A 72,089-nucleotide genomic window follows, 5' to 3' on the forward strand; every position below is an offset into this window, starting at 1 on the left:
TAAAAAATGTTTAAGTAAGAAAAATTGACAGGGAAACATGAATATAACAATAACTAGAATTTAAAAAAAAGAAAGAAATAAAAAGGAAAAAAAAAAAAAAAAACTGTCTAGAGAAATTTCACCAACATACACTGATTACTGCTTCACTTTAACTTTTACTTCTTCAAGAAAAAAGAAAGAAATCACGCGTATCCATCATCCCATCTTGTACGCTGGTTAATAATTCACGGACCGTGAAATTGCTGAAACGAGCAGTTGACGTTAGAATTTAAGTTTTTCGTATTCCCGAATTGTCGAGACTGGGAGGAGTAGTAGAAGAGGAGGGAGAGAGATGATAGGCTTTATAGTTCTGCTCCTCTTATTATATAATTGAAATTTCAGATGTTTATAATTGAACTGTATAATTGCTAAAAAAGAAAATATGATGAACAATGCTTTTGATGCAAAGATTATATTCATTCTATGTTGTTTCATGATATTAGCAAGAAAAATTTTCCGGTTTTCAGTTTTACTTCTCAAACTGCCTTTGATCTCAATGTTTTTTTCAAATGGCAAGAATAGAATTAAAATGTGATTTCGATTAATGAAATTAGAACTTCACTATAATTTGAAAACAATGCTTTCAATGACATTTGCAATGATAAAGCCGGAAGCCGTTGCAATACCATATATTACCAAGGTTTGTCTCTTTTTCAACCTTCTCCTATCTTTATCAACATCCCTATTGTTATCAACACTTTTTATCAACAATGTTTGAACATCAGAATAGTAACTGTTTCATCCTTCCTTCATCAACACATTCATAATTTCTTTTGTTTTAATAAATTATAAAAAGACGAATAAATTTGAATGCTCTTGCAGTATGCGTTTTTTTATTCGTTTATTTGTTAGCATTTAAGCGGATTTGAAAAACTACAAAAATTTAATGCTCTGCCTGGTTGTCTTAGTTTATTCTTCAACTCTGATGTTTTAATAGTTGTAAAACTATTGAGTGATTACTGAAATTTGCAGTTAGTCTACTGAAAATCTTGGAAATTCTTTCATAGAATAAAAACTGTCTTGACATGTTTTAACTTAAGTTGAAGTTCTTGTAAAAATCTAAAAAATAGATTGTTATCATTTTGGTCATGTGGTCGCAACTTTTTTATATTTTAAAATTGAACCATACACAAATGTATATACATATAAATAAACCATACAATATGTAACAGCAGAGGAATCAAAAAAATTTGTTTTCAAATATTTGTTCTTGCTGTACTGCATTTATTTTATAATTGTTTAGGTTATTTGGGATGAAATTTTGGTTAATAAGCTGGAAATTATAGGAGCAAAAAGGATACATTTGAATAGAGAGATGGCTAAGAAATTGTATGCAATACATGAAGGTAAGTTGTTTTATGCTTACCAACGATTATGTTTTAAATAATTTAAACAAACTGAAGTAAGGAAATATGAATAATTAATTAAGTGGAATGAATGTTTCCATAATTTAGTTGCATTTCAAAAAAAAATTGTAAACTCTGGAAAGATTATTATGGGATTGAATAAATAAGTATTAGAGGATTGAACCATGTAATTCTAACAAGGAATGATTCTGCAATTATTTTTAGGATTAATATATAATGTTAAAATTCTGGAAATCAAGACTTAAAACTGAAATTGTAGATATTGTATAAAAATTTTGCTAATTGTACAATATTTTTGCTAATCATAGCCCTGCTATCCAATAATTTCAAAATTATTGCATTATGCGTACAAGCACGTTATGATGTCATCTAACAATGTTTTGTGTTAATTTGTGTTTAACAGCACTCTTTGCAACCACGAAACATTTCAGTCTTACTTTTTTTTTTCTTTAGATTATGAGTAATGTACTTTTTTTTGCAATTAAAATTGCCAAATAATAATGAAATAACCGGTGATTTGCTTGATGAACTAACGAAGTAACTGAAAGAAAAATGATAATAGTAATAAGAACAGCTATTAAAGCTTCAGCTATTTTCATTTGCTACCAGCACTGATGTTTTCTAGAAAAGCCACTATTGATTTTAGATATTAATATCGATATGTCAGAAGTGCATTTTATAATATCGATATGTCAGAAGTGCATTTTGTGTAGAAGTGCATTTTATTTACTACTCTATTTTGCAGTCCGTTTACTCTTGTCGTATGCGTTCTTGTTTGTTTTTTAGAGTTTAAGTGGATTTGATAATCTACAAAAAATAATATTTTCTGTTTTATTTAAATTTTTTTCATTCAAATGCTTATTATGTTAGTTATAATCTAAATTTTTAATTCATCATTAGTTTTCTAATAACTTTCCATATCATTATTCATTCTTAGTTCTAATCTTGTTGATATTTCTCAATTTTACGCTCTTTTCAATTTATACAAAAGGAAATGCTAAGCCTCACTTCACATCTGGGAACATTAGAAATTTATTTGTACTAGTGAACTGAACATAAAACGTAGGAGTTAGCATTGAAAGAGGAGAAATTGAAATGAAGAGTTAAGATGTAAAAATAATAGTTTTCGTAGAAATGGATTGGATTGAGTGGAAAATGAACGTTAATTAAACTTACATACATTTTTTGAATAACCATTTTCAAATACTATCTATCATATTTTTCAGCTATATTTAGTGATGCTTTTTTTTTTTTTTTCAATATTTTTCCTGGGAATGGGCTTGTTTTCCCCTTTTATATGTTGTAATCGATTTGTTTTGTAGGAAAATTTTTCTATGAACGACTCATTCAACATGTCATAAGGTAAGTGGTTAAAATTAGAAAAATGTTGAAAGTTGAGGTTGATTGGCAAAATAAGTGGAGAAAAATTTTTTATTAGGACATAACAAATATGCAGTTGCACGATGATTCTGCTGGTGTAAAATTAGAAAGCGACAAAATGCTTTTACAATGGAAAAAAAAAAAATGAAACTTTATAAACATTGAAATAGTTTATTTGGGAGGCAGCAGTTACACCACCATGTTTTGAAATTTTATTATCTATAAATTTGTAATTAAAAAAACCAACTTAAAATCTTTTTACTCAATATTGAATGTCATTAATAAATAATATCGTAATAAAGAAAAAAAAAGAAAAAACTCTGCTGCATATTGGTTATGGTAAAATTTTTTTCACAAATTTACAAGGATTATTAGTAGATTAGATTGATTTGGTGTGTTTGATGTTGAAAATTTGATGATTATCAGTGAAATGATAGATGTTTTAACTTGAAATGTGAATTCAGTGGACCAGTGATAGTGATGAAGCTTGGATGTGCAACAGGTAATGCAATTGAACGATGGCGTGCATTAATGGGGCCGTCAAAAATGTTGCGAACATTGCAGCTGCAGAATATTTCATCATTGCGAGCTCGTTTTGCACTTTCGGATACACGTAATTTGGTACATGGAGCTGATTCACAGCAAACTGCTAACTATGAATTGAGTTTATTTGCACCGTATCCGAAAATTAACCTTCAAAGTATATTACCAAAAGTTAGTTGCTAATCTTTACGTTAGTATGTTAATCAAACTTTTTACAAATAACAGTTAAAGTCGAATTGTTAATTATTTTATAATGTTTAAAACTTGAACCGAAAACACTATCACTTATCATTTAGATTTACACATTTAATTTCAAAATGAGAAAATATGCAAAAATGATTAATTTAGTGAAAATTTATCCTTGTATATTTATCTTATTTAATATTTTTATTCATAATTATTAATTAAGACTTTTTCTTTCACACTTTTCAATTAAAATTAACTTTTCCTCTTTATATTTAGTTCATTAATCATATTTTAATAGTGAATTTTAAAAATAAATATGCATAAATCCCTGTGAAAATTTGTCTTTTCTTGTATTTATAAATGGAGCAAAATGACCAACATCTAATACCTTCTTTTCATCCAACTCTTATCATCTCTTTACCTGAATTATACATGAGATATAGTAGGAGACAAGAAAATGAAATGGCATGAGAATGGAGAAAATTGGTGAATAAATGGTCGAATTGCCTTAGGGCAATACCTACCTTCCTTATGATTGTTGCTTCGATGGGTTTGTATTTATTTGTGTTGTATTCTTATGGAGTCAAATTTTGCCATTTCTTGAATTTTCAATCTATTCACTAATTTTAAAGCATTTACAATTAAGTTTAATAAACGAAAATTGACAACTAATTGAAATAATTCCTTCCAATTTCATATATGTATTTCGAAAAGTAAAGGCATTTAATTTTATTGTATGACACAAATTTTTCAAATTTGAAGTACATTTACATGAAATGTGCAGTACGAACAGATGTATAGCGATAAGTGGACATAGACGAACATAAATGACAAATGTAGATTCAAAAAAAAAAAAAAAGAAATCATTATAATTTGGACGATAAGATTCATGCAGCAATTTCCTTATTTTGTTTATCGTATCGCCGATTTGTCGGATCTCTTCCATCTTTCCTTTCAATTTCTCATCATTTCTTAACAATTTAACTCTTTCAAGAGATTATCCGGGCATTCTTTTCGGTTAATTCAAAAGATATGGAAAAGAAAGAAAGAGAAGAGAGGATTTGCCATTAGTTTACTATATATGTCAAATTTCGGGACGCCATTAAATTGTCACTTTCTCATTCTTTTAAATTATGGAAAGAGCAAATCAGTGATTTCATCAATAATTTCATTTTTCATGTTCAGGAAATAATTTCTACTATAAGTCAAAATAACCAACTATTCAGTTACTACAGGGTTTATTTTTATTCAAAAAAAAAAAAGACCATGGTGATGATAATTGCTATCATTTTATGCTTTCTTTTCAAAAATTTCTATCATCTTCTGGATTTCATCTTCATAAAATAACTGCATCTCTTTTTATTTTCCGAAATACAGATTATAAATTACTCATATGAATTAATGGATTCGTACGTAAGTTTTTTTTTTCTTTTTTCATCCAACACGAAATATGAAAGCAGAACATTTTTTGATGAAAAATAACTATTTACTTTTAATTTCAATGTTTCTGTTCGAATGCTATTTTAACAATTATTATGACAAGAGAAAAAAATGAAGAATTTAGAAATTCAGAAATGTTTTAAACAAATACAAACAAATATATTGAAAACTTGTGTGAGTATAACTTTAAGTGATAAAAATGAGTAAAAATGAAATTTTGTGAAATTTAAGCTTTTTGCATTCAAAAAGGCTTTTTTTTTTCTTTGGCGAATGTTAATTATTACTCTTCAAATATATCTGATATTTTCTAACTTTTTTCAGTTATGAAATTTAAATAATGCAGATTCTTCGTGCTACATATTCATGAAAATTATCGCGTAGGAATCATGTGACCTACTTTCGATGTTTTTCAACTATTATTGTTTGATGAAAAAGGGAAAAGGATTTCATAATATTACCAAATCTCATTATTACCATCACATTTTTAAAATTTCAAAATATTATTTCATAGCTACAAAATTAATTTATTAATTATGCATAACAGGTATAACTCACAAGAAATGAAAATTTCTAAACAATATTTTTATATTAATATCATTTATTATATAATTATGTAGTTTTTAAAATCCATTTAATATTTAAAAACAAAAAAGAAACCGGTTGAAATTTTATAGTTTAACATTATTTCTTTATTGCATACACATTATAGTTTTTATTCTTTTATTTACAAAAATAAGAAGAGAAGGAGAAAAGGAAGAAGAGAAAGGGAGAGAGAGAGAAAAAAAAAAAAGAAAAAGGAGGGAAATGGAAGTAAAGGTAAACAACACAAGCGCATAAAATCATGATATCATCAATTAAAATTACATATAAATGATTACTTAAATTACCGGAACATGACAAATAATATACGTATGCATTTTATGCAGACGTACGTGACAGGCTTGCGACTAGATTCTAGATGAGGAGTGAAATAGAAAAAAAAAAAGTTGGAACGAAGGAAAAAGGATTGTAAAGTGATTTAACTTTCACTATTATTATTAACGATCAAATTATCGTTATTTAGTCTAATTACTACTATCTCGATTAATTCATTAATGCTTTCTCTCATTTCTAGAAAGTGTCTTAAGATTTATTATTCATTAATACTTCAAAAAAAAATTTTTTGCTTTTTTAAAAAAATTAAAATCTCTTATGCGCAATCATTTCAAATAGAATGACAGGATGAAATAGGGGACAAGAATGAAAAAGGACGGGGAAAAAAGACAAGGATAAAGGTGAAAAAGAGGGGAGGGGGTGATGAAGACGAAGTGAACAAGAAGAGAGGACACAAAAGCAAAATAAAAAAGTAAAAGAAAAAAAAAAAGCAAAATCACAGTTTAAGTATTCTATTGACAATAATACGTGACGAAAAAAAACAAAGAAAAAAAAATTCAAATTCATATCAATGCAAACTTTTATTATTTTATTAGACAAATTTAAAATTTGAAAAATAATTAAAAATTTTATTTTTTAAAAAAAAAGTAATACCTTTATCTGATCGAATTGACTTATTTATTTTTAATTTCATTCATTTTTCCTTCCATTTTTTTTATCTTTTTTTTTTTTTTTTTTTTAAATTTTAATTTTTTGAAGAGGTAAAGAAAAAGGAGGTATGAAAGAGCAAAAAGAGAAAAAGAAAAAAGAAAAAAAGAATGGAAAAATAGAAAATGAAAATTGTATGCTTGATAGATTTCTTTCTTTTTCCTTTTTATTCCTCTGTTTCGTAGGAATAACTTTTTTTTTTTTTTTTTTTTTTTTTTTTTTAAATGTAGAAATTAATTTAGCAATTAATTCGAATGAAATCAAAAAAAAAAAAAAATTCAATTCGATCAGTAAGAAAATTAAATTAATGGATGTATACAAACTAGCGACAACTACAAAAGTTCCTAGCCACTTGCCTGCTGAAGATCATTTTCAAATTGATGGATAATTGACTGATTGATTGATTGTTTAATTTACATGTTAAGTCAACAGCATATATTTTTATGAAAATTTGAAATTAAAGATATTAAATGAAGTAATTTACTCAAATTAAACAAAAAAAAAAAGTAAATTCTTAATTGTTGAATCATTTTTTTTAATTTAAAGTACATTTTTTCTTTCTCATAATTTTCTCTTTGATATTAAAATAATCCAATCAATAATTATTATAAATTATTTGAATTTCATGCTGAGACAAAACGTAAAGATATATATATATATAATACATATAAAAAAATAAAAGGATTAAAAAAATAGCTTACTATTAATACAATGCAATTTTTAGATTTGCATAAATGCAAAAAAAAAAAAAAAAAAAGGCATGTAATGTCAAATATATATATATCAGAAAAGTTATTATGATTTTTTAAAATCATGAAAAAATTTGAAGAAAAAACAAAATTGTTATAAACAAATTATTATAAAAATTAATTTAAGGCCAAAAAAAAAAATGATGCAAAGTTTACATTGACAAAAAAAAGAAAAAAAAATTGATAATTATTGATTTGAATAATGAAAAAAAAAAAGAAAAACGAAGTAGAAATTAAAGCATTAAGCAGTTGAAACAAATCGAAAAAGAAAAATTAGCCAATTTTTGTGATAGATTTTTTTTTTCTTTTCTTCTCTTCTTTAAATTTTATTTTTTTCGTTTGAAAAAAATATATAACAGAAAAATTAGAATTTATAAAATTATCACTTAAACAGTTTCAATTTTGTTTGTACTTTTTTTTTTTTTTTTTCTACTTTATAGATTGTGTGATAATTTTTTATGATTAAAAAGAAAATAAAAAGACAAAAATAAAATTAGAAAAAAAAAAAAAAAAAAGAAAATGAATTTGGCTTTATTATGTTGCTTGTGAAAAATGTGTTGGCGGTAATTCAACAAGCGTTACTGTACAACATGATGGATCATCTTGCGCTTGTTCAATATCAATGATAAAGGTATCCTCGTTACAGTAATGCTTCAACATATCATCATCCAATTTTACAGTTACACCTTTGGTGCACTGCTTAAATAAACCCGATATCTGCAACAAAAACAACAACAAAAATTTGAAATTAAAATAATCATTAGAGTAGTTTAAAATGATTATTATCATAAAAAAAAAAATAATGATATGCTATGAAATACAATAATAATTATCATTTGAAACCATTACATTAATATATTAACAAATGCTGTTAATACTAATAATCTTTTTAAAGAATTTTTGTAATAGTTTTTAATAATTTTATTTAAAATATTCAATAAATTTATTTAAAAATCTTTATAATTATTTATTCGTTATTTATTCGCTTGTTTACTCATTCATTTGTTTAAATAAGTATTATATTTAATTATTAAAAGCAAAAAAAATTTTACTGTTTATTTTTGAGCAAAATAAAAAACATAATTGTTTATGAAAATATCATTGATTAAAAAATAACGATGTGAAGAGAGTAATGAATTACCTTATCACTTTCAACACCAAATTTTTCAACAACTGCTTGTATAAAACCGGTTAATGAGGGAGGTATAATATGCAATGGCGTATAAATTTGTTCATCTCGTTTCCTTACGTATAGCATTACTGAAATTTACACTTAACTTTTATCAGTGCTTAAATTTTTTTGAATACATTGTAATTAATTTAATTATAAATATATGAGTATAAAGATAATAAGTTTGTATGTGAATGCATACGTAATACACATACACGTATGCATTTGCATGCACGTGTACGTATGTATGTGTGTGGACATATAGAAGTGCATTTGTATGTGTCAATAAATGTATGCATACGTATGTGTATGTGATGTGTATCAGCACGTGTCTGTGTATGCATATATATTGTATGTATGTATGTATGTGTGTATGTATGTATGTATGTGTGTATGTATGTATGTATGTGTGTATGTATGTATGTATGTGTGTATGTGTGTATGTACTAGTTAACGACTAAGAAAATATTTCATATTTTTGTAACTCATTGTAAATTTCTAAAAAATACCCAGATTTTTTTTAGCTCTTTTAGATATTTTAAAAAATCGTTAAATCAAAAAAAGAAAAATTACGAAAGAAATATTTGAGAAAAAAAAAAAAAAAAAAAGGAAAAACGGATGCACGCAAATAAAAAAGAAAAAAAAAAACGAAAAAGAAAGAAATGGGAAATTGTAATAGCGTACGATTCAATTAAAACTAAATTTTTTTCATCATTTCCATTTTTATTATTTACAGAAATTAAATTTTCAATTTCAAATAAAAAAAATGAAAAAAAAAAAGAAATATATGAATATTTTAGAAAAGGATAAATTATTAAAATAATTACAAAAATGTTTAAATTCATCAACAAATATTGCATATTAATTTATGAATGTTATTATAAAGTGTTACTTTCAATTTTTATTTTAAAAAAATCTTAATAAAAAAAAAAAAAAAACTTTATTTATATTAAAAGTGGATAATTAAGGAGAAAGACAATAATTTGATGGTGAATATTCATTAAATTTAAATGGCAGGAAGATTTGAACTGATTTAATTATCAGTAATTTAATGTTTGAAAGAAAAAAAGAAAAAATGAAATACAGTATCCAAAAAAAAAAGGGATAAAAAAATGTGACATACGATTTGTTGAACTAATCATCATCACATTATGATTATCATTTCATGACAAGCAATAGTGTAAAGTAGCTTTTTGCAGGTATACGGTATTAGTTCAATTCAAGCACAGCCAATCAAATGCCAAGTAATGGGCATTTTTACACTATTGATTTTATCAACGTTTGCAATAATTGCTGACATTTATTAGTAATGAATGAATGATAATATTCTATCTATATTTTATCTATTAATTAATTAATTAATTAAAAATTAATTAATTAGAAACTATAATAATATTTTATCTTCAAAATTAATGCAATAGTAGTAGTAGTAGTAGTAATATTTGTCGCTGTTGTTGTTGTAATATTAAATTAAGAAAAATGTGATATCATTTAAAAAATGAAAATAACAAAAGTGAAATGAGAAAAAAGAAAAAAAAAAATGTTTGAAAATTTTGAAATAATTATAGTTGCAAAATTATCATAAATCATTACTTTCTTCTATTAATTTAATAAAATTAAACCTTTAGTATTTAATTCTTTTCTATACTATCTTTCTTTTTTTTTTTCAATAACTTCTAAAATTTTTATTTGTGTATGAGATGAAAAAAAAAAAACTACAAATAATTTAATTTTTATCATAATCTTAAACATATTAATTTTTGTCAAAAATTTCCAAATATATTACTAAGCTTTTATTTGTAATTAACTTCTATTTAGAATTAATTTTACTTATTTATAATTAATTTCTATACTTTTATTTATAATTAATTAATTAAGAATAAAAAAAAAAGGAAAAATATTGTTTCTAGAAACTTTAAAATTAATCAATCAATTTTTATGTGTTATTTTGAAGTGAAAATAAAAAAATTTTTATAGCAAAATCTGATAAACTTAAATTGATGAAAAAGTTTTATAACTTGAAAAATGAAAAGAAAATGATAAAATAAAATAAAAATAAAAATATATATATGCAAAACTTACTCCTTTCAGATGTTCTAGGCCGTTTTGTAACCGGTTCTAATTCTGATAATGGATCAAAAGCAAGGCTACTTTCAAGGTAACGTGAATCATACTCATCAGGTCCAATAAATAAAGCAGCACGTTTAGTTAGATCACTCATATGATAAAATTCGGAACGTTCACATGGTTCATGGTATTCACCATCTGATTTTTTACGTCCTATAATATTGTTTACTCGTCTCTTTTCTTTTTTTTTTTTTTGAAATTTAAAGATAAACATTTATTGCATATTGTTAAAAATACGATAAAAGCATCCAATATAAATTATATATGTTTGATAATAAAATAAAATAAAAAAAAAAGCATTTATTTTTTTCTTTTGTTTAATAAATTTTCCTAATTAAAAAAAAAAAATAATTGTTGATAAATATATAATTTTTTTTCTTGTTTTGTTATCATTTTTTGGATGCTTTTGTCATTTAAATTTGTAAACAAATAAAAGCAATGACATTAAATTGACGTATACGTTTCAATAAAAATTTTAGACACAAATGTAACAAATGAGCAAAAAAGAAAAAAAAATGGAAAAGGAAAAAGAAAAGAAAGAGTATTTGGAGAAAAGAAGAAGACGAAAAATGAAACAAAATTTTGTAATAAACAACCTTGAAGTCTGCGTTTTTCATCTCTTCGCGTCTCATGTAGCATTTTTCTGTTAGCACCCTATAAAGCTTTTTTACCAAGAAAGTTAAAAAATATTATAGCAAAAAAAAAAGAAAAAAGAGAAAAAGTAAGTGAAAAAAAAAAAAAAAAAAAAAACAAGAAAGCATTTATTTTGTTATGTTATAGTAAGCTATAAGTAACAAAAAATATTATAGCAAATTAGCTGATTTGAAAAGCAAAATTAATTTTAAAATATTCTATTTTCATATATTATCAAAATAACATTTTTTTTTTCTTTTTTTACACAACAACTTTATTATTGTTTTTGTTGTTGTTGTTGATATTATTGTTATTGTTTTTGTTATTATGCATAAATAACAAGGACAAAATGACGACACAAACGCACACAAAATTATCACAATAATTTTAAAACACAATAGCTAAGCGCAATAAAAAAATGATTATTGTTGTAGCCAAGGATATCAGTAAATGCATATGTATATATAAGTTTAGAATTATTTATTCTAAATGAAGAATTTTGAAAAATTAAAAAAAAAATATCAAAAATATTAGAAATATTTTTGAATAAAATTGAAAAAATTATGATAACCTTGGCTATAACAAAAGCATAGACAATAAAGCCATTTTCAAATTATTATGCGCTTATTTATTTATTCTTTTTCTGTTTTCAATTATCTCAATTACCTGTTAATTTACGCTTTTGAGCCCTTTTGTCCTCGTCACGTAATTTTCTTTCTGCTCCCTAAGTTAAAAAAAAAATTTTTGTTTAAATTTTTTTAACAATGTTAAATTACCATAAATTTTATTCACATGAATTTAATTTTCAATCAATGATAAGCCAAAAAAAAAAGGAAAAGATATAGTAAAAGGAATAAATTAATGTTTTTTTTTTTCTAACAACCGACAATGATTCAGAATTAAAATATAGTAATTAATACTGAAAAGATTGAAAAAAATGATACATTTCAAAATTTTTAAAGAAAAAAATGATTTAACGATTGTTTTTTTTTTTTTTGATAAAACTTTATATAATAGTGTAAATCATACAATTCATCGAACGAAGTTTGATTTAAACTTTTTAAACTACAATTTAAAATACAATGACAAGAATTAATATTTGATATTCAAATCTGATTTCAAATTCAAATGAGGGCAAATTTTTAAAATTAATAAAACATCATATATCTAGAAGTAGTAGTCAATAACAATTACTATAAACAATTCTAATTTTTTTCTTTAATTGATCAGAAAAATGTGATTAACAAATTTTTAATTTAAAAAAAATTTTTAAAAATTTTATTACAATTATTGAAAAAAATGAATTAATAGCTAAATAGAATATTGCAAAATTGATAAGCTAATGACATTTTCCGAACCACTATGAAAAGATTATCACCAAAAATAAAAAGAAAAGAATTTCTTTTTTCATTCAATCAAACGTCTACGAAATTTAATGCTGCGACACATATATCGTATTTTTTTTTTATTTTCAATCATATAAATATGAAAATTATAAATAATACGTCTTTTTATTAAGATCTGAAAATCTTTGTCAAAATTTGAAGTCAAATTAAAAATTGAAATTGTGAACAGTTGACTAACCTTATCACAAAATACTTTAATTTGGCAATATCCTCGATGAAATGGTACATCGGTATTATCATTTTCATCGTAAGTATCAATTTGAATATGAAGTGGAAGACCTTTGACACCTTTTTGATTACTAAAATCTGTTGACAAACACTGCACTGCAATGCTGATCTAAAAATTTATATGTAAATAAGATTTTAAAAGATGTCTTATTGAATTCTAGTTTTTGTCAAAAAAAAAAAAGTAAATATTCTGATGATTAATGGAAATTTCGGAGAAAAAATCCAAGAAATGGAATACTGTAAAAAATGTCAATCGAAGAAAAATTAAAAAAATAAAAAAAAAAAGAAAAAAGAATCTGCTCATCACTTTCAGTTGCTGAAATTATCAAGTTTGATGAAGTGAATTTATCAAGTTTTTTTAATCAATCAATCGATTAATCAATCAATTGATTGATCAATACAGTAGACATTAATTTGACTTCCACACATATTAGTGTACTTTAAATTTGCTATTAACAAATTAATCACTGTCAATAATTTACGATGTTACACTTTCTTGGTAATAATCTAAAATATTTTAAATAATAATGAAATTTTATTTTTGACAATTTAATTATTTCCCTCATTTTACGCGTCCTTTTTTTTTGAATTTATTTATTTTTTTTTTGTACATTTTAACTTATTGATTTTTATGTTTTGAATTTTATTTTATTATTAAATATTTTTAAGATTGAATTGGTGGAGAACAGAAGTAGCAATTGTTAGTTACTGCTTAAGAGATTGAATAAAAAAAAAAATTAATGGAATGTAATGATTGAAATATAAATATTTATTAAAATAGAGCTAAATTATAATCAATTAATTTATTATCACATATTAATATCATTCTAAAGAACGAAAATTTAGTTAGCAAAATAAAACAGAACAAAATTTGTATAATTTGATGTTAATACTTAATTAAATAAAAAATGTGATTGCTTTATATATTGAAAATTTAAATTATGTTTGAATTTTAGTCTTTTTTTTTTTTTGTTTATATATTATCAAGACTCAGAGAAATGAAAGAATTTATAAAAATTCAAAAAAAAAAAAACAAACAAAACAAAAAACAAAATGCTAAATAGATTCAAACAAGTCATCAATGATTATGAAAATAATTGATGAAGAAGTTAATAATAACAAGTGATAAATGGGTTACTGATAAGAGTATAAATATCTGATATAGTGATAACTGATAACTAACTTTAACACTTGATTGCTCCGTTGGATTCCAATAAAATTGTACAGCATTATGCGCAATTTCCTCAATTTGTCCAATCATGCCAGAGCTATTTTTAGCATCAATTTCTAGAATTCGTTGTTTAACCGAATGTTGCCTAGAATGCCAGAATTGCCAAGTTTTAATCTCTTCCTCATATGTTTTATCTTCTCGAAATACAATCATTAATTGACTCTGAAATAAATAAATAAGATAAAATCATAAAGATGTAAATATAAAATAAAGAATTATATAAAATTAATAAATAAATAAATAAAACTAAATAATTAAAATCAAGCAATAATAAATAAAAAGATAAAATATTTATTATTAGCTATATTTTTTTGTAAATTAATTAAAATTGTGGGTTTTTTTTAAAAAATTTTTAAATAGAAAAAACTAGTTCAGCTTGTGCTTTTTTTTTTTTAAATTATTAAATAACAAAATGGAAGATGTATTTTTTTTTTCTCAAGAAATTTTTACTAAAATTAATTTTGAAAATTTTTTAAATAAATATAAATAACATTTGTCACACCTAATTGGTAGGTAAGAAATTTTCACAATACTATCATACCTGGATGACTGAAATAGAAAGTATCATTTTGAAATGGGTCTGGTTTTTTTTTTTTTTTTTTTTTTTTTTGTAACACTACAACATTTTGTTCCCACCACCACAATCCATTGCAACAAGTTAATCTAGCCTGTTTTGTTGTATCATCATCACTAATACCGGTACCTGATACAGGTAATTCTGGTATTACTACTTGGTAATTCTGGTATTACTACTTACTACAACTACTATAAGACCAAAAAAGAAAAAACAGGAATTAAGAAAATATTATCTTTAATTACACTAATTAATATGTTTAAATTCCTGAATTAATTATTTGTTATTAATATGTTTAAATTCCTAAATTAATTATTTGTTATTAATATGATAAAAAAAAAAAAAAGATTAAAGTTTTTAAACTTAATAAAAAAATTTTTTTTTACACTAATTAATATATTTAAATCATATACATATGTATAATTAATTATTTAATATTGAACTGATAAAAAAAACAAAAAAAAGATCATAATTTTTAAAATTAACAAATTTTCTTTCCTTTTTTTCATAATGTTTTTAATTTTTCCATTCCAATTAATTCATTAAATATCATAATTTAATAATTTAATTTATATATTATTAGAAAGTAAGTGTATATATTAAAATATTTTATAAAATTTAAATAGCTTAAAATTTGTCAATTTTCAACTCTTTTTTTTCTTATATAATTGCAAAAATATTTATAATACACACAAAAAAAAAAAAAAAAAAAGAAAAATTTACTGATTAATAATATATTTTAATGTATTTATAAAAAAAATTAATGAAGAAAGTAAAACAAAAATAATGATGAAAGTAAAACTTTACTTTAACTGTAGGACTTTTTAGTGGCTTACAAAGATCAGGAATGTAATCAAATGACACAGTATAAAATTGTCCTTTATTGACGTATGTCATCCGATCATCTTCTTTACGAACAGATGTTGATATTGGTGCTTCTAATACATATTGAAAGCCCAAACTGTTCTCTCTATAAATAAATATAAGGAAAAGTTCAAAATAAAAAAAAAAAAAAAAAAAGGAATTATATATTTTAAATTCTAATTTTAATATTTTATTTTTTAGCAACAAACAAGACAATAAAAGACGATATTTTAATTTTTTAATTAATTAGTACTAATGAATACAACTATTATTTCACTTTTTATTTTGAAAAAAGAAAAAAACTCTACGTCTATTTATTAATTTTTTTGAAAAATACTTTATGTTATTTTTTTTTTCTCTCTTTTTTAATTTGAAAAATTTTATGCATTCATTTTTATTTTGTATTTTTGTTTTTTTTTGTTTGTAGCTAAAAATGATTGGAATTGTTAATTTATGAGTATTAATATTATTTGATATGATTTAACAATTTGCATAAATGCAAAAGAGTATCTGAAAAATATGAGGAAAACCAGTTTTTATTAACGAATAATTCAGTTACCTATCATAAAATTCATCATTATTTTCTTCTCATCAACTGATAAATTGAAATAGCAAAATGATTTCATTTTTTCTTTTTTCTTAATTTCATCATATTTCCTCTAGTTTTTTCAAAGAAAAAAAAAGTAAAATTAAAAAAAAAAAAGAAAAACAAATTTAGAGCATATATATAATTAAATCAGATATATTATTGCATTAATAAGTTTTATTATATATTATTATTAAATTACTTTTATTGCAAATTAATTAAAATGTATGCAGATATCATCATTGTTATTACCATTATTAGCATCATCATTACTTTTATTATAGTTACTATATTATTATTATACTATCGTTATCATCATTATTATTATTTTTTATAGCAATAATATATATATTTCAATAATTGTACTGTAAATGAGTTAAAATTTTGATTATGTTTGTTCATGTTTTTGTTGCATATTTTTTATATAATATTCAAAGTGCATTCAAATGAAGGAAATAATTTCCTATAATTTAATTCAATTTAATATTTAATATACGAATAATATGAATTCAAAAATTTTTAAGTGAAAATTTACATATACACTATGTGAAATGATTCATGCAATGATAATTAAAAATATATTTTATATGTAAATTTTTAGTAGAAATTATAAAATTTAATTTCAACAAATGTTATTTCTTTTTTCCATGCGCGAGAATTTTATGCATATTAGTTGATCCATATGATTTATTAGCATTTGAATGTTTAAATTTAATTATTTTATTAATGGATGAGAAAAATGGAAATTGGAATAAAAGATTGTTTAAAGTAAGCTAAATGCTAATAGACATTGGCAAGAACTAATTTCTAAATTATTTCATTTCTAATTGAAAGAAAAACGAACGAAACGAACACATTGATTTATTTTTAAAATTTAACAAGAAAAAGAAAATCTTTAAGAAATTTTGAATTATTTTTTTTTAATCCAAATTTTTTAAAATTCTTTTTTTAATTTGTTAATTAAAAAAAATTACTTGAAAAATTTTAAATACACGACGAATAAATGTGTAAAAACAAAGTTGAAAAAATGGATGAGCGGTTAATCAAAAGAAAATTTCAATTTTGGATTTCGATTCAATGATGAGAAAATGTCACAAGGATATATGATTAAGGACATATATAATTGTATGTATGTGTGTGTGTGTGTGTTTGTTGTTTGTTGAAAATGGAAAATAATAAAATGAAATTTAAGAAGCAAAGATTACTTTTAATTATTAGTAAAAATGCGATTAAGAAATTTAATAGAATTAAAAAAATTTTATATGCTTAAAAATTTTTTACGTATAAATAACTATAGTAATGTTAAGAAAAAATGTATAATTTTTATTACCTAATGCTTGAAATTTTAAAATTTTGTAAATTAAAAATTTTTTTTTTTAATTTGAAATTTTTTCAATTTGTTTTTTTTTTTTTCTTATAAATTCAATTGCAGGTATTAAAACGAACAATTTTGGTATAACAACCGGTGAATCACGATGACTTAGTGAACGTTCAGTTCGATCACTGGTAGCTGATTGAATACCATGTAATACCTCGGTTGCTGCATAAAAATCTTCATTTTTTGTTGCAATTAATGATAAATCAGCACCAATACCGCTATCAACCGGTGAAGGCATTTCAACTGCAGCTTTATATACCCGAGTTTCTTGTTGTTGCTGTTGTTGTTGTTGCTGTTGTTGTTGTTGTTGTTGCTGTTGTTGTTGTTGCTGTTGCTGCTGTTGAGATTGTGGTACCTCTTGTGGATACTGTAGAGCACTAGCACGTTGTTGCTGCTGTTGCTGATACTGTTGATAGTGTTCCATAGGACGTTGCCATTCATGAGCTGTTACAGCACCTTGGAATACGGTTGGATAATAAAGTGGGGTAGCACTTGATGGAGCTGTGATAATGGACGTTTGACCTTGTGCTAGGCCAATAGCTGCATAATCAGTGTAAACACGACTATAGCTAGGCATTGAATAGTACTGTTCAATTGGTTGCATTTTGCTTAAATCTTGTAAGCTTGGTTGACTAAGTGGTGCCAAATCAATTGGTTCACTTTTTGGTGAAAAATCATGCTGTTGTTGTTGTTGTCCACGACCTATAAATATATTTACAGATTTTAATTTACTAAAAAAAACTTAAAAGTAAAATATTTCAACTATAATTGGTTTTTTTTTTTTTTTTTTTTTTTTAAATGTCATACATATTCTTTTTTTTTTTATCAACAAAAATATAACATATATTTTAAAAATAAAGAAAATAAATTATGTTATTTGATTGGGAAATATTTACCCGAATAGAATTTATATATATTGGAATTAATTAAGATGCCAAGAAGAAAAAAAAATAGTAAAGTTTTTTCCTTTTTTTTTTTTTTAACTAAAGAAGTTGCTAATACGTATAACAACAGTTCAAACTATTTTGAACCTGGAGGAGCAGTTTTGATAACTGATGATGAATCCAAATGAAATTGTTGCTGTTGCTGGGACTGCGACGAGGACATCGTCGCCGTAGCGCGGACTGATGATTGCGAATCGAACGACTCCAATTTCATTCCTTGTAGGACCTAAGAAATTAATGAATTAATTGTAAGAGAGTATTTCATTTCAAAAAATAATATAAAAATTTTATATATATGCACAAATATCTTTAACTTACCAAACATTATTTATTGTTCATGCAATTTAATCGTATAACAGTTGATGTTGTTATTGTTATTGTTGTTATTGTTGCTGTTGTTGTTGTTTTATAAGTGATAGAAATTGTTAAGCAATGAATTTTTTTTTTTAATTTGATTTATTGGGAATGGTGTGAAATTGTGAAAATGGACAAAAAAGAGATAAAAGTTGCTGAATGTTTTGGAATTGATATGAAAGACAGGTTATGTGTCGTAGACAGGTTTTGTGGCTTTAGGCTTGTTACAATCTTATGTCTGGGTCAAACGACAAGTACATAAGAAATAAAGGTCTCTAAGGAACCGGTATCGCCTGGAAAGTATTCGGCACTCTCTTAGAACAACAGGTCAGGGTGACACTGGTTCTTTCAAGGAAAAAAAAAGTGAGGTGAAAAGATCGGTGTTAGGAAATGTGGGGAGGGAGGGAGGAAAGAAGAAGTTTGGTGCATATATATTACTAATGGTTGTATCACAGGTGTTGCTGTGCTTGGTGTTCATGGTGATGATGGTAGCAGTAGCAGTAGCAGTAGCAGTAGTGGTAGTAGTAGTAATAGGAGAAACAGGCTTACCCACTATCCGGTCCTTGTTCCTCCTCGTTGGCCCGTTTTCGTCGTCGTCGTTGGTTTAGTTTTGGTGCCGTACGGCGAGGACTGGATCGTGTCCGCTCCTGCTAGGTGCCTGTTGATGGTGCTGGTGGAGGGCAGGGCAAGTTATCGTCGTTGCTAGTCCGGTATCTGGTATCTGTGAGTGTACTGGTATGTATATGTGTATGTGTGTGTGTATGTATGTGTTGCGGAAAGGGCCGGTCCTTCTGGTCCTCTTTTTCCTCCTGTTCCTTCACTTCTCGAACTAAAAGATGACAAAAATTCTTGATTAAGGTTGCGAATACAGAAGTAGTGTCACCATGTAGTGCACACACACATACATACACATACCACATACATATACATACATAGATAAACATATACATTGAATTATCGGAAGAACTCGAAAAACCAGTAATGATCGGTATTTGTGATGATGGTAGGATGATTTTGGGGTGGCCGATTGGAATGGAATGGAATGAAAAGGAGGGCGAACTTTTCAACGACACGAGAAAAGGGGACGGTCGTGAGCGATATTGAAAGGTAGAGGAAGAAGAGGAGGAGGAGAAGTTTTGAGAGAAATGTTGAGGGAGGGGTTCAAGGTAGGAATAGGATCAGGGGACAGGTATAATCCAAACAGCTGTCAACTGTTGAATTGCTGCACATACCTGCCATCTATCTATCAACCATATCGTTAATCCATTATTATTTTATTTCCAAATTTGTTGACCGTCCCCGCTTCTTTTCCTCCTTCGCCTTCTTCTTCTGTCGCGCAATGCTGCAGTTACTGCAGTAAAAAAATATTAAATTTCATTTACAAAGAGACGAAGAAAAATGTTAAAATTGTTTGTGTGTGTGTGTGTGTGTGTGTGTGTATGTGTGTGTATGGAAAAGTACTCATGTCGTCATCATCTTTTGTTCTGTCACTACTGTTTTACTTCAACTGCTATCGCTATATCATTTTAGTAGTAGAAAAGTTTACTACTGTGTCGCATTGATTTCGTGAGGCCAAATTATACCTACCTGTCTGTCCTCATTCATTTGTTATTGTCATCGAAAATTTTATAGTATGTCTGTGTGTGTGTGTATGTATATGAGTGAGATTTGAAATAAAATGTAAGTTGAAAAGGTGAGAAAAAGGCGAATCTACTTTACCTCAATCATTTGTCAAAACTCTTTCATCAAACCATCAAACAGTGGTTCTTGGTTGATCATCACCATCATCATCATCATAGCCATTACCATCATCATGATCATCACCATCGCCATCATCACTATCATCATTATCACCATCAATATTAATTATATCAATATCATACCATCATCATCTCACGATCATGTCACCACTATTATCATCATCACCATCTTCATTATGTTACCATCATCATCACCATCATCACCATCATCATCACTATCATCATCATCATACCATCATCATCTCACAATCATGTCATCATCATTATCATCATCATCTTCATCATGTCATGATCATGTTACCATTACCATCATCTCATCATCATTGTCAACATCATCGTCATCATTATCATCAATGTCGCTTGTTGTAATCACTGCCATTGTTGTCGTCATCTGATTCCTCTCAATTCAGTCGCTCATCTGAATTTTCAAACTTGAAGTGATACAAACAAATATTGCAAGATAATAAATCTATCTAATAAAATAATGGTTTTAATCTCAGTTATTGTTTGATAAGTTTTAAATTGAAGATGACAATGAAAGCTAATGAAAGTAATGATAAATAATTATTTAACAAAACAACATGGAAAGACATGGAAAAACAAAAGCAGCATTTTTATATATATGAAATGACGCAAAATTAAAACTACATTTCATTACATTTTTAATTTCAATTGAGATATTGAATTTGCGACAGCAAAAATTAATATGTAATACAATATTTTCAAATCTCAAATATTTTCATTATTTTTTATACTACATAAATAATATAACTCAATTTAATCAATTTCATTAATTCATTTCATGTCTTGCTTAATAACATATGCTAACTTCATTTTACGTTTACTTCATTTCTGAAATGTCATAATAGATAATATTTTTCCTAAAAAAAGATTTGATTAATCATTAACTAAAATTAAACTAAAATTAATTTTCGTCATCATTTTCATTTAATGATTAATTAAATATAAAAGTGAAAATAAAAAAAATAAAAAACAATAAATGAAAATGCATATGTAAATTAGAAACATTCACTAAATAATGCGATTAAATCAAAATTATGAATCAAAATTATGAACAAAATTCTTTTCACTTTTTTTACTCAGTTACTACTAATTCATGTTTGTTATTTATTTAACTACTTATCATATTACATCACACATGTAATAAATGTCGTCTAAGCTAACCTGTATTTTTAATTTTGATGTGAAAGTCCAGTTTCTGTGATGTTATTCCATCAGGAAAAAAAAAAAAGATGAAATGATGACCTCAATAAACTGGTCCTTCTGTCTGTCTGTATGTTACAGTTAAAATTGAAATAATAAAAGTTAATTTGAAAATTTTGTCAATTCTGATAGCTTATCAAATATTATTTTATGATCAATTTATTAAAGAATAAAAAATAAAACAAATGAATATTTTAATATTTTTGCTTTGTTTTTCTTTGCTTCTTATTTATAAAATATCAATAATTTTATATCAATTATTTCATTATTAAACTTTTAATACAACATTTGGTAATTTTTTTTTTTTTTTTTTAATAAGTTAAGGTATTATTTTAATAAATTATTAACACATTAGAAGTGATCGTGATTGTTTTGTTTACTAATATATAAATTGAAAATCAAATGTTAATTTTGAAAAGTCGTATTTTGCCCGAAAATGTTATTATCATTTAATTGTAAAATTATAGAAATGCATTTACTGAGTGATTGATAAATTCTTTCTTGGAAGTGATATTTTCATTTTAATTAATTTATAATAATAACATTTGTTATTGCAGACAGACAAATATGATTATTAAACAGGTTTCATCCATTTAATTGTTAAAAATAATTATAAGTTTATAAGCGACGCTTATATCATATTTTAATTCACTAAGGTCATGATAATTAAATGATAAGAATTGATAATGAAATAGTTTTGCTAACATATCATTTAATATAGCAAAAATAATGGAGTTGAAGAATGCTATCACTTAAATATAATTTTTTTTTTTTTTGATTTTTAAAAGAAACTTAATTTTACTATAATATTTTATTCATTAAATGACTAATTTCAAAGACAAGGAAGAAAGAAGTTGTGCAAAATTTTTGTCTTCAAAAATTGTTTTAAATTCTTTTTTTTTTAATTTATAAAACTTACATAAAACTTTTTCCAATTTTTTTTTTTTTAAATGAAGAAAATTGGGAGATATTATAGAGCATTACTATTAAATTTAAAAATATTTAACAATTCGAGTTTAATGAAATTCATGTAAATGATTGTCAAATCCATGTCATTACCAATGATAAATCTAATAATGTTATAATTTGAATTTTGTTTGAAAAGTTAACTGTTGTGATTTGTGATTTGTTTACGTACGCAAAAACCGTATATCATTTATGAAATGCAAAGAAATGATTGTTGATTCAGTAATTAATTAATTAATTAATTCAGTAATAAATTTATTAATACATTAAAGCACTGAAAAATTTTCATCAATTGATTACCAAATTCTCATTTGAATGATTAGTTTTAATAAGAATAAATTCATAATTCATTATTCATATAATACTATGAAATGTTATGAATTTAAAATTTTCTGAGAATTATTAATAATAAAATTAACAATGATAAATAAATGAACAGTTAATAATATTCAAATTTTTATTAAAAGTACTCAAAAAAAAAGTGAGGATAATAAATTTAGAAAAGAAGAAAAAGTAGTAATTAGCACTAATTTTTTCTTTTATTTTTTCAAAAATTTCATTCTTCTTTTTGCAATTTGAATTTAAATAAAGTAGCATTTTACTCGATGCTTCCAAAAATTTTTTTCCAAAATTTACAATAAAAATATTAAATGCATTATTTATTTTCTACACTTTCTTGAATTACTATAAATTTGTACAATTTTTCAATACTATAAATAATTTGAATAAATATAAAATGACAAATAGTATTTTCAATTACAATTGCAAATTAAAGGCGAATTTAAAATATTTTTTCTAAAAAAAAAAAAAAAAAAAAAGAAGAAGGATGACATATCAATCACAGTTTTCAGCTATGTATAAAAAAGTTCAGGTGTGCTTAGGATGTGACAATAGAATTCAAATTTAAATGAAAAATATAATAGGAAAAGAGAATTTTAAATTTTAGATGAATTAATTCAAAAGGAAAATTTTTTAAATTATTTTTTGTTATTTCTTCTTTTTTGCTGTACAATAAAATAATTGTTATTTAAAGGACAGAAGAAAAAAAAAAAGTGTAGCGCAATTGTCATATAACAAGCGTGGAGAATTATGCGCATTTGTCGTAGTAATAAGTTACAAAAGAGAAAATCTTTTTTTTTTTCGATAAGATGAAATTTTTAATTTAAAACTTTTAATTAAAATAAAAAAAAGAAAATTTTGATATGAATTTTATTTTAAACAATTTTTATTTTTGTTTTGTGCCTAATAAATTTGCTCATTAATTGTTCAAATCTTTTGTATTTGCAAAACTATTTTTTAACAAATACTAACTTTTAATGATTTTAACTCTTTAACTGTTCAATCTTTCGTTTTCTATTTCCTTTTATTTATTTATTTATTTTTTTTATCAAACTATTATGTCATTGGTATAATTTTATTTTTTATTCTTTTTTCAAATAAAATGAACCAAATTACATATATTCGAAAAATTTTTTTTTTTGTTTCTCTTTTTGTTTATTTGTTTGTTTGTTGTTTGTTTGTTTGTTTGTTTGTTCATAATATTTATTATTTCTTCTTATTATAATAATAAATTATCCAAAAAAAAAAAAAAAATTTTAAAGTTCTTCCATTTGTCCATATGAATCCAAAATTTTCTTATAAAGCGCAGAGGCAATAAAACGAGGATACGAGTCACGTTGCATTAACGTGTAAATTTGACTTTGAGCTTCATCAAATGTATGTACCGTTGGATGAATCATACTGTTATTGATTGCTTCCCTAACATTTGAATCGAGTGATACTTCTTTGGCTGATAAAATTGAAATGAAATCTTCGTAAATTATTCGTGCCTAAAAAGAGAAAATTATGCATAAAGTATTTATAGCTTATAGCAAAATTTATTAGTTTAATAGTTTAAATATTTAAAATTATTGCAACAAAGAAAAAAATAAGAATAATAGTATTAAGTTTAATTATATTAATAAGTAATTGCAAAAAAAAAATAATGAATAACTTTTATAATTATAACTAAAGAATTTTGTTTAATAAATTATAACAATAAATGAAATTATAATAAATACTAAACAAAATTTAATAAATGTCTATTATCTATCTATCTATCTATCTATCTATCTATCTATCTATCTATCTATCTATCTATCTATCTATCTATCTATCTATCTATCTATCTATCTATCTATCTATCTATCTATCTATCTATCTATCTATCTATCTATCTATCTATCTATCTATCTATCTATCTATCTATCTATCTATCTATCTATCTATCTATCTATCTATCTATCTATCTATCTATCTATCTATCTATCTATCTATCTATCTATCTATCTATCTATCTATCTATCTATCTATCTATCTATCTATCTATCTATCTATCTATCTATCTATCTATCTATCTATTACTATCTATCTATCTATCTATCTATCTATCTATCTATCTATCTATCTATCTATCTATCTATCTATCTATCTATCTATCTATCTATCTATCTATCTATCTATCTATCTATCTATCTATCTATCTATCTATCTATCTATCTATCTATCTATCTATCTATCTATCTATCTATCTATCTATCTATCTATCTATCTATCTATCTATCTATCTATTCTATCTATCTATCTATCTATCTATCTATCTATCTATCTATCTATCTATCTATCTATCTATCTATCTATCTATCTATCTATCTATCTATCTATCTATCTATCTATCTATCTATCTATCTATCTATCATCTATCTATCTATCTATCTATCTATCTATCTATCTATCTATCTATCTATCTATCTATCTATCTATCTATCTATCTATCTATCTATCTATCTATCTATCTATCTATCTATCTATCTATCTATCTATCTATCTATCTATCTATCTATCTATCTATCTATCTATCTATCTATCTATCTATCTATCTATCTATCTATCTATCTATCTATCTATCTATCTATCTATCTATCTATCTATCTATCTATCTATCTATCTATCTATCTATCTATCTATCTATCTATCTATCTATCTATCTATCTATCTATCTATCTATCTATCTATCTATCTATCTATCTATCTATCTATCTATCTATCTATCTATCTATCTATCTATCTATCTATCTATCTATCTATCTATCTATCTATCTATCTATCTATCTATCTATCTATCTATCTATCTATCTATCTATCTATCTATCTATCTATCTATCTATCTATCTATCTATCTATCTATCTATCTATCTATCTATCTATCTATCTATCTATCTATCTATCTATCTATCTATCTATCTATCTATCTATCTATCTATCTATCTATCTATCTATCTATCTATCTATCTATCTATCTATCTATCTATCTATCTATCTATCTATCTATCTATCTATCTATCTATCTATCTATCTATCTATCTATCTATCTATCTATCTATCTATCTATCTATCTATCTATCTATCTATCTATCTATCTATCTATCTATCTATCTATCTATCTATCTATCTATCTATCTATCTATCTATCTATCTATCTATCTATCTATCTATCTATCTATCTATCTATCTATCTATCTCTATCTATCTATCTATCTATCTATCTATCTATCTATCTATCTATCTATCTATCTATCTATCTATCTATCTATCTATCTATCTATCTATCTATCTATCTATCTATCTATCTATCTATCTATCTATCTATCTATCTATCTATCTATCTATCTATCTATCTATCTATCTATCTATCTATCTATCTATCTATCTATCTATCTATCTATCTATCTATCTATCTATCTATCTATCTATCTATCTATCTATCTATCTATCTATCTATCTATCTATCTATCTATCTATCTATCTATCTATCTATCTATCTATCTATCTATCTATCTATCTATCTATCTATCTATCTATCTATCTATCTATCTATCTATCTATCTATCTATCTATCTATCTATCTATCTATCTATCTATCTATCTATCTATCTATCTATCTATCTATCTATCTATCTATCTATCTATCTATCTATCTATCTATCTATCTATCTATCTATCTATCTATCTATCTATCTATCTATCTATCTATCTATCTATCTATCTATCTATCTATCTATCTATCTATCTATCTATCTATCTATCTATCTATCTATCTATCTATCTATCTATCTATCTATCTATCTATCTATCTATCTATCTATCTATCTATCTATCTATCTATCTATCTATCTATCTATCTATCTATCTATCTATCTATCTATCTATCTATCTATCTATCTATCTATCTATCTATCTATATCTATCTATCTATCTATCTATCTATCTATCTATCTATCTATCTATCTATCTATCTATCTATCTATCTATCTATCTATCTATCTATCTATCTATCTATCTATCTATCTATCTATCTATCTATCTATCTATCTATCTATCTATCTATCTATCTATCTATCTATCTATCTATCTATCTATCTATCTATCTATCTATCTATCTATCTATCTATCTATCTATCTATCTATCTATCTATCTATCTATCTATCTATCTATCTATCTATCTATCTATCTATCTATCTATCTATCTATCTATCTATCTATCTATCTATCTATCTATCTATCTATCTATCTATCTATCTATCTATCTATCTATCTATCTATCTATCTATCTATCTATCTATCTATCTATCTATCTATCTATCTATCTATCTATCTATCTATCTATCTATCTATCTATCTATCTATCTATCTATCTATCTATCTATCTATCTATCTATCTATCTATCTATCTATCTATCTATCTATCTATCTATCTATCTAATCTATCTAATCTAATCTAATCAAAATCAAAATCAATTTTTTAGTTTTATATTTTTTTTTCAAATTTTTATTTTTTTAGTTTGATATTGTATATGAACCATAAATTTTCAACTAACAATGCAAACTATAATTTGTGTTGTAAAAGCAATTTAAGCAAATAAAAAAAAAAAAAAAACAAAATGAAATGGAAAAAGACTTTTCATTCTAAAATATAAATCTAGTTCTCAAATATTAAAAAAAAAAATTTAAAAAACACAGACGCAAACAGTTTGCTATATTAAATACCTCATAATTCATTTTTAAATTTCTTTTATAAAAAAAAAACGAAAAGAAAAAAAAATTTTTTCTTTTGACTTTTTTGTTAATTTAAATAATTTTTGTTTAGGTGGTTTTTTAGTAAAAAATTCTGAAAATTTTACATCAAAATTGTAGATTAATTAAATTATAAAATTACTATTAATATGCCATGAAAAAAAAAAAAAAAAACTAACAAAATTCATTATTTTATTATACTTAAACAATACTTTTTATTTTCTTTTATTTCATTTAAAAATTTTTCTAATCTAAATAGAAACTTTGAAAAAAAATATTATTTTCAAATATAATTTATTGCTTAAATTACAAAAACTTATTTAAGTATCTCAGAAAAAGAAAATTGTGTAAATTAAATCAGTTTACATTCCATTTGTCCTTTTTTTTAAAGGAAAAAAAAGTTAATCAGTTAATTAAATTTCATTTTTTTTTTTCTATTATTACTAATATATTTTTGAAATGTTTGTTTAATAATTTATTCATTTGCTTTTCTCTCTTTTTTTTTTTTAAATTCTAAGAATTAAATAATAAATTTTTTCTCTTCATATTATTTTGTTTGTTAGTTGATATAATATAATTTGAATTGTTAAACCACACTCACTTTAACATATTTATTTATCAATTAGTATCGATACTAAATATTTCAAATAATTATACTAAAGTAGTATAAATATCAGTAATTTTAATACCTAAAAAAAAAATTATACCATACTTAATATTAATTAATAAATATTTATTTATATTTACAAATATATATTATATCGATAAATTATTTAAAATAATAAAACTAAACCTTTTCTGCAATTTTTTTTTGATTTACTTCATGCTTCAGTTCTTCACATGCTTGCCAAAATAAAATATTTTCATCGCTAAATTCACCTTTTAAGAATTCAGCAAAATATTTTTGCCCTGCTAAAAAAGAAGAAAAAAAAAAAAAGCAAAAATATAAAAAAATATAAAATTTCACTTTTAAGAAATTGATGGATGATATTATTTTTAAAAGTTTAAAATTTTACATTCTCAATCAATTAATTTTAATTGATAAAAGATAAAAAAATTAATTGTTTTTTTAACTGTTTTATTTTACTTAACACAAAAATTTGTGATAAAAAGTCTATTTCATATTTTAAATTTAATTTAAACATTGCTGAAATCTTTTTTTTTTTTAAAAAAAAAATCTATGAAAAGTTTTTAATAGTAGTGACAGTTTTCAATTTTTTTGCAATTGAATTAATGTCCTAAACTATGGCAAAAGTTTAAATAATAACAAAATAAAAAAAATATAATTGATAATAATAAATAAATATATCAGTGATAAGAAAAGATAAATTAATAATAATTGTAAACAAAATTTAATAATTTTTAATAAAATTTAGAGAAAAAAAATTTTTTTTTTAACTATTCTAATGGAAAACATTAAATCATATCAAAATAAATTTATAATTTTAGTGATAAGTGTAATATAAAGCAAAATTTGCTTCTTTTATTTCTTATTAAATAACTATTATTTATTTTAAATATTAATTATTATTAGTTGTTTCAAGTAACACTTACTGTAATTATTTTCTAAATACATTTTAGTTATTTTAAATATTATTTATATTTATTTGTTTCAAATATAAATTATTATTTACTTTTATTACTTTTTGTTATTTATGTTCTGTTTACTTTTATTTTACATTTGTTAATATCAATTACAAATAGACTATGTGAAATATATTTTTGTTTTCATATTTTTGATTGAAAACATTAATTTCATTTTTTTTTTAAATATTTTTTTTAAAAAAAATTTTTTATAGTTAGTTTTATTGTTGCATATAAATGTATGACAATCATATATATATTTTGTAATAAAAAACCAAAAAAAAGAAATTTTTTTTAGCAAATTTTTTATTCAAAAAATAATATTTAAAAACAATGAAAATTTGCTTAGCTAATTAAAAATGATTTAAAAATTTAAATAATTGAAAAAAAAAAAAAATTTCCAAACATACAACGATGTTTCATAAGGCAATCAAATGATGTTCGCCATGCACATACTTCCTCGAATGATACTCTACAAATAACACAATAAATTAACATAGTTTCACAGCAAATAACGCTACTCTGCAAATAAAACAATAAATCAACATATTGCTTTGCAAATAATTTTTATTAAAAACAAAAAGAAAACATAATAATTGCTCTACAAATAATAATAATAACAATAAATAAAAATAATTTGCACTAAAAATAACAATGAAATTTTCTTTTTTTTATGTTTACTATTAAACAATAAAATTTGAAAATAAAAATAGAAAAAAATTAGTAACCAAAAATAGTAAACAGAAAATTATAATAGGCTAGAATTTAGTAAGAAAGCAAACAAATGCTTAGGTAAATAATTGATGAATGAATTTATAAATATATATTGCTAGAAATATACTTATAATGAAGTTTACAGAATTGAAATTAATAAGTAAACATTTAAATACGTAATTTATTTATATGCAAACATAATAGAAAGTATTAAATAATTTGATACAAAGATATGAAAATGAAATATTAATTCATATTTTATTAGTTATAGGAATTAAACATATAATTGATTAAATAATCAATTAAATAAAATTTAAATTTTTTTTCAAACATATTCATTTGAAAGAGAATGAAAAGAAGGAAAAGCAAAATAAATAAATAATTTTTTATTATTAAAAATTTTACTCTTTTATTTATATTTTTCTTGTTTTATTCAATAAATTTAACTGTTTAATTTTGATTTTTAAATTTTCTTTTAAAATATAATACAAAATTATTTGGTTCTGCTATATAAATTATGTATATAATTGATAAATTGTTAAATAAAAATAAAAATTAATAATTTTTTAATTTTTTTTTCTCAAACATAAAATTTTTCAATTTTGATACATAAATTAGATACATATAAATAATTATTGAACAGTTGATAACTTATTAAATTTAAGTAAATATGAAATATAATTTCTCCTTTAAACTAAAATATAATGAAGGATAAGGATTACGTTACGTAAGTTAAAGTAAAATAGATAACGTAATTCTCGAATGAGTACTATTGCAAACAATTGTGGGAGTACAAATCGGAATCACAAATTCATTCATTCATCTATTTCTATTTGATGACAAATTCCATTCTTATTTAAATATTTGAAATAAAACTAAAATAAAATTAAAATAAAATATAGGGAAAATATTTATTATCAATTAATAATAATAATAAATTTTTTTTTTTAAGGAAAATAATTGAATTATATTTTATAATATATAAAAGATGTTTTTTGTAAAAATTTAATAATTTTTGTAATTTTATATCGCTTAATCGCTTTTTTTTTTAAATTAATAAGTTGCAAATTATAATATTTAAAAAAGAATTTTTTTTTTTTTTTTTTTTGTTGTTTTTGATATAAATAAAAAAAGAAAAAAAGATGAAAAAAGAGTTATAAAAATAATTTATAAATTATTTATTTATTTATTTATTTTATATTATATATTATTCAAAAAAAAAAAAAATAGAACAGAAAGAGAGAATGAAAATAAATAAAACTTACTTTTCACTGATATTAATAGTTGATAATTCTTCAACAGTTAATTTATCATCATTCTGTGCTGGCAAGCTAAAATAAATTTATGAGTATTAATAAGTATCAAATTCAAATATGCAAATTATTTATATTTTATTAAATATAAAAGATACGACTTTATATATTTTAATATTTTGCATTCATTTTTTTTTTTTTTTTTTTTGTTGTTTATTTTCATAAATTTTCAAAATTTCAATCCTTTGATTTTAAAATAAAAATTTCAAACAAATTGATAATGATAATGACATTATATGGGAATAATAATTATACATTTTGAAGTGTTTCTTTCTTTTTTATGAGTGCTAGTGATAAGGTATCATTAAATAAATAGTTTTTATCAATAATATTTTTAGTTTTTCTTTTTTATTTTATAGTTAATTCTGTTTTACTTATTTTGCTTTGTTTTGTTTTAAATTATAGAATCTTCAATTTTAAATGGTAGGATTAAATTTGAAATAATCATAGTAAGTGACAAATTTCTCTTAAAATTTAATATGATAAGTTATCAGTTTGATGCTTTTAAAAAAATTAGAATATGCTATAGCAATGTTATAAATATTAAAATTTTTTTCTCAATTTATCACTGTGAATTAGATGAATTCTTGAAAAGAGAAAAAAGTTATTAATTTTTAGAGAAATCTCTGAATTAAATGCATTACTTAATTAATTTATCAATTAATCAATCAATCAATCGGTCAATTTAAACATTTTTAAAATAAATTTTTAATTTTCTCCTATTTTTTTTTTTTTTTTTTGATTCCAGCTTTAAATAATGAAAATTATAAAAAATTTATTAATAAATAAAAAAGAAAAAGTAAAATATTATTTTGGAGAAATTTTTTTAAAAAATTTTAAACAAATTAAATTTAAACATTACTAAATTCTTCATTATTACTTACTCTTACATTACGTATATTTTATAATTGTTGATATTAAAATTAAATTTTAAAAATGGAACAAAATTTATATTTTATTAAATATTTAAATAATAAAAAATTGAGAGGATAAAAGAAGACAAGAAAAAGAGAGAGAGAGAGAAAAAGAAAGGAATGCGCACAAAGATGAGATTAAAAAAAAAAAAAGTGCTTTTGTGGAAAGAAATTTACTTCCTTAATTACTTCATTTCATTTTACTTTTCTCGAAACTTTGTCACCAAATAATATCTTTTTCGTGTTGACATATTTGCAAAATCTGGAAAAAAAAATTAAACAATTGATACTATTACTGAATTATATTTTAAGTGCTGCTATTATTATTATTATTATTATTATTAAATGATAAATTAAGTATTATTGTTATTTATTTCAAAAAAAAAATTCTTCTTTTTTTTTTCAAATAAATTATTCAATAAAATAATTAAAATTGAGAAATAAAAATTTTTTTCTTTTTGTTTTATTTTCTTTTTTAAAGCTTTTTTCACACAAACATTTTTCACTTACTACGAAAAAAAAAAAAATTATTATTCATTTTTTTTTTTTTTTTATTAATTATTAAAGTATTTTGCATTGAATGAATGAAAATTCATTGCATATATCTTTTAAATTTTAATATTTAATTATCTCATATTTATTTATTATTCTTTGTTCTTTGGTTATATATTATATGTATATTTAAGTATTAGAATATTAAGAAGGCAATTAAATATTTGAGTATTTGATTATTGTACCTTCTTTTTTGAGTAATTTTTTTTTTCTTTTATTTATTCAACGATTACTCAATCCCTTAAGAAAATGCTATTTGAGAAAGTTTCTCATTTCATTTCATTTAAAAGCTATATGAAAATGATAGAAATCAATAGTGCTATGGTAACCATATTTGGTAGATGGAAAAAGCTATGATAGATTTGAATGCATCATTATAGATTATACAAAAAAGAAAAGAAATTAATTAACGAATAAATTGTGACAAATTTAATTATTATAAAAGGTAATAATTTATATATTATATAGTAATAAGTTTATTACATAGCAAAATGCATAGAAAAAATTTTTTCAAATTTATCCAAATGCCATTTATTGATAATTTGATAAAATACGTCATCTGTGTTATCAATGTTATCAAAATGATTTATGCTAAATCATTTACTAATTTGATTTTGAATTTGATTACGCATACGATAAAAAGTATCGAAAAGTGATTAATTTTGTAATATTCAACGTCACTAATAATTTGATTCCTAACATCACAGATTATCAGAGTAATTTATTTGTGATAACGATTATTATTTATTGATAATTTAGCAACATACAACAAAGTTTATATCAGAGTAATTTATTTTGTGATTAAATTTCATTCGCAATTATTAATTCTCTCTGGTGCTGATAAATTTTAAATGCTTGAAATCTGGGAGTAATACGAAAAAAAAAAAAAAAAAAAGAAAAAATAAGGAAGCTAAACTGTATCATTAAATTGTATAAATAAAAAATTAAATTTTAATCAAATGTAAAAAATAAAAAGATTGATTATTGGATATAAAAATAAAAGAAATTATTGAAAAATTCAAATAATAAAAAAGATATGTAAAATTAAAAAAATTGAAAAAAAAAGGAAAAAAAAAGAAAAAAATTGACCTAGAATTAATTCAAAAATTTAATTTTGTAAATGTAAAATTTGAAAAAATGAGTTTTTGTTGTTTTCTTTTTTTTAAGAATGAAAATTAAAATTTAAATTATTATACGTTCAATAGTTGAAATCACATCAAAATTAAATTCAATTCAGATTAAATTGAACTAAACCAAAAAATTGAATTTTTTACAAAATAAACAAAGCGATATTTTCTGAAACAAAGAACAAAAAATATTACTCAATTTACTATGAATTGCAATAATTAAAATCAACTAAGTAAAATATCGTGCAAACTATATAGTACTAAACTGCAAATTGTTTAACTTGCATTTGCATTTGCATGCTAATAAAATGAAATGCAAGTTTGTAACATTACACAATTGCAATTGATTTAAATACAAATTTCATATAAATTCGTAATATTTATTGGCAATAATTATGCTCGAAGCATGCATTTTCAAGAAATCACTTTGAAAAAGTATGAAAAATGCATAAGCATTTATGGTACTATTATCAGTGATAATTATAATCAGTCTATCATAATCATTATCACATGCATGTAATAATCAATTAATCATAAAATTACATCAGTTATTTAAGTATTATTTGTAATAATTAATCCAATGTTTACTTACTTAATTAACAAACAAATAATGTACCAATTTTCACGAATAAAACTAACATTATTGTGATAATTTATGATCACTATTCGATTATCATTATTATCATCATTATGTTGATATTTCTATTATTATTATTGTCACTATTATTACTACTATTACTATTGTTGAGCAATTATTAATAAATCTGCTACAACGATTATTACTATCAATTATCATTTACTATCATCTATTAGTATGATTGATAGTTTGATTTTGGAAAATAAAAAAAATATATTAAAAAAAAAAAAGTAAAAAAATTAAAAAATCCTATTCATTTATTTTATTTATTATTATTCTTTAGTATTGTTTAGTAATTTATGATTTCTTTCAAATAATTATTCCAATTTAAATGATACATTAATATTATCTCTGAAATAAACTATTAATATTTGCTGTTCTTTTAATAAATAACCAATTAAATTGTCAGCAATCAATGAAAAATTAAAATTATTTTTTAATGCAATCCTTTCATTTTCTTTTTTCCTTTTTTTTTTTTAAATTGAAAAAATGAATAAAATTATGATATGATTTAAGACATTTTTTTTTATTTCAGCTATTAAAAAAAAAAAAAAAACAAATCTGAATGATATGATCAAATATTTCACACTGATAATTAGTTATACATTTCCTTTCCATGATAATTTCTTCAGAAACCTTTTTTTCAGTAGCTAAATCATTTTTTGAAATTTAAACATTGAAATTTATATAACAATTTCATTCTTTATTATTCATATATAACTAATAGCTCTGATCTTTTATTTATTTAGGCACAAACTGATAACTCTGATCTGACTTATTATATGTTAATTAGTATTCATGAATGATATTTAATTAAATAATTAACAAAATATTCATGCATTTGACTTTATATTAAAAGAAATTAAATTTATCATTTAAAACGAACGCTATATTCCAATAATATAAATTAAATAATTAATTAAAAACAAAATTATATCAAAATAATCAATTATATCAGATAAAAATGATAATTTATACAGCGCTTACCTTTGATTATTTCCTATAGAAGAACAATTGCATGGAAGAAATTTCATCAGCATTTGTGCTACTGATTCTGACAGTTTGAATTGGATATTGTATATACGTAAATTATAGTATCCCAGCGTAAACCACGTATCACGTGTATATCTCGTTGTAATTGTTTATTTCTAATCGTAACAGTTCCTTATCACTGAGATGATACACATCTGTTAATAACAAATAAATATGCATTTTAGTTTACAATTTTTTTTTTTTTTTTTTTTCGTGTTATGCGTATAGATATTATATACCAAATGTTATTGTTACTGTTACTGCTATTGTTGTTGTTTGTTGTTGTCGTTGTCCTTGTTGTTGTAACAATAACAATAGCAACAACAATAGCAATAATAATTAATAATAGCAGCAAAAACAACAACAATGACACGAAATAAAAAGTAATATTAATAGGTGTCCTCAAGCAAGCCAATGATTAGTCGTCACGACATGATATTGGGATGCTTTCCTGGCTCATAATGGAATTAGGCTAGTATATATGTATGTGTGTATGTGGCCTATAGCCTTGGCTAATAGAGAAATGAGAACATAGAGGAGGAGAATTATAAAATAAGCCAACAAAATATAAAGCATAAAACGTAAGCTTTATAACAGCTAACACATGATACATACACACATACATGCATACATTCACATGCATACACATACACACATACAGATGTATGTATGAAGATATACTGATAAAGAATTATTCTATTATTGCAAACTGGCCTTATTCTCTTTGCTATTGCATTTAAGGCCTGATAAACATACATGTGTGTGTCTGTGTGTATGTGTGTATGTGTATGTAATGGTCAAGTGTTCGCAGGCCGACATTTCACATTCCTAAAGAGTTTTAGGCATGTTACTGCCAATTTCTATTAGCTTACTTAGCTTAAGAGAGTAAAGACACTCTTATCTTGACATATCTGACTCTGCTACAAATGACAATAACAATGTATGAATGTGTGTATGTGTGCATGTGTGTATGTATGTATGTGTGCATGTGTGTATGTGTGTATGTGTGCATGTGTGTATGTATGTATGTGTGCATGTGTTTATGTATGTATGTGTGCATGTGTGTATGTATGTATGTGTGTATGTGTGTATGTATGTATGTGTGCATGTGTGTATGTATGTATGTGTGTATGTGTCACATACGAATCACTATGAAATGCCTTCAAAGCTTATTAAAAGAAGCAATTTGTACATTTGAAATTATTGAGAATTAGCAAGAAATCAAAAAGTTCTATTTACTTCAGAACTAATTTTCTTATCTTTTTCTTTCCTTCTTTTCTAATATCTTTAAAAATTCTCTCTTTCATTATCTCACTCTCTTTCTCTCTCTCTTCTCTCTCTCTCCGTTTCTTCTTTAACTTATTTTTATTTTTTCTAATTAAAAAGGAAAAAGTAATGTTTAACAGTCGAAATGATAGCTTAACTGTTAAATGATAGGTTAACTCTCTTTTTACCTTTTTCTCGTTCCATCTGTCTCTCTCTCTCCCTTCCCCTCTCTCTCTCTCTCTTTCTCTCTTATTATTTTCATTTCTCTTTGAATATATTTACGATAAGTTGTAATTTAACAAAAAAAAAAGAGAAAAAAGTATTTACATTAAAATTTCTTTTTTTTCTTTTTTGTTATTTTCATTTTTTATTTGATGAAAAAAAAAAAAATTTTTTTCTTTTCTTTTAAAATTTCATTTGCATTTTTTAAATTTAAATCTTTCACTAAAAAGCAATTTAAAGTTTAAAAAATTCAAAATTCATTTCCTTCCTTCCTTTTTTAACCATTAATGAGTGTAATTCATTAATAAGTAATAATGTTATTTACATTTTCACAATTAACTGATTATTTATCACATTCAAATGGATAAAATTAATATTTAAAAAAAAATTAAAAATTTAAATTTAAATAAAATTCCAAAAAAGAAAAGAATGAGAGAGAGAGAGAGAAAAAGAGAAAGAAAGACAAAAATGATACAAATACAATTTTTTTTTCTTTTTTTTTTGAAAAAAATCAAAAATTTTTTTATCAAAAATTATTTCACATCCAATTATACTTATTAGTGTTATTATTCATTGGACCGTTATTTTTTAATTTTAAAAAATTTTTTGCAAAAAAAAAAAAAAAATTTCTTTTATTTCTGAAAAATTTCTGAAAAAAAAATGCATTGAATTGTGAAAAGAAAAAAAAAAAATTGAAATCAAAAATGCTAAAATAAAAATTATTGTTAATTCTTTTAGTTCAATAAAGTTATACTAATAAACGTACGTATTTCACGTACGTTTGCATTTAATTGTTGTAATAAACTTAAAATATTATTGCTTAAGGAATTAACATATAACTTATGCTAATAATGAGAATAAAATTGACAAAATTTATTTTTTGTTTATTTATTATTAATAAAAATTAATTTCAAAAAAAATTGCAAAAAAAGAAAATTGATTATGTGCATTTTCTTTTTTTTTTTGAAAAATTATTAATAATTTGCATATAATCAATCTATTAAATGAAAAGTTAATAATTGCATTTATTTTCTTTTTTAATTAATTTTTTTTTTTATTTATTATTATTTTTTCTTTTTTGTTCTACTTTTTATTTCATTTAATTTGAATTCAATTAAAATTTTCACTCTTTTGTCTTACTATTATTATTTATCAAATAAAAATTATTTTGTGCTATAAATAAATCAAAAAATTAGAATCAAATTTTTTGATTTACTAAAGTTTCATTTAATTACTTTTGTCGCTTTTAAAATTTCATTATTCAAAGGAATAAGCTAATAAGAATAGAAATAACAAAATTTCGTTTTCTTTTTTTGCTTTTTTTTTTTTGTTTATTTTTTTAATTTCTTCTGTGAATAGAAATTGTTTCATTGCTATTTATTTTTCAATGTTTTTTTTTTTTTTTTTTTTTTTAATTAAGAATTATTTACCTGCTACTTTTTAATACCTGTTCACCTATTACTTTTTAAGAATTGTTCCTGTTACTTTTTAAGAATTGTTTACCTATTACTTTTAAGTGCTGTTTACCTGTTACTTTTTAAGAATCGTTTACTTGTTACTTTTTTAGGAATTGTTTACCTGTCGCTTTTAAGAATTGTTCATCTGCTACTTTTCAATACTTGTTCACTTGTTACTTTTTAAGAATTGTTTACCTATTACTTTTTAAGAATTGTTTACCTGTTACTTTTTAAGAATTATTTCATTGTTATTCATTTATTAACTTTTTTTCGAATAAGAATTGTTCAATTCTTCTTTTTTTTACTTTTTTTTCTAAGAAATATTTCTTTTTTTTTTAAAAAAAAAAATGTTACTTGTTTTTTAAATTTTTTTGTGAATAAAATATTTATTTGTTTTTTAAGAAATATCTTCTTGTTTACTTTTTTTTTTTTTTGAGTAAGAATTTTTTGTCTAATTGCTATTTATTTTTTTATGCTATCAATGATAAAATAATTGATTATTACAAAAGTGCAATTAAGAAAATAAAACTTTTAAAATAACATTTGCTAAAAAAAAAAAAAAAAAAACGAAAAACGAAAAACGAAAAAGAAATATTCGATGGCATAGCAAAAAAAAAAAAGAAAAAAAAATGAAAGAAAAATTTTGAAAATGAATGGAAAAAGAAAAATTACAGATAAAATTTATTCTTATCAGTTCTTATCAGTAATTATTACTCATTTGCAAATATCATTTTTGTATAGTTTAGTCGTTGTTCAATTTTTATCATTTTCTCTTTTAATAATGAATCAATTTCAGCTCTTTTCAATTAATAAAAACTTTTTTTTTTTTCAAATTAATTTTTCAAAATTTTTAAAATATATTTTTTAAAAAAATTCTTTTTTTTTTTGAATTTTAAGCAAAAGAAAAATGTTTTTTAAATAAATAAAATGTACAAAAATGTGTGATTTATTTTAAAAAAATGTTTTTTTTTTTTTTGTTAAATGATAAAATAAAATTTTAATAGATTAGATTTAAAAAATAAAAAAAAATTAAACCATAATTCGAATTTAGAATAACTAATTTAATTATTGTCAATTAAACGATCTATATTTTGTGTTTAAAGTTTTTGAAAAAAGAAAAAAAATTTTAATTCAAATAATTATTCAATCAAAATTTTGTTGTTGATAAAATTGATAAGAAATATCACTAATGCCATATTATCAAAAACAATTATTCAATTGAAGCATTTCTTTAAGTGTTCTCATTTTTTTAAATGTTTTTTTTTTTTTTTTCACTTTAAATAATCATAAATTTTACTTCATTTTATTTTTTAAAAGTTTTAATTTAAATTTTTAATTTGCATTTTAAGAATATTTTTTAACAATCTTTTTTTTTTGCAAATCTCCAAGTATAAATTTATTAAGGATGATAGCAATGAGATTGAAATAAATACAAATTTCATTGATCATTGATAGTTACTGATAAGATTGAATTACCAGTGATAAGATCTTTTATTTGAACTTATTTATTAAACTATTTATTTTGCTGTAAATAAAACATAAATTCAATCAAAAAAAAAAACATTTTTTTTGGAAATCGTTTTTTTTCTTGTTTTTAAATGATAAAAAAAGTTTTAAATGATAAAAAAAAAAGTTTATATTATCATAAATTGTATTAATAATTATTGGAATATTTAACATTAATTAAAATTAAAATGTTAGCATTAATTAATATTAACAATGTATTAAATTAATTTGGCATTTGTAAAGTTTAGTAAAAATTTTGAATAATAAAAATTTTTGTCTTAAAATTTCTAAGAAAAAAAAAAAACGAATAATTTATTAGAATTTATTTTATAGCTTACATTAAAAAGAAAACCTTAATAAAAATATACTTTTAAAATTTGTAAATAATTTTTGTTGTAATTAAATTTGTTCCTTTTTTAAAAAAAAAAAAAATTTATTTCATAGTTTTGTTGCAGAAATTCAATTCTATTTATTTATTTATTTTAATTATCAAATTAAAAAGAAAACAAATGTATGCAAATGGAAATGATGCGAATAATGAAAAATTCAATGATAATTCGCAATTAATTACTACCAATTATGCATGTTTGTTTGTTTATTTGTTTCCATTTTTTTTTTCTTCTTTTCTTTTAAATTTTTATTATTAAATTTGAATCGATTTTGAATTTTTATAATTATGGTTGAATAAATTTTCATTTTGAAAAAATTAATGATTTAAAATATCTTAAAATTGTTAACATTGTAATTGTTTAAGCAAAATCTCTAATCAACCTATAATTAATTGTTTCAGAAAAAAAAAAAAAACTATAATTAACCTGTAATTGTTTAAGTAAGAAAATTGAAAAATAGTATCTTTGATTTTTTCTTTTTGTAAATTTTATAGAAATAAGTGAAGGATTATATTACAAATTATAAATCTATAATTAATTAATTAATTAAACTGTAATTTTATTTGTTGTCACATTGCTTATTAACAGCTTATTGCACAAGTAAGTAGGTTATGGTATGGACAATAACTGAGCAAATAGTAATAAGTAAGTAATTAGCCACAAGAAAAATGAAAAAGAAACAATAACAAATGAAGCAAACAAAAATTACTGGGTAGATAACAGGATGAGTAGCAATAATACAAAGCAGTAGTAAGATTAGGTAAATGAAAAAAGAAATATAGTAGTAAATAAGTATAGTTAATAAACAAATAACGAAAAGAACAGCAAATAAAAATATGCATAGTAATGGATGAATAAAAATTATAAAATCTGTTAAAACATTAAATCACAAAATTCAATAATAGTGATAGATAAATAAAAATTATTGGGTAAATAACAGGATGAGTAGCAATAATATAAAATAGTAATACGAATAGTAAACAAATAACAAAATATAACATGTAAATAATAAGACGAGTAACACTGAATGGATGGCAATAAAAGGATTAGCAGACAAATGACAATAAAAATGCTTAGTAAATAACAGGAAGAATAACAATAAGTTTGTATACATTACACTTTAATCTACTTAAAATATATGATACTTAAATTATAATGTTTAAAAGAATTTTATGCATAATACTTAAATTTTAATAAATTTTAATTTGCATTATAAAATTAAAATATTCCATATTAATAATAATTATTATTTATTTATTTATTTTATTTAATCATTAATTATTTATTTGCTCTTTTATTTGTTTAATTTATTCATTAATTATTTATTTACCTAATTTGTTTATTTAAAAAATATTGATTAAACTTATTTTACATATGTTTTTTTTTTTTTCCAACTAATTTTATTTCATTTAACTTTAAAACAATCTAATTTATTATTTTCATTTTCATTCTTATTTTCAGATGATAAATTAAATCAGTTATCATATCAGCAACGATATTTCTGGTCTTGGCAATTGTTTATCATATTTTTTATCATTTTAATCATTGTTAATGCACTGATAATACTATGTTTAACGATGAATCATCAACAATCAGACAATAAAATGACAAATTTTTGTAAATTTATTCCATTAAATGATTATCAAAAGCGTACTTTAGCAACTTTTAAACTTCAAAGGTATTATTTATATTAAATTCAAACTTAAAAAAAAAATATTTAAATTATTATTTGAAGTATTTTTTGTCGTATTTGAAGTTAAGGATTAGATTTTTTTTGTATTATTTTCACTAATTCTAATTTATCCTTTATTAATTAGAATTTCCAATTTACTAGTTGCAATTTTTGACATTAAAAAATGTTTGGTTTTTTAATTTCTTAAATTTTGATTTAATAAAAAATATATTTTAACCATTAGCTTTTTTTCTTTTTTTAAAATAGCTAGCAAATTGATTGGTCTGATTGATCAATCGATCTACCAATCGATCAACTAATTGATTAAATTATTTACTAATATTTAATTAATTTTTTTTTTTTTAGATTCATTTTATAAATTCCTTTCCAAAAAAAACTTTTTTATTTTTTTAAATTAAAAAAAAAACTTTTCTTTTGTTTTTTTGCCGTTCCTTTTTTTTTTCAAAATCGTTAAATTTCAAAAAAAAAGTGAGATAATAATTTATTATTTTTGAATAAATTAAATGAAAAAATTTTTTGCTAATATTTTTAAATTTTTTTTTTTTTGAATTTTAGTTTTTTTTATTTTATTTTTTTATAATTTAGGCCATTACTTAGTGTTGATACAAATAATAATTTGCTTATTCTTTCATCATTCAAAAATTACACCAATGAATTATTTGTTGAGCAATTAGCGCTCGATGATTTTCAAAATGGATTTATGCAAGTTTTGCAATTTTTTTTTTTTTTAATTAAAAAATATTTTAATTCATTTATTGAAAAATTGTAAAATGATAACTGAAAAAAACACAAATAAAAAATTGAATAAAATTTAATTTAACTTAAAATTATTTTATAATTTTTTTTGTTGTCCTTTTCCTAAATTAAAGTAGAAAATGTTAATGCTTATATGTTTATTAAATTTTTGTTAACAATTTGTAATATGATATGATAAGATAAGATATGATAGAGTTTTTTTTTTTTTTAATTTAAAATCATTTTTAGCACTTTTTTTTTCTTAACATACAAATTTTTATTGCTGAATTAGTTTCCAATTTTGAAATGAAATTTCAAAATTGATTAATTTAACTAATTCTAATAATTTGTATTAAAATTTAATTATTACAAATACTTTTTTAACTATCAAAAATAAAAAAGTTAGGTAATTTTTTTTTACTTTTTTATTTGAATTTGAATAATTTTAATTTAGCTCAGCAAATATTAAATTTATTAATGGAATGAAAAATTGTCAACAACTTTCATCAATTGTATATTGTTGTCATATCACAATGAGTGATAATAATTCAATCATTGGCAAAGGCACACATTGTTTCCGTCAAAGTAAGTATTCAATTATTTCATTTCAAATTTCAATCTTTCAATTATTTCATTTCAAATTTCAATCTTTCAATCATTTATTACTTTCACTTTTTAAATTGTAAAATTAGCCACAATTATTTATGTGTAATTTTTAAATAAAAATTTTTTGAAAATATCAAAATTGTATTAAATATAATTGCATATTAAATTTAAATTTTAAATAAAAGTTTTCATTTTTAAAAAAAAAATTTAAATATATAATTTTGTTTAAATTTGTTTAAATTTTTTTTTTTATTCACTACTAATCCATTACTTTTTATTTTAATGCTGAAAAATTTTTTGCAATTTTATTTAATTTTGTACAAAAAATATGAATAATATTTGTGTTTTGTAAATTTTCAAATAAATTTAAAAATAATAATAATGGAATTTTTTTTTTGAATAATTTTTTAATAGATTTAATAGTAAATTACAAAGAAATTTTAAATAACAAATAGATTAATCAATAAATTTCAATTAGATTTAAAAATGCTAAAAATAGATTTTTTTTTGATGTATTTTTTTAATAGATTCTTTAATAAATTGCAGATAAATTCTAAATAATAAAAAGATTCGTCAACAAATTTAAAATAAATTTAAAAAAAAATAATAAAATATTTTTTTTTTTTTTTTGATTAATTTTTTAATAGATTCATTAATAAATTACAAATAAATTTTAAATAATATTACCATTCATCAATAAATTTCAAATAAATTTAAAAACTACTAATAATACAATTTTTTCTTTAAATATCCTTTCAATAGGTCCATTAGATGTGAATGCTGAAATTTCAACAAATATTAATTACACCGATCATTTCTACATGAGAAATATGCAAATGACTGCCATATGGCAAACACTGTCAAACGATGAAACAATTATTTTACTTCAAAATATAACTGGCAAATATAATATGTTTAATACAAAAAATGGCATGTAAGTTGCCTTTTTTTTTGAGCATTTTTAAATTTTTTATAAATTATTTTTATTATAATTTTTTAAAATGAATTTTTTAAATATTTGTAATTTATAAAATTAAAATTTATCATTTGCTAGTTTATTTTCTTTTCAAATAATAACATAAAATAATGAAATTTTAATTAATGGAATAGTAAAAGTTATAATTTTAAAATCGAATTAAACAAATTGAAATTTTTCTTTATTTTTTTTTTTTTTCAGTTTAATGCCTATTTTGGATAATGAAGATTATGCAAATTTAACGCCTGTAGCATCATTTTTTGGAATGGATAATGCTGAAGAATTAACTCAACTTGGTATTTTCATTATTTCAGTTCTTTCCTTTTCCTTAAACATTTTTAAAATTTAAAAACTTTAAATTTTCAAAAATTTTCTAGCACTTAAAATTGCTTATTCCAGAATGTTATATTTAATATAAAATTTTGAAAGTTTGAAAAATTGTTTTTCTTGAATTCTTATTTAGAAATCCTAAAATATCACGGTTTGAATTAATATTTAAGGAATTATTTCAGTAATATTTTCGTCTTTTAAAAATTAAACAAGAAAGAAAAGAAAATGCAAATGCAAATGATTGTAATTTATGTTTATTAATTAACTCATTTTGAAAATAAATAATTTTGATCTTAATTGCAACCTATTATTAATTAATTAATTAATTAACTTGTGCTATTATATAGCATTTCAAATGCATATGATTATAAGTTGCAGAAATATTTAGCACAAATTTAATTTTAATTACAATTATAATTACTCATTAAATTTCTTTTTTCTTTCCAGCAAAAAAAAAGAAAACAAAAGATAATTTAACAAACTTTTTTTTTTTTTGAAAAAAATAAAATTTAAAAATTTTTTTTTAAAATTTTTTAGCTCAAGATGATTATAAATTTTATATTTGTGAATATCTTCGTGATTCAAAACATCGTTTTCTCTTGCAAGAATGTTATCAAACAGCGTATGTGTTTATTTGTTTATTTATTTATTTATTTTTCCTTTTTGTTTTTATTATTATTTACAAATATTTAAACAAAAATTTTTTGACAATTATATTAATGCAATTTATTTTTATATTTTGAAAATATTTTTTTTTAAAAAAAAATACATTAAAGATTGATTAAATTGGAAAAATTTTCACATATTAAATTTTGTGCAAATCCAATTTATCAAGCAGTCATTCAGTTCAATAATGTTTATAAAAATGTTAAATGGCAATTACAGGTTAGCAATTTACCTTTTTTCTTTCTTTAAAATTTAATACTTTAATAATTTGAAACTGAATTTTTCATAAGATTTACGATAAATACAATTTAATTCATTTTTTTATTTCTTTTTTTTCAATGGAGCAAATATCTGAAATGAACAAAACATTTATCTAATTTCGATCTTTGATCTTGTTCAAAAATTTAAAATCAAATATTTGCTTTTCGTTCAAAAATTTGAAATCAAATACTCGCTTTTTGTTTAGAAATTTGAAATCAATTATTTGCTTTTCGTTCAAAAATTTGAAATCAAATACTCGCTTTTTGTTCAAAAAAAAATAGCAATTTTGTTTACTAACAATTTCTCATTTATACTCAATTGCAATTCTCATTTAAAATCTTTGTATTAATATTAAAATTAAAACGAAAAAAAAAGGAAATTAAAGGATTCTTATTGTTTAGACAAAAACTTTTCCCCAATTCATTTAATTAAATTTTTATATAAATTCCACTTTTACAGGTGTCATATACATCAACAAATGAAATCATTGATAATAATATTTACATTGTTGATTCTGTTGATTTAATCACTGATAAACAAATTACAATGATTTGTTCACCATTTATCATTGATATTTATTTCATTTCAAACAATATTCTTGTACATTATGCAATTGATTTACCTAAAATTGATGGTGAAACATTAATTGGTAATTATTTTTAAATGTTTTTATCCTATTATTACTATTATGAAAACGAAACTATTATTAAATTTTTATTTTTATTTATAATTAAATATTGAATAAAATTCATAAAAAATTTTTGATTTTTCTTTTTTTTTAATAATTATTTTTAGAAATAAATAATAAAAAATTAATTGTTTTGTTAGTAAAATTTATATGATTGTTGCATTCATTTTTCTAATAAAATATTACTATCAATAATGTTTTCTTTGCATATCATTCAAAATTTTTGAATAATTTTCAGCAACCATTTTTAAAATTTTTTCTTATTATCAGTAATAGCTTAAAATAATAACAATAAAAATAATAATAATGATAATAATAATATATGATATTAAAATAACAATGATAGCATAACAAACGTAATTTGATTATTTGTTTACTATTTGTAATTTGATTATTTGTTTATTATTTATTATTTTATTACTATTGTGTATAATTCAGTAGAACAATAGTGATAAATTATAATTAATTATTTAGTATTGATATTAAATAACAATAGTAATAATAATAAAGTAATAGTAGTGTATTGCTGGTAACTAATAAAAATAATATATAATAATGATAACTAATTTATTTCAGTATTTCAGAATAATTTTTAATGAAATTAAATTATTTGAAATGAATTTTAATTGAGAAATATTTGTTGTCTTAGAAATTATTACTTTTGCATGAACAGTCGGAATAGTTAATATTTCTTCCAAATTAATTATTTATTTTTTTTTAGGAAAAAAAAAAAACGAAAAAACCTGTATGTTTCCTTGTAAAATTTAGAAATATACTTATATTAATTGTTTATTAATTATCATTGAAGTAATTTGTACTTATATTTTAAATTGAATATTTATCTAATTTTAATTGCTAAAGTAATAATATACATTTTTAATAAATGTGAACTAACAAAATTGCATATTAGCAAAAATATAAATTAAAGGATAAAGCAAGAAAATAATAAACAAAAAACAAATAAACAAATAAAATGCAAAAAAACAAACAAACAAACAAATAAAAAGCGTAAAAATTGTTAGAATTATAAATTATTATTGTAAAATTTATTACTTTAATATAATTTTCCAATTTATTGATTGAATAAAATTTGATCAATTGTGCATGGAAATAAATGAGCCACAATTTTTATGATCAATAATTCATAATTGTTATTAAAATTAAAAATATGTTAATAATTTAAAAAACATTTGAAGTCATTTCAATCAAATTACTTTCAGTTAAAAATTGAATTTTGAAAGAAAATTGAAAAAATATTTTTTGACTTAAATGCACTGAATTAAAATAAATTATTTGGAATATAAAATTAAAATTGAACAGTTGCAAGTACACAAATGAAATTTTTATTCAATTTGCACTTTTTTATTAAATTAAATTAAAAATCCAATGAAGTTAAAACTTATTAAATTAAATTATTACTTTGCAAATTATTTACATTTCTATAAAAAAAAAAGAAAAAGAATTACTTGAAATAATAATTTAAACAGCGTGAAAATGTTTATAGTTAAATCACATTTACTTTTTTAATAAATCATTAATTTTTTGTATCATTTAATTTAATTAATTCTAAGCAAAACTATTTAATTTGTTTATTTATTTAAAAAAACCATATTCAATTTTTATTAAATATTTAATTTTAATTAATTCTGGATAAAAGTTTTTTCATTATTTATTCTTTCCTTTGAAAGAAAACATCTTTAATTTTTTATTTTATTTATTTTTTTTATTAAATAATTTTCAATATTAAATTTTTACTAAATACTTCCTTATTAGATAATGGAATGAATATAAAAATTTTGAAAAATTTGTTTACAAACATTGTTTATTTATGTTTCACACTGACTGGTAACTTTTATTAACAGATCTGTAGAAATTTAAGTAATTTCCATTGAAATTATTTAATGTATTGTAAAATTTTGCTTTAAAAAAGGAAAAAATAAATAAATAAAATTTTTGAAATGCTTAATACATTAATATTTTTTTTCAAATTAAACCTTATTAATTAAATTTAATTAATTAAAAAATTAGATAAAATAGATTAACTTTTTGTATTTGTAAAATTAAATTTAAACAAAAATTTTTGAAAATTATAGCTATCTTTTTTTAATTATTTAAGAAAATGCTATTACAATTATGTTTTATTAACTTTATCAATGAATATTTATTTACATAAATTAATGTTTATTTTATTTTACTAAAATAAATATTTCCTTTTTTTTTTTTTTTTCTTAAAGATTAGAGGAATTATTTTAATAAGAAAATGGCAAATTATCATCCACCATCAAAGTGTAAAAAATTTGATGAACAAACATTGAATGATATAATTTTATCAATTTTTAAAAAATCATTCCGTCATGGAATACCAGCACTGGTATGGATGAATCGAGAAATTATGATTACTGTATGTAAAATAATTTAAAAAATAATTTTACAAAAAAAAAAAAGAAAAATTTGCATAAATAATTAAATTACTGAAAATTTTTATTGGATAATTTTTTTGTTTTTTTTTTTTCTTTTATTTGTTATCGTGTTAAAAAAGAATGATTTATTCAAGTTTTCAATGCAATATTTTGAATATTTATTAAAAGAATTTAAATGTATTTGCAAAATACAAAATTATAATTTACAATTTTGGATTTATGCTTTTTTATTATTATTATTAAGCGATAAAATTTTTTGTTTTATTTTTTTTTTTTTACTTTTTTCCTAAATTCTTTAAAATTTATTTATTTTGTGTGCAAAAAAAAAATAAAGCAAAAAGCGAAAATGTTGATTTATTTGTTTACTTGCTTGTTTATTAACTTATTAATTAGTTTGTTTATTTTTTTTAATTTGTTTTTTTTTTTTTTTTTTTTTTTTTTTTTACATTTTACTGGATCTAAATCTAGAGTATACTGTCATGGTGATTATGATAAGTTTCATTTTTTCCTAGTTTTTGATTTAAGGATGGTTTTGATATATTTTTTAAATTTTGTTTAGTTTATATTTTACTTTTAAATTCAAGTGACCCTATAATTTTTGTTGAATCTGATTCAATAGCTAGTCCAGTCCATGTAGCACCTGAATGGCATATTTTTATGCGCTTTTACTATTTTGTGCTCCGTACCAAATAAGTTGTTTGGTGTTATTTTAATATTTTGATCAATTTTTGTTTTGCTAAGTTTCGTATGATTTAGTAAGTATCAGGTGGATAATATTTTATCGACTTAATTGTTTATTTATTTGTTTATTTTCAGTTAATTCATCATGTAGTCGACTTAATTGTTTATTTATTTGTTTATTTTCAGTTAATTCATCATGTAGTCGACTTAATTGATTATTTATTTGTTTATTTTCAGTTAATTCATCATGTAGTCGACTTAATTGATTATTTATTTGTTTATTTTCAGTTAATTCACCATGCAATTAAGCATATTGATTATTTATTTGTTTATTTATTTATTTTTAGTTAATTTATAATGCAATCGACCTAATTGATTATTTACTTGTTTATTTATTTATTCATTTTCAGTTAATTCACCATGCAATTGAGCTTATTGATAGAAGTGATTCAATGTTTATTGTTGTATTGGATGAAGCATTAGAGCGAAAGTCAATATTTGTTGTTGGTAGCATCGATGGTGATTTAACATATTTAATGACATTATTAAAACAATACAAAATGCCGCCAACATCATATTTCATCTTTCTTGGTTAGTTGTTTAATTAAATTGTTTTTCTCTTCCTCAAAATTATTATTTCTTTTTTATTAATTTTTCTGTTTTCCTTTAATTAATATTAATTATTTGCAATTTCATTGTTTAATAAATTAATGAAATCTGTTTATTGAGTTTGTTTTTTTTTTTATTTTAAATTTTTCTACTTCGTTCTTCTTTTGCTTTTGCTAATAATAATTTGCAGATTTATAAATTAAATACTTTCATTAATAAATGCAAATTTAAAAATTAATTTTTTTTTTTTTTTAAAATAAAATTGTAATAAGATTTTTTTTCTAGAAAAAATCAAAAAATAAAAATTAATTTAAACTTTTTTGTTGTAATAAAAATAACGATAATAATCATCAATAAGTTAATGAATTTAAGCTAAATTAGTGTGTGCGCAATAATAATTAATATGTATACATATTTGCATGCATATTTTAAATGCATGCATGCATGCATCAAATACTGTAAGATTTACTTTTACAATTGCATAAACATTTATTTTTGTCTGATAATATCTATAAATCAGTTGTGCAGCAAATGTTGCATGCATGCAGTAAGATTTATCTTTACAATTACTTATGAAACAATCATTCAGCATGCATGCATATTTGATTTTATTTTTATTAAATAACAAAAAATGCACACTTGCATGCATACTTGCTTGCATGCATGCAATCAAAAAAAAAAAAAAAATGATTTTCAGGTGATTATTTAGACTGTTTTAATCCATCACGAATTGATGCATTGCTATTATTACTAAGCCTGAAATTACGATTTCCACGAAATATTTGTCTTTTTCGTGGCCATTATGAGACATTTGAAATGTGTAAAGCAATTGGTTTTGATAAAATAGTTAATCATTTTTAAATATTTTTTTTTTATTTTAATAATTAAATTATTGAATTTGTTTTGAAAAAATAAATCATTCATTTATTAAATTTTTTTGTTATTAAAATTTTTTTTTCAAACAAATTTTTTAATATATATATATAATTGTTTCAAATTATTTTTTCATTTTTAATGCAATTTTTTTTTTCAATTGAATTGAAAAAAATTTATGAAATTAGTATATCAAAAAAAAAAATATTATAAAATTTCTGAACAAATAAAAAGAAAGAAATCATCAAATGACAAGGAGAAGAGAGAGAGAGAGAGAGAAAGAGAGAGAGAAAAGAAAAAATAATTTTTTTTTAAATGCATAGCAAAATTAAAATGCTTTTGATAGAGACTATAATATTAATAATAAACTATAATTAATTAACTATATTAAGATGTATTTGATACAGATAGTTGACAATTATAATAAAATAATAATAAAATAATTTTAGGTTAAGTAATACTAATTTAAGTATCTACTACTTCATAATTTTACTTTTTTTTAAAAAAAGTAGATTGATAATTAGCATAATTAACACTTTATTAGCATTCAAATTTGTTTCATAAATTTGAAAAAAAAAAAGAAGAATTTTTGATTAAATTAATTTTTAGATTAATGATGAACGATTATTACAAAGTTTTTTTTTACTCTTTGAATATTTACCTATCGTTGGAATATTTGGTAGTAAGTTAATTTTGATTTAATCACCCTTCTTATCAATTATCACTAAAATTTATAATTTATATTTTATCCTTTTTTTCTTCTATAATTGCTAAACATTCAGCAAAAATTTTCTGAAATTGAATTATTAATTTACCTTTTACTTTTTTAAATTAAAAAAAAAAAAATTATTTCAAAAAAAGAAAAGATAGAAGATAAAATAGCGATAGTTTTCATTTTAATTTTCTTTAAATTCAAAATTGAGATTTTTTTTTTTCTATAAAATTTATTAAAAAGTTAAAACGATTAGCAAAAAGTGAAAGAAAAGAAAAAACGAAAACTTTTTATTCCATAAAAATTTTAATTTCTTTTTTAGCATAATTATTCGTTATTTAAAGTGAAAAATTTTATTTGGAGGAGAAAAAAAAAAGAATTTTTTGGAATATAACTTAAATTCGATGATTTTAAATTTAAATTTAAATTCAATGATTATAGAATTTTTATGTCTTCATGCTGGTATTTCAACATTTATGACCGATGATTCATTTCTTCATGCATTTGTAAAGCCAATTGAAGTAAAACGAATGACTGTACGAGAACGAACCGTTTTAACGGATATCCTATACGGTAAACCGGATAAGAATTTACCTACGTAATGTTTATTAAATTTTTTTTTTTGTTTGAAGTCGAAAATAATTTTTAAATTTATAAAAAAAAAAAATGAGTGAATTGAAAGTGATAAATTAATTAAAAGGAGTAAATTAGAAAGCATAAAGTATTGCATATATTTATATTTTTTTGATGAAAAAACACAAATAATTTTTAAATTTATAAAAAATAAAAAAATAATTAAAAAAAAATGAAATAAAAGAAGTAAATTTCAAAAAAAAGAAAAATCTGTAATTTAATCAGAAATAAATGATATAATTGAAACATTTTTGAGTAATTAATTTTATTTGATTGAATTCAAAAAGAAAAAGAAATAAAATTAATAAAACAAAACAGATTTTAAATTGAAGAATTGAAAAAAGAAAAAGAAAGAAAACTAAAAAAGAATTTTTACTAAATGAAATAATCTTATCTTTTGATTGTTATCATTATTCAAAATAAAAATTTTGATTATTTTATCAATAAATTAAAAAAAAAAAATTTAATATTATTTCATCTATTATTCCTAAATACCATCACAACTATATTTTTGAAATTTTTTAAATTATTATCTCATTAATTAGTTAAAATCAAATGAAAGAAAACTTTTGTTTTTTATTTTTAATTAAATAAATTCTTAAATATTAGAATAGATTTTGCAGATTATTTGCTCCATCAAATAGCTATCCAATTGGAAATCGTTTTAACCAGGAAGCATTAAATGAAATACTTAATATATTTGAATGCAAAAGATTAATTCGTGGTTGTGGTTGTCGAGAATCAAATAGTGCAAAATTTGATTTTGATAATAGAAAATGCATTACCATTGTTTCAGGTTGTAGCAGCAAACATACAAGCTGTGAAAGTAAGTATGAAAAAAAAAAAAAGATTTTAAAATTAATTTTAAATTTTACAATGCATATTAAAAATATTCTCTTATATAGATGATAATTTAAATTTAAATCTTAAATTATTCTAAAATTTCACAGATCTTTTCCTTCTTTCATGTGTTTTAAGTTTTACATTTTTTTTTTTTGTATATTTACTTTTTCATTTTATAACGCAAATATGTCCTATCGCTTTCATTTCATATCTCTCTCTCTCTCTCTCTTTCCTTTTTTTTAATGTTTATTATTAGAAAGAAAAGATGGAATTTTTTTTTCCAATGAAATTTAATAAAATTTTAAAATTAATTAAATTCATTATGTTTTGAATATATCAAAAATTAAAAGGAAAAGTATAATAATAATAATAATACTAATAAAGTAAATTTTTCTTCTAATTTTTACAATTTCAGCTAATATTTCATTCTATCAATATTCATAATTTATTGATAACAAAAATTTTTTTTTTTTTTTAAAGGAAGTTTAATTCAAATACATCGATATGGTCAATTTGTAATATTAAATATTGATAAAGATATTGGTTGGAATTTGAAATGTAAACATTATTTCAAACGATCATTAGAAACTTTCATCTGTTATTGCACTGAATTATTTCAATCAACGCCATATGATTATCAATTTGATTTATCAGTGAAATGTGTCGCATGCGGATGGATTGCTCAGGGAAAGAAACCTGAAAATGTTACTATATCACATGCATTACTGAAGAGTTTTGTTGAAGGTATTTAAATAATTAATAATTTAATTGCATCATTTTTATTAGCTAATTATTATCACCATTATCACTATTATTACTATTATTATCATTATCATTGCTATTATCGTTATCATAAAACTAAGCAACATGAATTTTTGACATTTTTATCATTCTTGATTCTTCGGTAATAATACAATTATGCATATTCATACATAACATTACAATGATAGAAATTTTACATGATATTAAGATTATACACATCTCTTTTGATCATTATTACGATTATATATGTAATATACATATTACTATTATGTATTACTATTATATATGATTGCATATATTACATAGTATTATAATCGTATAATTAATCAGTATTAAAATACGTAGTATTACAAGTATACATATGTAATAACTGCATGTATCACGATTATACGCATTCCCTTAATCAGTAATTACGTAATGTATTGCGATTACATATATATGTATTACGATTATATTGCAATTATATTTATTACATGATTACAAATTATTTAGATTACAATTCTGTATTAAATCAATATTCGAAGACATAATATTATTATATTACGATTATTTATTATAATATTACGTAGTACTACGAATATATGTATATTTAACTGTACGATTTATGTAGCATAATATTACAATGATAATTTTTTATGAAATATTACGATAATGCGTGTTTTCACGTAGTATTACAGTGACACACATTTTTACGTAATATTACACTGTCATACGTTATACGTCAGTACTACAATCTTTGATTTACTTTACTTATTCAAATAAGAGAGATATTATTTGGAATTGTTATTAAAAATTATCATGAATATATGAAAAGATAAATACTTTAATTTTGATTTTCTAAATAATAAGTTTATATCCCAAATTATGTAACTATTACTAAGTTAATCCTATATCTATTACTAATATAACTGTATATAACTACTAATAAATTTGTAAACTTTTTAATTTTAACAAACTTAGTGTTATTAATCTCAATTTTAATCTTAATTAAGAATTTCTTCTAAGTTAGATGATTACGGATTTTTTTTTTCACATATTTAACTGAAATTTTGTCCTTTCATTAAAATTATTTTAATTTTGACTAAATAATTTCAAATTTTATTACAGAAATGATTTATCCTCATAAGCTTCATAATCATTTTTTACTTGATCCACGATTGGAACAATATATGCATGTTGAATTATTTCCATTATGTCAAGATTTCTATTATCATGGCTTGGAGCAATTGACAATATCATTTCCAAGCATTAATGAATATCCGGTAAGTAATTTGCAGTATCAGTAAGTAATTAAATGAAATATGGATAATATTTGAGTGCCTCTGATTATTTCATATAAATAAATTCTCAGTCAAAAAAAAAAAAAAAATACTAAATTATTTATGATATAAAGCTACCAATAATTTAATTCTGTTTAGTAAGCTTACATATTTATAATTATTTTTGATAATAAAATAATTGTTTACAATTTTGCTTATGCAAAATTTTCAACTCTTCCGCTTCATTTTCGCTTAATTTTCTTCAGTTTATTAAATCACCGATGATTAAATGGAATGAAGAAATGCTTGAAACAGTAAGTTTTTTTGATATTACTGCCAAAAAAACAATCAAAATTTTAAACGATTCATTAATAAGCTATTAAAAATGAAAAATTTGTTGCAAGAAATTAAAAATATTTGAAATAATAATTTTCGACAAATTTAGATAACTTATTTTTAAATGTTAATTGATAAAGATAATTTAAATAGTAATTATAATACATGCAAATTTCCACAGGCAAAATGATAGATTGAGTTTTTGAAAAAATTTTGAATTATTATATGGTAAAAATTAGTGTTTCAAAAAATTTGTAACAAAAATATTAGTTAAAAAATGCTCACAATGTTTTACTTAGCAATGATTACCAATAATTATAATGATAATAATTAAATCTTACACAAAATATTACTCGTAAAATAGCTCTGAAATTGTTCAATAATAATAGTAATACTAATAGCAACAACAACAGCGATAATGATAATAGTAATTAATGATAACGACGGTAATAATAATAATAATAATAATAATAATAATAATAATCATAGTAAATAATAGCAATAATTGAGTGCTAATGAATGCTTAAAAAGTAATCGTGAATTTAACTAAAAGATAATTCAAAAGATAACAAAGATTAGAAAGAAGAAAAAAAAATGCATTTTCTTTTTTTTTTGCAAAAATGATAAATAAGACGAATGATTCCTCTTCAATTTCCATTATTTTTGTAACCTCAATGATAATCAGGTTAGCAAGATGATCGAGTCAAATTATAAAACGAGTCAAAACAAGTCATATGTGTATATTAATCGTATCATACGACCTGGTTATGACTTAGAACCAAATAAAGAGGTAAAATGCTGAAATTTCACTTTTATCATTGATTTAGGAAATAGTATACCGTATCAGCACATATTAAATAATAATGTACTGTATCAGCATATATTAGGAAATGGTATACCGTATGAGCATATCATATCACCGGTATAACATATCTTGATGTTATACATAAAATAATGTACCGTACTACCATGTAATATCTCCTGTTTGATGTCGTGATATACCGTACTCAACGGATCGCATATAAATCAATCTACCGTATCACCATGCAATGCCTCTAGTTCAGCATATCGTAACATACCGTACTCAAATCAATAGTTTGTATGTAAATCAATGTACTAATGTATCTAGTTTAGATCACATTTAAAATATTAAAAACATTAAATCGAAATACTAAATATTAAATCAATAATAAATTATAATAGATCAAAATGCTGTGAACAAATTAATACATTAGATTAATAATTAATAATAATAAAAAGTGTCATCAAATCTATTTATTAATTTATAAACAGTATTGTGTAGTAAGCATCGAGAATTATGATAAGTTGTTATTACTGTAATAAAAATTTAGTAAAATATATATTCGTTTTTAGTAGATGTTAATTTCAAAAACTAAAAAAAGAAGGATGATAATTAGCAATATTGAAAAATTAAAACATTTAATTAAAGAATATTGAAGTAATGCTTACTCTATTTGTAGCCAATTGGTGATGAAATTGAACATTTTCATAAGGTAAGTTAGAATCTTTAATTCTTATGAATAAAACAACATGTATATACCTGTATAGATTGAATAATTATTTTAGTAGTGAATTTAATTAAAATCCTTTTTGCATTTTGAATTAAATGAAATGCTTCTTGTTTTATATGATTCATGTTTAGTTATTAAACTTAAAAATTATTATGTTACATAATAATTACAATTTTGGATTGAAATCTTTATCAAATCTAATTTTTTAGCTAGATTTACAACGTTTACGTCAATTGCAACATTGGTTACGTACCATTTTTGCACCACGTTTATCATACAAATATCGCATAGAACGATTATCCAATGAGAATGTTAATTGATAATGAATAAACAAAAGTGATAAATAATAGATACGAAAGTATCACTATGATATATAAAATGATAGTAAAACTAATTTGCTGAAACAGATGATGTTAAAATGATCATTAACACTTCTGTTTTTATTATAATTACTTTTCACTTTTTTCTTTTTTAATAATGCAACATGATTTAAATTTATTTTAAAATTTCCATTTCAAATTTGTTAAAAACTCTCAATTTCAAAAAATTTCAATTATGATGCAAACAACTTGCAAATAATGATACAATGTTGAAGAAAATTCGATGTTATAATACTTTCAATCACTTATTAGTACTCAATTCTCAACACTAATTTTAATGACTCTCTTTGCATGCACCTTATTACTTATAAATTTAATTAATTGATGCTATAAACACTTAATGATTATTGAAATTATTCATTAACAACAAGTAGTTTTTCATTTCAAACAGCATTTGGTATATATCATAAAGTAATCAATAAAATTTAATTATATTTTGTTTTGCAGAAAATTTAAGCAGAAAAAATAATAAATACAATTCATAATGAATTTAAACATGCAATATGTTAAATAATGAATGTGTCCATTTTATTTAAATTGTCTCATTAACTTTAAATTTGTCTCATCATATTAACTACTAGTAATTAAATTTAGAATTACATTTGACAATTATCATCAAATTAAAAATTTTGTTCCGTTACATTTCATTATTATTGTCGTTATTATTTTTGTTATTTATTATTATTACTTAATTAATACTGTCATCATTATTATTGCTAAAATTATTATTATCATTTTTATTTCCATTAAAATAATATTTGCATCAAAGATAAACTTTATATTCTGTTATTTTAGGTTTGTTATGAAAGATTTATAAAACGAAAATTTACAAAAATTATATTTTAAAAATTATCAAAATATTTCTAATTTTTTAAATTTAGAGAAGAGAGATACGTTGTTATCATTAAATCATTTGTAATTTAATTGATATAATTATTTATTATAGAAATCGTTCATTGTAAATAGCTTTTTAAATTAGAAAAGTCATTTGCTATCTAAAGTGAATATTATAATTATATTAATTATAATCAGTTCTTAGTTTGAATTTACTTCAAAATTTTGAGGAATGCATTTTCATCTATCACATTTTGATATCATTTAACTGATTTGTAATCCAAATGATATGATTATTAATTGATAATATTGTGATAGTGATAGCATGATTAAACATACTTTATCATTTGCATATTTAACTACCATAAAGCACTATCTAATCATTTTTTTATCATCACAACATTCCTATCCTAATCATTCTACTATTATCAATATCAGTTGTTTCATTATTGTTATAATCACTTTACTATCATCATTGTCTTTTAATTCATTATATACCTGTTATCACTTTTCACTTTTATTATCATCTCTATTCTACTATCATCTTTATCATTAACTCCATTCATCTATCAATTTGATTTAAAATTCTTCTAATCATTGCAACAAATTTCATTTATCCATTGTCATTCTTTTCAATCAAATAATTAATCAAATCACTAAACTATTCATTAAATTCTTATCAGCTTTGAACACCGTATAATTCTTTTTTTTTAACTTTAACTTTATACATTTTTAAACTTTTTCGTTTATTTTAATAATATTTTTTTGCTAGGCTATTTGATATATATTTACTACTAAGTTAATATATCTTTTTTTTTAATCTATTTTTCATTTTTGTATCAAAAAAAAAAAAAAAAGCAAATAATTATTGAAAGAATTAGAATGAAATTGTAAAATTATTATTTGAAGTGAAATTAGCTAAAAATTTAAAAGAAATTATTCCTAAAAATTTATTCGAAGTGAAATTTAGCAAAAAAAAAAAAAAAAAAGAAAAAAAAAAGAGAGAGAAAAAGAGAAAAAACATTAATAATTCATTCAAAAAAATATTTTTCTATAAAATAAATTCTGGTTGTTTACTTTTATTTCAGTTCTGTAAGTCAAAATATTTGCCCATTTTTTGATTAATTCTAAAAAACAGCTATTTGCTACCTTTTTCTCTTTGCTAGGCTATTTACTATTTAATTAATATATGGCCCCTTTTTTTTTTTTAATTTATTTCCATTCTTTTTTTTTTATGAAATATAAATTATTAAATTGAATGTATTGTAGATTTTTTGGCCTGAAGGTCTAAGCTTATGCTTTTTCGTTTTCTTCGAGAAAGACTTTTTCAATTCAATCATTTAATTTAAATTGATGATTGCAATAAAATTTATTGCTAATATTACTATTATTATTATTGTTATTCATTTATTTACTTAAAAAAATTCTTAAAAATTTATCAAAATTAAACAATAATGTTTGATTATTTGAGATAAAAAAAAACTTCTGAGAAAAACTTATTTTTTTTAATAATATTCAATAAAAAATAAACTTTAAGTAACTTTTTAATTACTAAAATTACAAAGCATTTAAAATTTGATAGAATGATATTATTATTATTATTATTATTATTATTATTATTATTATTATTATTGTTATTAACAAAATGAAATTATTTTGCAATTTAAAATAAAACATTTAAAAATATTAGTTTTGAAATTCCTAACATTAAAACTATCTTTAATGATCTCATTAAAGTGAATAAAATTTGAATGTAATACATATATTGAAATTTTAATTGGCAATTAAATTTCATATTTAATTTTAATTTGAAAAAAAAAAAAAATTTTTCCCCTACCTTTAATCAATTATTTCATTTCAATAACAAAATACAATCATTGAATGATTGTTATTGACAATAAGAAATTTTGTTTACAACAATATTTACAAAATCATATCAGTTTGTGGCTGAAAAACATGTGATTTAGCTCAAATTCTTTCCATTTTCTCTTTGCTATATTAGTTATTATTTGTTATATTTACTAATTATTTACTAAATTATTTCTATTTTTAATTTATTTCCTATATTATTTGTTAATTGTTGCTATGTTACTTATTATTTACTTATTAATTTGCTATAATGCTAATTATTTTGTTACTTAAAGAAAATTTCCGATTGAATTAATTAAATGCAATGATTTAATTAAATACTTGGAAACTAATTATTTATTGGTAATACAGCAAAGCAGTAGGTAATTAATAAGTAATATAGCAGATGGTAATAAATAATAAGTTTTAAAAAAATAGTTCAGTCTTATCAAATATTGAAAAAAAAAAAAAAAAAATACTTCGTCTGTTATTTCAATATGTATCATTTAATTTCTTTATTTAAGATATTCAAGTAAACAAATTCTGATATTTGAATCTTAAATTTAGAAATAGATTTCCTTCCTTTTTTTTCTGCTACATAAAATACTTCGATAGATTTTTAGCTTAAATTAATTCATTAAACAATGAAAAATTTTAAGTTTAATTTCATTGTATTTGAATTTATAAATAAAATTATTAGCGTTGTATTTAAGTTTACAAAATAAAATTACATTGTAAAATTAATCAAAAAAGTAAAGAAATATGAAATTTATTACTACAATCAATTATCTAATTATTGTAATCATAAATTTCTCATGCTGATACAATAAGAAATTACTGAGCAATAAATGCTAAGCAAATATGAAAAATAAAGTTATCTTTTATTAATTTTCTTTCCTTTGTTTAACAAAAAAAAAAGGAAAAATTCTTTTTTAAAATCCTTTGTGAAAAAAATTAAAATTTTTTTTTTTTTTTGCTAATTGCTTTAAATGAATGATTGAAGCAATTAAATGAGATAACTTACTTAAAAAACTGAAAATATTCGTTTATTTCTAACTTAGAAAACAAGTTTCTCAAATAAGTTTGAGAGAAAAAAAAAAAAAAAAAGGCAATGGAAATGGTTGACAATATATTTAAAAAGATTTAAAAATTTTTTTCAATTTCATTACAAAATATTTTAGTTTTCGTTGTTACTAGAAATTCTCTTATATGCAATCAAATTTTTTTTGTATTTTTAGCATATAATAGGCAAAAATATTTTTGTAATTTTATTTTTTATTTAAAAAAAAAAAAAAAAGGAAAATTTTGAAAGTTTTACAAATTATCATACATAATTTTATGTTTCATTAATATTTTAATTATTTAATAATTTTTTGAAATATATAAAATATGAATGTAACATTATTTATTGTTTTCTTTCAAATTAATTTCCGTTTTTTTTTCTTTTTTTTACACTTTTTATTGCTTATTACATTTGAATATTTTTAATAATTTTATATTATAAAGCAAAAAAAAAAAAAAAAAACTTTTTTTCTTTCAATTTTTGAGAGTAAATTTTTTAATAAAAAATTAAAATTAAATTTTGCTAATTTTTAAAAATTATTAGAAAATTTTTATGAAAAATGAAAATTGCTGTAAATGTAATCAAATTATATTTACAGCAATTTGAAAAAATGAAAAAAAAAATTTTTGAAGAAAAATAAAATTGAAAACGATTTAACTGATACATTTATCATTTATCAGTACTAATTGAGTCGTTGCATTACTCAAATATTTTACAATGCAATGGAACGAAACGAATTTGTTTTATTTTTTTGTTAAAAAAAATTAAAAAATAAAATAAAACAAATTCGTACTCTAAGAAATAAAAAAAAAACGAAAGAATTTCGATTTTATTTCTACTTTTTCCATTTCTCAATTGTATTTTGCAAAAATGTATTTTTGAAATTTGAAAAAAAAAAAAAAAGAAAAAGAAAAATGAGAAAAGTGAAAAAGTTTGCTTCAACGATTCAAAAAAATTAGCAATAATTTTATAATTTTAAAATATTACAACTAATTATATATATTTCAAATTTGAAAAATTTTCCTTCCTAATTTCAATTTAATTAGTTGCTATGCAAATTTTGCTATTTAATTAACTAATTTTTTTTTTTTTTTGCAGCTAATTGTACTTAAGTGTACAATGTTTGAATTCGTTTAAATTATTTTAATCATTTTAAAATTTTAAACATTTTCTGTTTTTAAAAACGAAATTAGGAAACATTTAAAATGATAGAAAAAGAGAAAACGAAACAGCGATAAATTCTTTTTAAGAAAATAATTAATTCAAAACAAAAAAAATGACTGAAGTGCTAGCTAATAATGAAAACAATTTCATTTTTATTGTTTTATGTATTTGTCATTATTATTACTATTATTATCATTGTTATTATTATTATTATTGCTGTTATTATTATTATTAGTTATTATTATTGTTAGTTATTATCTTTATTATTATTATTTCTATTATTACTACTATTATTATTGTTATTATCACCATTTACTATTATCGTTATTACTGCTATTATTATTAATATTATTTCGATTATTACTATTATTATTATTGTTATCATTACTATTGTTATTAATAATATTATTATTCCTGCTATGATTGTGAGCAAAAAATTTAATCATTATTATTACCATTATTTAAAAAAATTTAATTATTATTATTATTTTGCTATTACATTCATCTGAAAAAAATTATTACTAATTGCTAAGCTTAGCTTAACCACTCAGTTTAATCCTTTCACAAATTCTTATTTAACACTTTTCACTTACATTGATTGGTTCAGCATTGAACAACTGTTTCATCGTTTCATTTTAAATTTTAACTCATTGAAATTCAATCAAAATTTCATCCACTTTTACAATTTCATCTCTCATTGCAAATAAATGTTAAATCTGATTTTTCACTTTTATTTCAAAATATGTTAGTTCAATAAAAATTCATAATTAATTTATTTATAAAATGTAATAATTATATATTTCGTTCCTAAAATTTTTTATTAAAAAAAAATTTTTTTTTTCTCTTTCTTTAATTTTTTGACAAATTATCGCTGCTAAGGATTTCATATTCACTGCTATTTTTACAAAAAAAAAAAAGAAGGAAGGAAGAAGCAAAAATTAAGTTAAAAAATTAGAAAATAAAATATAATTCACTTTATATTATATTTTTTTTTTAGAAATAAAAATTTTTAATTAAATTTAATTTATTCATAATAATAGAAGGTATCAGATATTTATTTAAATTTTTTAATTTAATGAAAAATTTTTTTGAAAAGTTTGTTTTTTTTTATTAATTCTTCTAATTATTGCAATTTAATTTAATTTTATTGATTTTTGTCTGTTTGTTTTTTTTTTTAATTTTGCAGTTTATATTAATTACTCAACCATACGACCGAAGGAAATTGATCGATTTATTCATTTTCTTTTTTTTTTTTGAAATTTCGTCAATTTATCGCTTTTGTAACAAATTTTCAACGAAACGAATTAAACGATTATTCAACAATTTTTGTTAAACAAAGCAAACAAAAAAAAAAAAACGAACAGAAATTGAAATTTCAACGATTAAACTACGAGCATTAAAGTAAGTTTTTTTTATTTTATTTATTAAATTTTGCCTTTTTTCTTTTTTTTTTGATAATAAATTTATTAGAAATTATTTTTGTGAATAACTTAATCAAAATAATAAAATTGTTGTTTTAATAAAATTAGTGTAAAAATCGCATTTGAAATTTTTTAACTTTTTTTTTTGAATTTTCAAAACTTAAAATTTTTATGTTAAATTAAATTAAAAAAATTATTTAAATTTTTAAATTCTCAAAGTAATTTACTTCGTATAATTTATCATACATTCTTTACTTTTATCTATCTATTAACTGGTTGATAAATTTAAATTTTTATTTTCTTTAAAATTATCAAAAAATTTAATGCTAGAAAAAATTTGTATTATTTTTTTTTTTTTTTGCTAATTTTTTTTTTCAAAATTTTGATTTCAATTTTTTTTTTTTTTATTACTAAATTGATGTGAAATTTTTGAAAAAAAAAAGTGAAATAAAGAAAATAGAAAAGAACGAAATAATAATAATAATAATATTATTATTATTATTATTATTATTATTATTATTATTATTATTATTATTATTATTATTATTATTATTGCATTACTGCTATTTACAAAGTGTTAGAAAATTCTAGAAAATTGAAAATTACGAATAAATTAGGAAAAGTTAATGAAATCAATCAGAAATTATTTTTCTTTCAAATCTTTCAATTAAATATATTTTTATATTATAGCATTCATTCCTAATTACTTTTAGTATTAATTTTCGCAAATTAATTTTTGACAATTAATTTATAATATTTGTAATTCATTTCTTTCAATTATTTCAAATATTATTAAAATAGAATTTTATTATTGTTATATTTATATTACTTGTTGATAAGTTTTAAATATTAATACTTTCTATTACTTTTCTTTTTCTTATTTTTTCAAAGTAATTTCATATTAATTTTAATTATTATTTTCAATATTTTAATTTTTTCTTTAATAAACGAATAAAAAACAAAAATGAAATTTTATATTTTATTTTAAAATTTTACATACTGCTTTTAAAAAACAATTATAATTATTATTTGCTAAAAAAAAAAAAAATTGATAACATTTGTAATTTATATTATTAAAGTAGTTTATTCAATTTTATTCATTTGTTTACTTATTTACTTAACTTTTTTTTAAAATATGTTTGCTTACTTATTTACTTAACTTAATTTTAAACTATGCTTGTTTACTGATATACTTAATTTATCTTTAAAATATGTTTGCTTAATTAGCATATATCAAATTAAATACACAAATTTTTAAATTGAAATATTTTTTTCAGTTTATTTTATTTGACAAAAAAAAAATTTAATAATCTTTGATTGTAATATGCTTTTTCCACTGATATTTCCTGCAATAATTAATTCGATAATTACATTTATAATTATTTTTTTTTTTTTTTTTCACAAAAAAAATTGTATGAAATCATTAAATTATTCATTTTCAAATAATAATTAAATTTTTTTTTCCGCCACAATAAAAATATTTTAATATATTTAATAAATTTATTTCAATCCATTTCATTCGTAATTTTACTTAAATTAGTAAATAATGATTACAAGGAATACAGAAAAAGTTTTTTTTTTTTTCCGTATTATAATAAATTTTATTATAATTATTAAATTTGTTTCAATTCATTTTATTTAATTTTTAATGAATTGTAAATATAATTATAGCAATTTTTTTTTTTCAAAAAGAATTTATATTTCAAAATTTAAATTATAATTATTTGATATATTTCTTTTTTTTTTTTCAAATCTAAATTATTAGTTAATCTGTTTGAATTTCGTTTTTTAAAATTTTTAAAAATTTTTTTTATCATTTATTTTTGTCACACTTATATAAGTTCAAATTATGTATTTTACATTTTTTTTATTTTTATTTTACTTTTTAAAAAAAAAATTATTTTTATTAAAATGAAAAAAAAAAGGAAAAACAAAAAAAATTTTTCCTTCTTAATAACATTTTATTGAATGATAAATTTTCATTTTTTTTTTCATTTTTTTAAATTGAAAATTTAATTAATGGCTGTCAATAAATTGTTATTAACAGTATTTGCTCTTTCGTTTTTCTTTCCTTTTTTTCATTTTTTTTAAATTATTACACTTCAAAAATATTACAGAAAATTTTTTTTCATTCTTTTTTCCTTACTAAATTATAAAAAATTTAGTATTGTTTTAATGGTAAAATATTTTTATGAATTTTTTTTTTTTTGATTTTTAAATTTAATTTTAAATACAATTATTATGCAGCAATGTTGAAAGAAGCTGCTTTTTTACAAAAATTTTAATCGCTTTTTTTAAAATTTATTTCTTTTCGTTTTTTTTTTTTAAAAAAAAACTTTTCCCTCTGTGCTTTGTTTTTTGTTTCATTTTTATCTTTTTTTTTTTTTTTAAATTAAGTTTGAAATTTTTTGTTAGAAAATTTATGCTAAAATATAAATTTTTTTTTTCAAATTTGAAAAAAATATATCCAATATGATTATTTTTAAGTTTCATTCGTGTTTAAAAAAAAAATAATTTATATTTTTCTCTAAATTATTCCTTTTTTTTTTACTTTGATTTTATTGTTTGTTTTTTTTTATATTATATTATCAGTAATTATTTACATAAATACTACTGTAAAAATTGCATTTTTTTTTCGCTTGCAGATTTTTTTCTTTTGGTATTTTATTTTTAAATTTTTAAAATTTTTCTACAAAAAAAATTTTCAATTATACAATTTAAAATTTTTAAAAATTTGGAAAAAAAAGCGATAATTTTTACTTTTTGAGTTAATTATCATCGAAAATGATAATCCTATATCAGTTATCATTTGACATAAATTTTAAATCCAAATTTCAACTTTAAAATGTTGATGGCTGTCCTAATTTTATTTTATGATATTCAATTCTATTTGATTTATAAATGGCAGAGATAAAAATGATAATCGTTTAACAATTGATAATTTTGATAATATTTATTTATCAGAAAATAATTTGATAATATTTATTCCTCTAATGAATAGTAAATATATTCATATTAATATTTCTTTTTTTTTTGTTATTTATTTAAAAAAAAAAAATTATTAGTATTTTAGCAATTGTTTAATTAAAAAAATTTATCAGTGATTAGTGAAAAATAAAAAATAAAAAAATTTAATTACGAATTGATTATTTTAGTTATTAATTAATATTAAAGTGCAAATGATTTCTTTTTTCTTATAAAATTACATCATTTTTAATTAGAAATTTAATTTTCACTCATTCTTAGTTTTAAAATTTAATATATATTATCATTCATTCATAGTTTTATTTTAATTATCAATTAAAATCTGTGATATTTTTGTTATTCTTTTTCTTATTTCATAAAAATTTTATTACAAAAAAATTTCAGTTTTCAAGTTTTCAATTTTTTATATGATGTATGCAAGGTTTGAAACATTCGAATTTTTATTTTCTTTTGTTTTTTCTAAATTATTATTACATTTTAGAAATGGAATAAAGCATAGTAAGCTATAATAACTTAAATTATATAAATTAAATTATAAATTATAAATATTTAAATTATAACCATAACTTAAATTATAAATTCATTACTCAAATAATGTGAAATTGATTTCAAATTTTAATTTTTACGTTATTCAAGCGTAGTAATTCTTTTAAATTGTAATTTCATTGCACGAATTTAAACTTTTTTGTTATTTAAATTTAATGAAATTTATTCTATATCACAAATTTTATTCTTCTTATTTTTTATTTTCAGTTTGTAATTTTATTAAAATTTGTTTGAATTAATGGATAACATTAATAAATAAATAAAATAGATCAATAAATAAATAAATAATTAACAATAATCAGAAATGAAAATGTTTATATATTCATTTCCAATCATTTCTGGTTCGTATTATTTAAGTATAAACAGAGGTATGAGCGAATAAATCAAATATATAAATAAACATATATATGCCATTTTTATTTCCGCTTCACTTATTCAAGAAGTAATAATTGTCTCTTTCTCCCTCTCTCTCTCTGCTTCTCTCTCCCTCTCTCTCTGTTTCTCTTTCCCTCCCTCTCTCTCTCTCTATCAATTTATATTCATCGATTCCTCTTAATTAATGTTCCTTATTCATTTTATTGATTATAATAAAGCCTAAGGCTTCTTATATAAATAATCCTTTCAAATTTCACACATATCAATTTGAAATTGTCCCCTTATTACTTACATACATTTCATTTTATTAAATTTTAAATAAAATATTTTACCTTTTCCCTCTTTCTCTCTCCCTCTCTTTCCCTCTCTCTCTCTCTCTCTTTTTTCCCTTTTTTTAGCAATAATAAAATGATTAGATAATAATTTTTATTGAAAAAGAAGAATGAAAAAAAAGGGAAAAAAACGAAAAATTTTGTTTTTTTTTTTATGGTTTAATTCAAATTAAATAATTTATATTAAATTTTTAATTAATTTAATTATAGCATAAATTAATTATAAAACTTTAAAATGTCCATTTTTCCTCTTTTTTCCCCCATTTTTTATTAAAATTTTTGATAAATTTTATCAGATTAAATTTTCTTCTTTTTTTTTTTTAAAAAAAAATATTTTTTTATTATAACTAAAGTATTTTATTACTATTTACTTATCCTTACTGTATTTTAATTCTTTTTTTTTTTCGTTTTTTATTTAAAAAAGAAAAAAGTATTTTATAGAAAATGAATTAATCATTTTAAAATGCATTTTAAAAGTAAATTAGTAAAGAAGTAATAATATAAATTCCTAAAAAAATTTTATTTTACAAATTTTAATTCTTTCGCTTTTTTTTTTCTTTATGTTTCATTTTAATTAGTCAATTTGTATAAATTAGCATATGCAAAAATTAATTTTGTTAATTTATTTAATAATATAAGAAAAATCATTTTTTTTTTCTTTCCGTTAATTATTACTTTGAAATAACTTTTTCAAATTAATATTCATTTTAATGATTATAATTTTTTCTTTTTTTTTTAATTTCAATTTTAAACACATTCGTCATTTTTATTTATTTTTTTTTTTTTTTTTCATCATCTATTTAAGATTAGAGAAGAAATCATTATTTTTCTCATATTAATTCAAATTCTCAACGATTGATTGAATAATATAATTGAGTTACTATAATTATTATTATCGTTACTATTATTATTATTATCATCATTATTATTATTACTGCTATAATTAACATAAATTATCATCGTCATCATCATTATCATTATTATTGCCAACTGATAATGATGAAAAAAGAAGCAAAATTTAGGTTTAAAATAAACCAAAATGATTGCTTGTAGATTGTGCTATTTAAATTTTACTACTTGTTAAAATTGAATTTCTTTTCTTCTAAAATTTAATATTATTTAATTTTTTTTTAAATTTCATTTAATTTATTTTACTTATTTTTTTTTTTTTTTTTTTTTTTTTTTGGGAAAGAATTTTTACAACAAAATTTTTAATAAATATTGAGACAAATAATTTGCTAATAATACAATGCAATTTTAAATGTTTGATTAATTAATTGTAGCAAAATTAAAATAATATTAAATAAAAATTTTTTTACACAAAATTATAAATAAAAATAATTTTGCATAATATTATATACTTATTAATAAAAAAAGTTTGAATTAGTTCTATTTTTGATATGCGTTTTTTTTTTTTTATAAATTCAAGACAATATTTATGTTATGTTTTTTTTTTTTTATAATTTGAAAATTAATAGAAATATTTTGATAAATATTAATCAACCAAATTTGAAAATTAATTAATATAATTTGATAAATATTCGGTATTAATAATAGAAAAAAAAATTTTTAAAAAATTAAAAAAAAAATCAACCAAATTTGAAAATTAATGGATATATTCTATTTTTTTTTTTTAATTTTATTTTAATTGTTGTGCAATTTCAACAATATTAAATGTATGAATTGTTCAATAAAATTTGAATTTATTTATTCAAATTGTAAGAAAAAAAAAGTAAAGCGTAGTCGATGCTATTTAGTGGAATATATTCTTTAAAAAATGAAAATTAATTTATTATTTATTGGAGTGGAAAGAAAAACATTGAAAAAATGATATATTATTCTAAAAAAAATTTTCTTTATTAGAAAGAAAAACTTTGTTATTGATTGAATTATTCCTATAAATTATTAATGAAATGATAGCAAACAATAATAATAATAATGGTAATAATAATAATGATAATAATAGTAATAATAATAATAATGTTGATAATAATAATAATAATAGTAATAATGATAACAATAATGGTAATAATAATAATTTTAATAATAGTAATAATAATAATAATAATGGTAATAATAATAATAATGATAATAATAGTAATAATAATAATAATGGTAATAATAATAATTATTATGATAATAGTAATAATAATAATAATGGTAATAATAATAATAATAATAATAATAATAATAATAGTAATAATAATAATCAGTAAATATTGCTATGTTTTAATTTTGAATAATTTTAAAATTTTCATTTCATTACTAAAAAAAAAAACAATTGACTATTAATTTTAAGTATTTATTTTATTATTGTTATTTTAATCATTCATTTATTTTGTATTTTATTAAAAACAATTATTTATTTACTTTTTTTTTTTTTATTTTCAGGTAAAATAATTCTTTAAGAATAAATTGTTCGATCGATCGAATAGATAAATAACTAGAAATGATGTTAAAACTGATAACACATATTATTGTTTTCGATTGAAGGGAGAGAGAGAGGGAAAGAGAGAGAGAGAGGGAAAGAGAGAGAGGGGAAGAGAGAATTCACAAAAATTATTTTTAAACTGTGAAACTCAATTATAATTCATTCATTCATTTACTAATTAAACCTAATTAAATTAATTTATAAAAAGGTTTTTTTCTTTCTTTTTTTGATTTCTATGAAATTTTTCAAAAAAAAAAAAAAAAAATCTTTTATGCATCCATCATTTAATTATATCAAATAATTATCATATCAGAAATAAAATATTTTTTCTCTTTTTTTTTATTTTGTTTTTCAAATTTTAGTATTTTCAAGTAAACTTACAAAGGAAAAGAATGTTTCATTGCATTTAATTTGTTTAATTTTGCAGTAATTTAGAAATGAATTTTTTTTATTTAAATATTATATCAAATAAATTGTGCCAATTGTTAATATTAATTGATTTTAAAAAAAATTAATTAAATTAAAATAAATAAAATAAAAAGAAATAATTAACAAATATTTGAATGAATTATAAATTATTTTATTACATTTAAAATATTTTTACTTTTATTTTTATTACTGTTTGCTTTGCTTAACACATAGAAATTATTTAAATGTGATGAAAATGGAATTAGAATTGATAAAATTTAATTTAATTAATTTTCATATTGAATGTATTAAAAAGGAAATTTACAAATAAATAATACTAATAATGAAAATGGCTAGCAAATATTATTGTTTATTGTTGGAGTAAAAATTACTTTTACAAATAAACTTTTCTCTTTCAATTCAAAGAAAAAGAAATTCGCTAATAATTTTGTTGGAAAGAATTTTATTCAAATGTATTAATAATAAATGAGAAAAAGAAATACTTTCATCCTTTCAAATGGCACAAATTTCTTTCTATTTCATATAATAGAAGGAAGTAAAGAGAGAGAGAGAGAGAGAGGGAGGGAGAGAGAAGCAGAGAGAGAGGGAGAGAGAGAGGTGAAAATGAGAAAAGAAGAAAAGGATAAAAAGTAAGCAAGGAAGACTATTATTATTAATATTACATTTCATTTTATATTTTAATTTGAATTTTTTTCTTTTTTGCAAATTGCTGCAAAAATTTGAAATTATATTAAAAAATGACTAAGTAATAAGTATAATCAAATAATTTGACAAATTAATTAATAATCTTTTTTTTTTTTTTTTGTTTTGTCAAAAAATTAAAAAATAAATATTATTGTTTCTTAAAATTTAGTAAAATATATTTAATTTTGGTACCATTTTTTTTTTTTTTTAAAAAAAAGGAATGATTAGTTAATTTTTGAATAATCAATAATTATTAATTGTTAAATAATTTTTGAACAATTAATATTTACAATATTTTCTTTATCAATTATCATAAAAATAATTTTTTTTTTTTTTTATTTCATATAAACTTTTTTCCATTTTCAAATTTTTCAAAAAAAAAAAAAAAAAAAATTTGAGAATTTAAACTGTTATTAATATATGAC

The 72,089-nt window shown here is 20.5% G+C and overlaps 5 protein-coding genes, 1 non-coding gene and 1 further gene across 9 annotated transcripts; 5 read left to right on the forward strand and 2 right to left on the reverse strand.

Annotated features, from left to right (window-relative positions):
• Positions 1-583: 583 nt before the first annotated feature.
• Positions 584-3,976, forward strand: Bm8255 (Uncharacterized protein; the record flags this gene model as incomplete). Of its 2 annotated transcripts, none has more annotated exons than XM_043080849.1 (5): positions 584-679; positions 1,283-1,385; positions 2,729-2,768; positions 3,251-3,500; positions 3,962-3,976. In XM_043080849.1, 5 exons carry the CDS (start codon positions 584-586, stop codon positions 3,974-3,976), a joined length of 504 nt encoding a protein of 167 aa, XP_042936783.1. The 2 variants fall into 2 exon arrangements, with proteins under 2 accessions (XP_042936783.1, XP_042936784.1); XM_043080850.1 differs by lacking the exon at positions 3,962-3,976 and adding an exon at positions 3,959-3,961.
• A 3,843-nt stretch (positions 3,977-7,819) lies between these two features.
• On the reverse strand, positions 7,820-18,641 carry Bma-grh-1 (grainyhead transcription factor, putative; the record flags this gene model as incomplete). Of its 2 annotated transcripts, none has more annotated exons than XM_043080852.1 (9): positions 7,820-8,002; positions 8,427-8,545; positions 10,539-10,736; positions 11,180-11,237; positions 12,801-12,959; positions 14,034-14,243; positions 15,463-15,625; positions 17,552-18,185; positions 18,515-18,641. In XM_043080852.1, the coding sequence occupies 9 exons, from the start codon at positions 18,639-18,641 to the stop codon at positions 7,820-7,822; spliced, it is 1,851 nt and encodes a 616-aa protein (XP_042936786.1). The 2 variants fall into 2 exon arrangements, with proteins under 2 accessions (XP_042936786.1, XP_042936785.1); XM_043080851.1 differs by lacking the exon at positions 11,180-11,237 and adding an exon at positions 11,883-11,940.
• Positions 18,642-24,326: 5,685 nt separating this feature from the next.
• On the reverse strand, positions 24,327-29,926 carry Bm17666 (Uncharacterized protein; the record flags this gene model as incomplete). Its single annotated transcript, XM_043080853.1, has 3 exons — positions 24,327-24,560; positions 28,638-28,756; positions 29,839-29,926. 3 exons carry the CDS (start codon positions 29,924-29,926, stop codon positions 24,327-24,329), a joined length of 441 nt encoding a protein of 146 aa, XP_042936787.1.
• A 6,037-nt stretch (positions 29,927-35,963) lies between these two features.
• Bm16755 lies at positions 35,964-36,058 on the forward strand. The gene has a single exon (XR_006228080.1). The product of XR_006228080.1 is annotated as a pre-microRNA Bm16755 (primary transcript).
• A 323-nt stretch (positions 36,059-36,381) lies between these two features.
• Bm16756 lies at positions 36,382-36,549 on the forward strand. Its single transcript, XR_006228081.1, has one exon. It is a non-coding gene; the product is annotated as an Unclassified non-coding RNA Bm16756 (non-coding RNA).
• A 6,969-nt stretch (positions 36,550-43,518) lies between these two features.
• Positions 43,519-46,487, forward strand: Bm17667 (Uncharacterized protein; the record flags this gene model as incomplete). The annotated part of the gene is made up of 6 exons (XM_043080854.1): positions 43,519-43,570; positions 44,354-44,525; positions 44,769-44,863; positions 45,435-45,519; positions 45,674-45,782; positions 46,284-46,487. The coding sequence occupies 6 exons, from the start codon at positions 43,519-43,521 to the stop codon at positions 46,485-46,487; spliced, it is 717 nt and encodes a 238-aa protein (XP_042936788.1).
• A 2,285-nt stretch (positions 46,488-48,772) lies between these two features.
• Positions 48,773-57,492, forward strand: Bm1081 (Uncharacterized protein; the record flags this gene model as incomplete). Its single annotated transcript, XM_043080855.1, has 12 exons — positions 48,773-48,913; positions 50,024-50,204; positions 50,920-51,068; positions 51,705-51,777; positions 52,249-52,405; positions 53,064-53,266; positions 53,764-54,027; positions 55,153-55,307; positions 55,571-55,618; positions 56,326-56,430; positions 57,122-57,154; positions 57,382-57,492. 12 exons carry the CDS (start codon positions 48,773-48,775, stop codon positions 57,490-57,492), a joined length of 1,620 nt encoding a protein of 539 aa, XP_042936789.1.
• Positions 57,493-72,089: the final 14,597 nt, after the last annotated feature.

This window comes from Brugia malayi (genome assembly GCF_000002995.4).
Source record: "Brugia malayi strain FR3 genome assembly, contig: Bm_v4_Chr3_scaffold_001, whole genome shotgun sequence".
NCBI classification, from domain to species: Eukaryota; Metazoa; Nematoda; class Chromadorea; order Rhabditida; family Onchocercidae; genus Brugia; species Brugia malayi.